Raw genomic sequence first — 70,877 nt, forward strand, 5'->3', positions numbered from 1 at the left:
CAGCCATTCGTTGTGGCTGAGGGGGTCACACATTCGTTCTCTTTCCCTCATTATGAGGCCCTGAAGGTCCTGTGCACCAAGTAGACAAACCAAACAGATTTTCTTCCCCTCCCTACTGGCCTCAAGGTTCCTGGGCGCCAGGCCAATTACTCCTTCCTTACCGGCCTTGAAGGTCCCAGGCACCCGGCCAACCCGGTGGTGGTGATGGCCCCACCACAGAACAGGGAAGTGTAACAGCACCCGGAGCACTGTCCATAAAATCAAGCAGTTACGAGTCCTAAATGGGGAACTTGGACTGGAGCTGCTGCTGGACAGTGAGACCCGGGACCCTCCAGTGGCCAGGGACAACTCCACCATCATCTGCTTCCTCTGCAGTCTGAGTGACTCGTATTCTTCCATATGATTTTCGAGTCTAGATTATGACTGTTATATTGATACAGCAAACCATGTGTTAAGATCTGACCCAATCTGCAGAGGGTCCAAGTGATTAGAAGTCTAAGTTAAGTTAGGATCTAGGTGATGGGAAATTATAAATTAAGTTGTATTATAAATTCTGCATTACACCACTTATAGATTGTACTATATTGATTCTGCTTGTAGAAATCTTGTGCCATTCTAATAATAAATTCTGGGCTACTCTAAGCATAATATCCTGTTAAGAATATAAAGCTTTAATTGTAACGATTTAGTGCCGTCATCCTTCCGCCAAGAATCCCTAAAAGAACCCATCTGTCCCCTTAGATTTGGGTGACAGCATTGTCCACTTCAGCTTCTTATGGTCTTCATTAATGCAAGCTTCCCACCTTCATGCAGTTATGTCTTTGGCATCTAGTTTCATTCCGCAGTGTCAAATCTCTACATGTGGTGAATCTCTGACACTACCGGCTAGGACACATACTCCCCAGGACAGATGCACTTAAGCCAAAGAGAAGCCATTGCTCTTATCTGAGTGTGTGCCATGAAGGGCTGCTACCTGTACTGGGCCAGTATTTGTTACTCAGCAAAAGGTTAGAGTAATGCTCCTTCACTATCTCAAGATAAAGTCTAAATGTGCAATCTCTGATGTGCTTTAGTCCTAACAGTTGATCGGTGACAAGCCATGGAGGAGCCAGGCAGAACAGATACCAGCAGTAGTAACTATGTATTTCTGAGGCTAATGATCTGACCCTAATGCACTGAAGTTAGAATTACTATCACAGCTTACCAGGGGTTTAAATATCAGCAGCTACTTACATCTCACATTTCTCCCTTCCAACTGCCAAATTTTCCTTAAGCTGACAGGCTTGCAAAGCATTCCCAGAGATGTAGTAGCTGGTCAGGAAGGTGCAGAGACATGCTAGCAAGCCGATTCCACTCAACAAATGGAAATCCTATGTGGACCACAGAAAAAGGCAGTTTCATGGGGAGTTAAATAAAAGGGGATTTGAAAAACAGGTTAGTTGCTCAAAACCTAGGCCTAACAGAGAAGGCTTAATCTTTTATTAGCCTGCAGCATGTATGATTTCATACCATTTTAACCACACTTGCCTCAGATATTTTAACCTTGAGGAAGGTAACTACACATGCTGCAGGGTAACAGGGAATCTTGCTTCTTGTCATTTGTTTCTCTCTTTTTTGGCCATATATCCCTGTATAGCATTTTAGGGAGAGACGCTGTGCAGCAGCGTACCGTCTCTGTTGCTCTTCACCAATGTGCTGTGTCTACACTGCTCCATTTCCCCTGGTGCCTATGTAGCGGGAGCCTTCGTGTAGTCTTTTGTGTCGCGACGTCGCACTTCACTTGGCCATTTCCGTCCCTCGCCCCTATGCCCCTACGCTCAGAAGGGGGGCCACTTATGGCAACGTATGAACTGACATTGCTCCTGCCAAGGTCGGGGGACCCCTCCCTGAGAGACTCTGCTTGACTCGGCACAAGTCGCCTGCGTGATGCCGCTGCGCTGTGTCTCTGCCCGTCCTGCGGGTACACGTGGGCCGGGAAGGCTACCCTTGCAGTGCTTGTGTGTGCCTGCACTGCGGGACGAGCCCGGCTCCGTCCGCGCTGTGTCACCGCCTCATGTCCCTAAAGGCGGTGCCTGAGCCAGCGCTGCTGCGGGGCCCATCCGCACCTGCGGGGCCGCGGCCACCGGCGCTCCCCCCTCACGCTGTCCCGCGGGGGTCCGCACCTTCGACTGGCGGCGGACCGCCCGCGCTCTCTCCCGGGTCCCGCTGCGCTCCTCCGCGCCCGGAGCAGCGCGCTTCCCCGGCTGGCGCGGCGGCCGTCCGCCCTCCCCGGCGCGCACCGGCCCGGCGAACTGCCGGCGCTCCCGCGGGGCGCACCTCGCCGGAGGGGTGAGCACCGTGCGGCCCCCCCCACGCCTGCCCTCGCCCCCGGGGGCCGGTCCCCACCGCGGCCCCCGCCTGCCTGTGTCACGGCGCGGCGCCCCCTCCTCCCCGCCCACCATTTTCTTCCCTCCCAGACAGGCGCAGGCAAGGCGAAGCGGCGGGCGGGCGGCTGCCTCCGTCTCCCTCCCCTTCTCCTCAGATGCCCTTTGCTGCCGCTGCAGGGTTATTATTACAGTACGTGGCTGCTCCCTCCCCCGCGCCCCCCACCCCCCTGCGCGGCTCCGCGCTGCGCCGCGCCGCGCCGCCCCGCTCCGCGCCGCTGGCCGGACGCCGCCGCTGTGCAGCGCCTTGGCCCCGCTCCGCGCCTGGCCGCCGCCCAGGCCCGCGCCGCGCTGCCGCGAGGGGGGCGCCGGGCCCCGCGCGCGCGAGGCGGCGCGGCGCGGGGACACCAACGGCCGCGCGCCAACGGCTTAACGGCTAACGGCTCCCTGCCCGCCCCGCCGCTCCCCTCAGCCCCGCGGGCGGCGGCGGCCCCGCGCCTCGGGGGACACCGCCACCGCCCCCCCGGCCCCGGCGCTGCCCGGCGGAGCGCGGCCGGCGGCGGGGCGGTCGCTGCCCTGGCTCCCAGACAGCGCGGGGACGTGGGGCTGCGGATTATTGCAGACTAAGCAGTCTGGCGCTGCAGCAGCGGGCGCGGGGAGGCGGGCGGGAGCGGGCGGGCAGGCAGGGGGAGTGTGTATGTGTAAGGAGGGGACGGGAGAGGAGGGGGGAGAGCTGGCAGCCAGCCAGCTACCATCAGAATTAGCTCATTGTTCAATATAACCAGCACTGGCAACCAAAACCCAGCCTGAGAGAGGGAGAGAGAGAGACTTTCCCCCAGCCACCCCCACCCCTTTTTCTTTTTTCTCCAAGGCTGCACTTTGGAAGAGGTGCAGTCATTCTTCCCCACACCCCCTACCCTCTCTCCACTCCCCCAACTATAAATTCCCTTCTGTAGCATGCTGCCCTTTTTTAATCCACATTTGTGTTTCAGATCATGTAGAAAGGACAGAAAGTGAGCAGGGAGCGGGGGCTTTTGTCTGTAAGTATATGCAATTCCAATCCACAGAATTTTATTTTTTTTAATTAATCCTCTCTCTCTCTCTCTCTTCCCCCCCCCCCCCCCTTCTCCCCCCCTCTCTCTCCATTTCCTTTTGTCCTTAGCTGGACTTTGCTGCAGCTTGCCTTTCCCCCTCTCGGTGCACATTTCCAAACAGGCTTTCTTAAAGAAGATGAGAAAACGTGCAGTATATGTATTTAACTCTTTGTCTTTATGCTTTAAGGCTGGATTTCTAGGCTGGGGATTTTTCTGCACACATGCAAGGGGAGATGAGAAGTGGTTTTCCAAAACTGTTTCCTTTTTTTCGCTTTTGCACTCCACAAACACCAAAATGCATTTTTGAAGCTAATGCACTTAGCTTTTTTAGCATGCATGCAAGGCTCTGGGATTGGGTTTTCGTCTCTTTTCTTCTCCCTTGCAAAACGAATCTCCCTCTTCTCCACCCTGACACTGGATTCCTCTCAGGCTGCTGGGGTTTATTTTTAGAAAGCAGTCATTCTTGCAACAGCGTTCTGCATTTTTGCATGTGCAGCAGTTAAATTTTGGGTGGTTCTTTTGAGGAAAAAAAAAAACAAAAACAAGCGTATTTCGGTGATGTGCTTTCTTTCAAACGTTTATGTGTACATTTATAGATATATGAGTTTGCAGTTTTAAATCCAATATGTGTGTGTGTTTGTGTGTAAACATATGACTCATACCTAATTACATTTCATACATACACGCTATAGGTAAGAAATATATAATCAATAGAAGAGAAGTTTAATTTTTGTCACTATATGAAAACTGATAAAGGAGGTATGCTACAAATTCAGTCAGTTAAGAGAGTGGTAATTTAAGGTACCATTTAAATGAGGTAGGACCTACTCTCTTTTTTTTTTTTCTCTCCCTATTTAAAATAGGGGGGTGTGTGGAAGAGAGAGAGAAAAAAAACTGGAGGTTATATAATGCAGTGCCATTTCCAAAAATACCTACTCTCTGGGCCATTGCATTGTGAAAGCCTGACACTGTAATACTTGTTTCTTGATTGCAAAAAACCACACTTTGTAGTGTGCCTGGGAACAATGGACCACCTTTACAGTAAACATAGGGTGACGTTTTTTTGTCCTCTTGACTGATTTTTAAGTCTGTTAACCATTAGGTATAGTGCTCTTTAGAGATGTACCAAGTGCTAAGAATAGCATAGGGTTCTGCAAATCCAGGTACCAGGGATTCCTTTGTCCTATATTTAAGCCTACGGACCACTGAAGTGCAGAGAAGCATGATATATAAGCGTACATGTGGTTAAAATAATTTGCATGACTTTAAGCTTAACCACTGAAGCTTATACTCGGCTCACCCACTATTAATGCTGGCAATAAAAACTATTAAATATTGCGACACTTGGAATGACTTTTTTTTTCATTTTTAATTTTTTTAAATTGTTTTCAGATTGTTCTCCTTGTGCTACTTGAGAGAAACTGCAATCCCAAGGCTTAACAGAATCTAAAAATGGTAAGAATTAGTTGCTTTAGCAAAGAATCAGTAATTTTTTGTATAAATAGAAACCTTCTTTCCCCATTCACAATACTCATTTATAAATACGACCTTTATAAGACATACTTTTTGAGGCTATGGGGATTTGCCATATAATGACTAATGTACTCTGAAAACCTCCGTGTGTTGGATCTTTGACTTTCTTGCATTTTTTGAATAAAAATCTGAAATCCGTCTTTGTGCAGTAAGGCTTATTTAATTGAAACAAGCAGTGTGTAGGTTACTATAAAAAATACACATCATGACACATGTAGGAATACACGCAGACAAAACAATATGCAATAATTTCAGGCCCTCCACCTTTCCCCCAAAAAGAAGAAATAGGTCATTGCGCTTAGTAAGAGAAGCAGATTTAATGTTAGTCTGTCAGGGAAGTATATAAGATGCAAACTAAATTTTCTTATTATGTGGTAGTTTTTTCAGAAGGTTACCCTTTCTTTGTGATACAAATCTGTTCCAGAAAAAATGGCTAGGCCTCAGCCTAACTGAACTTACAGGCACTTAGTTGGAATGTATTTATTGAACAATATTCAACAGTGACCCATTTCCTTCAGTGCTAATTGTGTTTATATTTTTACTGATTAAAGCCCATGTGTTATACTGAGATACTACTGCTGACAAATATCTAATTTTAAGGATGAAACACTATACATCTAAATATTCTCTAAATACGGTATTCTCTGAGAAGGACTGTGTGTCTCAGAATCAGCAGGACAAAGAAAATTGTTTTTTACAGAAAAAGTAGATAAAGTAGGCAGAATTAGTTTAGATGCTGTGTAGCATTCTTGATTGAAGATGCAGCTATCACTGAAGCATGTCTGAATACGTGTATTGACATAAATGTGATATCTTTTGGGTGCTACATGATAATAACATGGTCAAAAGTCTGTTAATTTGTATGAGGCAATAGCTTGTCTGAAGTAGCATTGCGTAGGGTGTACCTTAGCACAGAATATTTTCCCAAGTGTCACGTTCTCAAGGACAAATTCTTATTAAGATTGGGTCAAATTAATTGCATTAATTATATTATCCTTGTCTGGTTCTTTGGGGTTGTTTTGATTTGGGGGAGGAGGGATGATCAAAGGATGTTTAAAATAAGCAAATATGTAATCTGTTATAAAGGCTTTTTTTCTTTTTGGCTCCTTGTTTTATATCATTCCTATCTGCAAAAATAAACTTGCAAATTCTGGAGTTTTAGTCTATTCTGGAACCTACTTTCATCAAAGTGCTTTGCTCATCTGTATATAAATGAATAGTTGGGGGTGGGGAATTAAAAGGGAAATGATTCACTTAAACTGTGAATAGAAATCATGTTAAAATACATTTTGTTCACACAACTGTAGAATATTGGATAAGGCAACTGTTTTCCTACCAACACCAAGGTGACAATCAGCCCACATTTTGAGATAGTATGCAGGCTGTTATGTGCAATATATGCCTATCTATGGAACAAAAGGTTATTTTAAATTTTGTTAGGCATAAAATAGCCACTGATTTTTACCAGCAGATGGTTCCTGTAGTAGTCAATGGAATCAGTTTTTTAAAGCCAGTCTCCAGGCCAGAACATAAAATACAACTTACTTAGAACTATCCAAATGCAGAAAATAAAATGTAGTTACCCACCTGTCTAGTCCTATTGTTTGTTTTGCAGTGTAACATAAATAACAATCTCATTTGGCTGTTTTTGAAAAGTCATTTGTTTGTTACAAAAAGGCCTAATTCCACTTTTTTGTGACTGCTGATCAGAATTTCAATGTAAGAAAGACTAGGTTTTGCCCCAGCTTGCAAGGTTGCTTAAGATGTGATACTTGGCAGAATCTCTTCCCCTACAGCACCCTGCTTTCACTGGTCAGTGAAAATTTAGCTGTTACATTTCACCAGGTTGAACTAAACCTTAAAAAATGGAGAAAAATGGCTTGCTTATTCCTTTGCTAAACTGAACGTTCACTAATTATTTAGTTAAGCTTACAGTAAAATTAAGAGTGACTAGGATAAACTTGTTGAGTGAGAACAAATGAATTCTTGGTTTAACTTCACTGTCTTACTTTCTTAATTTCTTAATGTTCTTATTCCATAAAATGTTTCTTAAACTGCTTACAAGTAAAAGCAAACAATTTAGCAGGTTAGTTTTCAATGCTGCTTCTCCTTTTCCTAGACTTGGAATTATGATTTCCTCATACCTGGCTAATTAATATTTCTTGGAGCTGTATAATAATAACATCATCAACAATTCAAAGAGAAAGGCAGAAGAGTGTACTTTCTGTTCTTCTTATAGTTGTAACTCATGGACGTTCTGAGCTATCTTACACAAGAAGACCTGCCATTAAAGGATGTGTCCTTTCTTCTGTATAATATATTTGCTTAAGTGACCCCCTAAAGGAAGAGAGATCCTTTTATATTTATTTGCAATGTATAAAGTCGTGAGGTGATTTGAATTGCTATTTTTATTTGAAATGCCAGAATTTCTGTATACCAGCTTCACGGAAAGTGCTGTATGTCATAACAGACAAATTTAGATTTTAGTGTTAATTAAGATTTAAAAAAAGGGTTCTAACTAAAAAAAAAAAAAAGAAAAAAGAATTGTTTTAAAAATTTATTTGGCCTATGTGATCCAGTCATTGAAATAAAGGATCTTGTCAGAAGAGTGAGAGTAAGGAAGTCTTAAGTCCAGTTTTCTGTGACCTCAAAGAAGACTTTTAGCAAAAACAGGAAAGGCTTTTTTTAATGGTAAATGTTTGTTTTCAAAGAAAGAAATCAAACAGGCATTTTAGACACTTGAGAAAGTGTTGTGTTTGTTTGCTTCTGAAGCACACAGGTGTGTCCTTTTCCCTTGCTCACATTGCAGTTTGTTTCTGGACTTCAAGTTCAGTTCTGAGAGTTTGCAGTGCAGGTTCTAAGGAATTTAAACTAATAACGCTAATAAAAATGTATAACCATAAACAGATTCCTCCTTAATAATTTTATTTTGACCTACCTGAAAATAAACCAAATATATTCTAGAGAAGCTTATTAATTTCCTTCTGACTTACCACAATTAGATGGCTTTCTTCTTAAGCACTAGTGGTGTGGAATCTCCAGGCTAGGTGTTGTACAGTATAGCTGTGTCATCCCAAAGCAAAACGGCCCCGGAGGGAGGGCGTCTGGGCTGAACACTTCCCGTAGAGTATCCTTGCCTGAACTGGATTAGTTTTGAGTTTATTCTGTCATTTGCATTCTCTGCATTTTATAGTCTTTCTTGGGGAAAAAGGAGAAAAATGGGATGATGTCCTTTTGAAGAGAAAAACAGTTGGGGGAGTAGCTTTTCTTCGTTAGGTCAGAGAGAAAGAAATCACAACCTGCATTTGGTTGAAGAGAAAAAAAATCACCATCCCATTCTTTTTTTTGCAGTTCATAGAACATCATTTAAGTTAGGCAAAGAAATTTATGAGGCAAAGCTTATATTGAAGATTTCATCCCAGTTTAGCCATTAGAAACCTTTTTCCGGTGAGTTATATGCAGGTATCTTTACAGACTATGTACTTTTCTGTGTCTATAAAATAACTTCACCTTAATTGGAACAGCTGTTCATAACTTTAGGATTATCTGTGGAGAATGGAGCCTGGGACTACTCTGGTAGAGGCAGGCATTATTTTGAACCTTTTATATGCTCTGAGGAATAAGAAGAACGAGATACTAGGATGAGACATTATGTCCAGCCTAATACTAGATTCACACTGGACAGGTACAGCTCCTGGCCTGGCATGAGAAAACTCAGACTCCTTTGTTGATTATTACCGAGTCTGGAACTGGAACTGGAATCTCCTTTGTTCAGAACTGCATAGGAGCTGTAGGACTATATCGGATCCTCTTCTGTTCATGTGGCAGAATTTGCTGAAGAGGAGTAATGGAAGGGATGAAAGCTAAGCACTTTTGGCCATCTGAATGTTTATATTGTGCTTTTTAATTACAGTTATGTATTGTGCGTGAAGAATACATTGGGTGCAGTTTGCTCAACGCTACTTGATTACTGAGAACTTAGGGAGAATTAAAGCCTTTCCAGCTTACAAAATAAATAAGCAGAAATACAAACACACTTTTTGCAATTCTTTTGCCAAGTCAGCTGTTCAGCTATGCAGAAAAAACACCTTTACTTGATTATGGCTGGAAAAATTTGAAGTGGGGTTTAAAGAAAAGTAATTTTTGTCCAAAGCTATAGATGCTGTGGATATTTCTGTGGTACAGTTCATATGCACATTAAAAGATAAAAGCTCTGTATATATGTGTTTCTACCCAGTCACAAACATACATGCTCTGGGTGCTAAAATTTTGTTACTATGCACCAGCATACTTTATCTGAACAGAACTGTGTTGACACATGGAGTTGGACGTTTATGTAATATGTTGTCCAGGACAAATCCTTACTGAACTTTTTTCACAAAGGCTGAAATCTTGGAAAATCAGAAATAAGAATTAATATACACCTTGTAATGCTAATGCTACAGTCATAACATTGATTTTAAGTCTTGGGATCTAAAACCTTCACCAACAATCTTTTCTCTCTTTTTGCATCAGAATACTGCTGCCCCACACCTGAGCTCTGATCCTTGTGTGTATGGCTATAGAGAGGGGAGAGGGACTACACTTAATAGCCCTAGAACAACTTCAAAAAATAATTCAATTAGTATCATTGACTGGGACAGGATATTTTAATAAAAATATTTTTAAATATTTGTATTTTGTTTTTATTTCAAATATTTATTCACCTTATTAAACCATATTGGTTGCGGGTGCAATCTGGAAAGGTGCAAAAATGTTTTTTTCAAATGTTTAATGTAGAATGATACTATGAATCATTGTTTGAGTGTTACATGAAGTTCAATTTAGACTGCTGGTCTGGCAAATTCACGGTAGCACTACTGAATGAATCCCTATGTAGGTATTCCTGGGAGGGTTCTTGATGTTTCCTTCTGTAAATACTGCATGTGAAAAAAACAACCTCAGAACAGGTAGCGTTTTCTCATCCTGCAGGAAGAAATGTTTCTGGATTAATTTTGTTAACACTAACCTTATTGTCTGTCTACTAGCGTAGCATACCTGTGCGGGAGTAAGTTGAAAAAAGTTAAAAGAAGTTTGTGTGTTCTCACTGAAGGTGGTATAAGCCTTGGCTTAATACGTACAAGATCAGAAAGAACTCTTGAATTCTTACAGCACTGATGTTTAGAAGGCACACATTGGCATTGTAGAGCTACTCAAAAAGGCTAAGTTAGAGAGGAGAAGAACTTCCTTATTTCAACATGACTGTATCTGTGATAAATCTCCATCGTGAAAGAGTGTGAGTTTAAGTAACTCTATTCTTGCTGGCAGAAGAAAATCTTGTGGAAATATTGGTAAATGGCCTTACCCTTAATTTCTCAGCTAAGTAATTATATAAGGCAACACGAACAAAACCCAGAAACAATACTTGGAAGGAAAAGTTCTTTTCCTGTGTGTCTCCTCATTAGGTGAGTCCCAGAACCCACAGATATTTTATTACTTTCAACCTATATAACATACATGGTACGGTTTGTGTTTTGTATTTGGAGTAGCAGTTAAGCTACGTTAAATGACACTAGATGCTGGCAATATGGTGACTGCAGGTAAACGTACCATAATGCTTTGAAGCACCTGTTACAGTATCATCAGCTGTGGTCACTACATCTCTTTTAATGAGGTAAGTACTGGCTGTACAATGTGATTCTGTCTCGCGTTTCCGAGAGTACCACTGGGGCTTTTAATGCTTGCCTGAAATGAGCTGGTTGGGCAAGAGGTTGGTATGTCATGAGGGGAAAGGCTGTCGTCACTGGGCTCTGCAGGAAAGCAGTCGGCAGAGGCAGTGAGCTTGCCGCCACTTGGAGAACAACGTCGCTTGTTGGAATTCTGGTCATCTTTCTGGTATGTGTGAGAAATTTAAACAAAATTAGACAAACAGAATGGTTTTAGTCCAAAGCAGTGCATTAAGTCTGCAGTAAGTTACAGTATTCACGCCATTAATTTAGAAAATTTATAGGAAATTTAGAAATGAAACGTGTTTTGGGATTCAGCTTGGTGTATACATTTTGTATACTCCAAAACTGGAAGGTGGGAACTGGGAGAGCACACAGGAGAAGCATTATTCTGGGCTGTCTCTGTTCTTATTCTCTCTTCAAGATTCCCCTCCTGGCCACTGCTATTGCTGGTCTTTCCCTTAAGGTCGAAACTCAATGGAGCAAGGAGACTGGGCTAAATGGACTTTTTGGTCAGCCTGTGTCCATGCTGTTTTTGTTCCTCCTCTGTTGCTCCAGTAATTTGTCAGCGTTGGGTATGAAACTACTTAACTGTGCAGCGTTTGGTCCTGAATTTTGCTGCCATGCTATGTGTTCACCTAAATTTGTAACGAGACTTGCTTCTGCATCTTGTTTTGCAGTTACCATTAGGTGTAGATACAAACGGTTACTAATGAAACTTTTCATTACCCTGTTACATGTGAAGAGCAAATTACAAACTCTCATGTAATTCACTGAAAACTCAAGTATTATTTTAATTTTCAGGCTTGTTACTGTTGTTTTTCTGTGTGTGCATGTTAAGAAAAACAGCAAATTGTAGTGCAGAGGCAAAAAAAATGAAGTGGAAAAGGGGCTGGGTTGCAGTGGATTTTGAGTTTGGTTTTCTGGAGGGCTATTTGGTTATTTCAATTTCTGTAACATTTTACAGTTTCAGAGTCCATGCACAGAAATTTACTGGTGGAATAAAGTAGTTCGCAGCCATTTTATTGGTTAATGGAACTTCCCATATAATATACATTTGTTTCTTATTATTGTTCTGAAATAATTGCATTTCTTTTCCTTTCAAGGAGTGTGATACTCTGGTAATGAGTATCTTTGTTCAATTCATGAATTCAGTCAAGAGTTGGATGAGCGTTTATGACAATGTACCTGTTCACAATGTACCTCTTGATTTCTTTTTCTCTTACTCTTCATATGCATGGTAAATATCAACAGTGCTTTGCAATGGTTTTTGCGTATTAATGAAGAAGAAAAGCAGCATGAGAGCACTTGTAGTACACAAGCTAGGTTCATTGTGACTTGTGCAGAAAAGTGCAAATTGATCTCTCTGCCTAAAAATTGCATTACCCTCAGGTGGTGTGGGGAGGATTCCTCTCCGGGGAAAAAGAATGTGTTTTCTATAACTAACCTCAATCAATCATGCACGCCAGAAGACAGCTAAAGTTTCTGTTGAGGGTTCTTACCAGCTAAAGACTTGGGCAGGAGCGTGCTGATTCAAGCTAGATTAGCTTGTGTTTTCCCCATCCTCAACACCGTATTCGCTCAGTTTTGGAGGCCAGTAGTCACGTAAGAGTCCTCTTGGAAAAACGTGCCTGCTCCGAGTGCTTAGTATCTACTAGTATCCTTTCCCACAGCAAGGGGCTCTGCAGCAGTAGAGCCCATAAGTTTTAAAAGCATGTTTTAGTAAATTTTGCACAGTCAGTCAGATAATTTTCCTGTAGATATCATGGGATGCTGTAAGTACATATACAAAAGATGCAACCTATATGGTATGGATGAGGACAGGAGTGAATTCTTTGAAGAATATAGAGGAGCCAAGCTAGAAGACTACATAGAAGCAGACACTTCAGTGTAACCTATAGAATAGAAGCGTTAAAAACGATGAAAGAAACAATGGATGAAGATGGGCTTATATGGGAAGTTGTATACTTAAAATCTAGAAAAACTACTTCCAAGGTCACTTCCTTATGTTGTGTATGGAAGGAGCAGATGACATCCTATTCTGTGAAATTGACAGAAATTGAAGACATGATGAACAAGGACTGCTAAAAACCCCTAATGAATAAACTTGCTAATTCATGTGCAGCGAGGAGAGGGGGATGCAAGGAAAAGCGTACTTGTCTCATTTAGGCTTTTTCATCTCTATGTGGTTGTGAGTTTGAGTCATCAGATGGGAGGAATAAAAAGCAGCAGTAATATCTTTCCCATGAAAAGGCAGAGCCAGCAAAGGATGCTGACGCACAGAAGTCAAAGGCAAGTTCAGGGGTGCAGTTGTCCTGCCATGTTCTGGTGATATGCTGCTGTATATTAATTCTTGCTGTAGTGGCAGGTAAAGTCTCACCAAAAGGTGGGCCACTTGGAGCAATCCCAGCCAGGAGGAGAATGACTGTACAATTCTTCCTCAGTTTTCTCAAGCCATTTATCTACCTTTATCTGCTGTGTGGAATTAACCAAGTGAAATGATTGTAAACCATTTTTTTCGCCATTGATTTTTGAATGTTCATGGCACTGATAGAAAAACCTGCTGTCCTGACAGTATACTGAAAATGTGAAGGCAGTTTACTGGCGGTAACCGTCACTGTACCTCAACCAGAGGCTCAGACTTGTGATGCAGAGCCGCACAAAAGAAGTGATCAAGTTCACAAAATTGGCAGGCGTCACAGCTGCTAAACTGCATGTTCACAGTATTTTTAAATAATTAAGCTAAGGTAATTAAGTTGCATTTTAACTTGGGCAAGTTGTGGTTTCTGATGTTTCAATAGGGAAAGCTTCCTCACTGAGCCTGTTTCAGAGTCAGACTATCACAACAGCAGCCTTCCATTTGATCATGAGTACAGTTTCTTAAATATAGCAAAGGTTCATCACAACTTCACTGACTCTTTGAAATAAGGAGTAACGATGAACACTCTTGATGCTGCCCTATCATCTCCCTCTCCAAAAGATTCAGGAGACGAAGCGATTGATAGCAGATTGCTACCCAACTAAACTCTTGAGAAGCAGCAACCATTCAGCTGGCAGTTGCTGTACGTATTAAATCCTGCACGCTAGGTTTGGAACATGGTGGACATTAACATCATATGCTTTCATAATGTTCCCCTCACAGTCTTAAAAATAAACTACTGCAGATGGGAGCATTAGTTTACCACTTGCACTAAAGTAAATGCATTGATCCTAGCAGAAGCTTTCCTTCCAGTTTTGCTTAAAATGAATTAGTTTTTTTAACAGAATGATTTATTTGGTGTTCAGGCAGTAATGCAGTAAGATTTTCAGTGGAGGGGCTGTTTATGCATCTGGATTACGATGGTGGGCTGTTGGTTACTGCAGTGGGGGGCACCTGGGGGACTGAGAAGGGCATGGTAGAATGAGCTGGCAATGTCATTACAGCTCAAACCAGCTGGTAACTAAGAAACTTAAGAAACTGCAAAGTTATAACTGTTTCAACTTAGCAGGCAACTATGTTATAATTTTTTTTTGCAAAAAAAAAATGCATCAGGACTCAGTTTGGAAAGAAAATCTGCTAGAGACTTTCAGTGATGCTGAGAGCGGAGGGAAAGGAAATAATCTACAACTTTTCCTCTGGGAGCCTTAATACCATTGATTTGTGTCATTGCAACACAGAACAACGGTGATGAAAAATCTCTGAACTACTTTAAAGAAATACAGGTACAGAAATGAGGAGCAGTGTTTCTTTCCAGTTACACATCCCATCCTCAGGAGAGCATGGTAGGAGGAAGGCCGCTCACTGTTCTGGATTAGGCATGACAGACACACAGGACCCTCAGTCCTCACAACTGTACAAGCGTAGTTTTAGTGCTGCAGAGAGGAAGAGCATACCCCTGACTTTCCTTCTCTTCAACACATACTTCTATCATTCTACGCCCCTGTTCCTCAGCATATGGCCATCTGTCTGCTATTAGGCTGCTAATACATACAGTAAATCTTTTATTTTCTTTTTTTTTTCCTTCCCTCCCCTCCCCCCCGCCCCCTTTTCCTCTTCTAGGTAGGCTAATGCAGAATTACTAGAGATGGTCAGCTTTTATTTGGAATTAGGAATTTCTAGTGTACTTGTCATAATCTCCTTTCTTTTTTTTTTCATTCCCCCTGTCTCCCCCCCAACTGGTTTCTATGATAAGAAGTTATCTGAAACTTCTCAAAAGGTGGTTGCTGGTGTACTCAGAGCAGTTGGTCTTCTTCATTAAGCCTGTAGTTTGGAAATCCAGACTGCAGTTGAATTCAACTCCTGCAAGTCTTGAATGAGACTTGATGAGCAGGAATTCAGCTGTGGTCCACATGAAAAGAAAAAAAAACGTCAGAAAAAGTAACTCTGGGATCTTTCTTGTTTGTTTCTTAACTATAAAAACCTTGGGAATGCTTAACAGGAGTGTGCTCATTTTACTAAGTTTAGCATGTCTTAAATCTGATTTTTTTCCTCCTACCTGAGTGTTTGAAATATGCTGTTATCATGTAGGAATGAAGAGTGGGTACCAAGAAATTAATTTTAGCATTTTGATGAGACTGATACAGTAGATTTAGTCCAGCTCTGTTAAAATTATTTTATGTATCTGTTTTAAAACTGGGCAAAATTTTGTGCTCCCCTACTATTGCTCTTAAAGAGGACATGGCTTAAAATGGAAGAATAGACATTAGAGTTTTGAAATGCTGGTTAAACAGAGCCTTTGCAATAGCGAAAAAGGAGTTTCTCGGTTTGTGGAGCAGAGAAGAAAAGAAGAGTCTACTCTAGAAATCCTTCTGTTTTTGAAAAAAAGTAGCAGTAAGCAGTTCTGTAGTCTGGGTGCTGTAAGGGCTGGTAAATAGACTGGGCATTTATTTTCCTCCACTTTTGCCTTTTCTGATTTTTAATCTTAATTCTTACTATTTGTATATTTTCAAGAGTATGGAGGCTAAGGAATTGAAAACATTCCTCATAACTCATAATTGCCTATCTGAAGTTGGCCTTGATGTTTCAGGCAGAATTGCTTGTTTTTGCAGAACACTGTCTCACACAGCACTTCCCAGATCAGTGGGTTTCTTTCCCCCTGACTTCTCAGAGTGGGAGTGAATGGTTTTGTGCATCACATGTTCTGCCAGGAAGGCAGGCTTCCAAGGGTAATAATGCTGTTAGTCAGATGTTTAGGAGTGATCCACTCTGATAATTTATGGATGAAGCTTACTAGCTTAATTTTTTTCCTATGATTATCAAATACTGAGGCTATCAATTTGAGTTAGCATACTCTTACCCATTGTACAGAGTTGCAGTAACTTTAGTTTTCAGTCCATCCTAAAGTTCAGTAATTCTGTCCTGAATCCTGATACTTTGGTTATTTCAGCCAAGCCTGTACTCACATAACAGTCGCATAGGAAGTACTAAGAAATGAAAATATGGTGTGTATCAATGGAAGCATTTATTTAGAAGTGTTTGCTTCATGCTAACAGCTGGAATGTTGTAAGCCTTACATCCTACTCTGTAATGGAGCATTGCTTTGCACTTTTTCTCTCTCTATAGCTCATCTTGCAACATTAATATCAGTTGTTTGGAGCTGCTGTAATTGACTAAAAGTCCTTGCTGTGTTTTTCTAACATTCTAGTTAACATCTAAGTAGTTTCTGCATTTTATAAAGCACGTAGCATGGCAAGACATCCTTTTTTTTTCTTTTTTTCTTCTTTTTTTTTTTCCTCCTGGTGGATTGTAGTAAATCCTGAGTGGACTTTTCTACACCGGTATCTTTTTTTCCATTGCAGAATCTTCCTCCACTTATCCAGGATCCAAACCATGATTCCCTAGCCTTTCAGCATTGCTCACAAGGCAGATACTTAACGTCCTTTGGCTGCCCATTCAGGACTTTGGTACAATTATAGCAGAACAGTTACTGCATGTGGAGTAGGTCCACATGATTGTTATCTACCAATATTGGCCACAGTAGTTGTTTTTGAAGATGTGTTAAGAAAATAGGACATTACTGAATTTTTTTCTCCACAGAAAATTACTGTGAAAGATAGCTGGAGAGAAAATTACTGTGTAAGATAGCTGGATAGTGTAGGGTTTTGTGGTGGTGGTGGTGGTGGGTCTTGGTGGGGTTTTGGTTTGGTTTTGTTTTGGTTTTTTTTTTAATACTGGAGTATAGTTGTGAGTATATCTTACAATTTACACCTTTTTCCTCTTGCCCCATTCCCAAAATCCACCCTCAAACTGCAGTTCCTCTAAGTTCTTATGAATTTAAGCTGAGGGTCGTTTCTTTGTCAGCAGGTGCTTATTTTATTGCTATTAAAATATTAATAGAGATGACAAGGCTTATAGGCTAACCTGAATATATTTCAGACTCCATGGATATACATCATAATGAGTAATACTGTATTCTGATGCTTATTCCTTCCTCCTATAGGAAAATACACATTTTTGTATCCTTTGGTGGTTTGAGCATGCATGTCCTGTGGTAGAGCTGAACTGCTATCTCTGTTTCCCACCATGAGTTTTTATACAAAGAATGTGACTACACAATAAAATCAAGGCATAGTTGCAGAAAGGGTAATCAGTCATTATAAATAGCAATAGGAGACCTCAGGGTTTACTTGGTATCTTCCATTCAAGTGTCTCAAATATTCAATGTGAACATTAAGTGATGAATTCACAGTGCTCTGTGCTGTGTGTTAGTTATTCTATGTCAGCCATACCCAGAGAGCTTCACTGGCCTGTCTGAGATCATATAGTAATCTAAAATACGAAATAAAATCTGGTGCTTTAATCAGTAGAAAGTACTGTGGTTTGTACTGTGGAAAATCATGGGAGAGTTATTAGCGCAGGCACTGCCTTAGGCTCTGTGTTTTAAATTTCCTTCCTCTGTTTCCTACCTTATAGTAGAATTCAGGATTTTCTCTTGGAAAGGTGATTCAAGTAATCTTCTGATAATTTCTCCAAGCTACATTTAGTGCAATTGTGACATCTGGTAGTCATCATGCAATTCCAAGAAATGAAAACATTCCTCAGGTTTCAGTATAAATACGATAGTAAGCAGGTGAGTAAAGCTGGAATTCCACCAGGAATTTAAGTGACAAGGCAAGTTTTGATTCCCAAAGTGCAAACAAGTTTGAATGGTGTAATTTATAATGTTCAGGTCAAAACATTGAGAGTTTGACATTCAGGCATTGTGCAGAAAGAGTTCAATTCATAAAACCCCAAAGGCCCAGGAGGCAGACCCAGCAGGAAAATAAATTTAAGATCTTGTACAATACAATCTTGTATGCAACTTGTACCTGACCAAGTGTTTAATGAGAGTGAGATGAAGAAGTGCCCTGATCTTCATCCTGAAGTTGAGGAACTGAAGCATAGGATGTTTCCAGCTCAGATTCACAATAACTGAGGTGTATTAGCCTGGCATCTGTTCACTCCAGCTTCCCACTGTAGTCAGTGGCCAGCTTTGGATCTTACCCATTTTCCATAGCAAAATTTTCCTATAGCAGTCATAGGACAGTACCTTACTCATTAAATCCTGTTGCCAGCTATTTTATTGTATGTCTTTTATAATGTGTTGGAATTCCTTTAATGTCTAGAATGTAGGGTGCTAACACAGAATTATAGCTGGGTCAGTGATCTTAGAAAGTAATAAATTCTAGTTCACAGTTCATTGTGAAGGGATAATCAAAGGTGTGTTGCCCTTGTCTCCTGTAGTCATCAGCAAAGATAATAATCTTCATTAAATGGTCTTTTGCCAGTGACTTCTGGTAGAAGAGAATGGGCATGTGGTCTCACAATATCCTCAGTAAGTTTATTAGTATGGACATCCTCTTACACAGAATTTGTTAAAGACATTTTAAAAAAATCCATCCTATGCTCTTTTTAAAAAGCCTGTTGAATGCAGATTGCCATAAACAATATAGTTGAAATACTCTAGGGACAGCTTTTGTTGTCATGGGTACTCAAAAATATGTACTGAGCATAAAACGCAGCTAGGTTTCTGGGCCAAGCTCAACTGACATTAGACTCTCGGTTTTAGTAATGCAGTCTGTCACATGAACAGCATTTGATTGCATTTAATGAATCTTTCTTTGTTAGTAAGAAATTGTATATATTTATGTCACTACAGGTTTATCAACCAAGGTTAACGATTTGGGTAAGCCAGAAAATCTTTCCAACCAGCCGAGGGGATGGGGGATTTCCAAAGGTAAAGTTATTTATGTAATTTCTTTCATCTAATAAACAGTTTACTAAGATGAAAGTTTTCGGAAAAAAAAAATTGAAAGTTCAATGGATTTTATTTTATGACTGCTTCAAGAGAGTAGCCAGCTCTCATGATTTCATCATGAGTCTCATGGTATTCTGTTTTTCTTAAAGCCTTGGCTCCTTGAGCCTGGCATTTAAGTGAAGATTTCAGCTTTCATTTTAAAATGATGTTTTTAGCCTTCAGGCTTGCAGAAAACATGGACTCTTGCTGGCTACATACCAGAAAGAAAACATACTAATTTTCAAGAGCTCATATTTCTTAAGCCTGTCTCATGACTTTACAAGCTTGACATCTGAGTTTTGAATGCCTGATTTTGGCAATTCTTTCTTAGTATTACAGATGAAAAAGTCAATGATAATGCAGGAGGAGGAAGGAGGTGGTGTTGTTTTTCATTTTCTTTTGTTAAGTTTTCTGCTTGTGCTTTACCTGGCTTGAGTAACAAGCATACAAAGTGTGGCAATTTTCATTTGAGTTTGACAAGAAGTACCCCAATATAAATGCAGAAGATGTGGCTTGTCAGACAAGATTCATAAGATTTTGTTCTGTTACCGTTGCTGGTTTCATAAATGTGAAACTGGATATGAAATTTGAGTAGGAAAAATGGTTACTCAGAACCTCAGAATGTACATATTTTATTTTCATATTCCCTTTCATTACTGACTCAAAATCTGGCAAAAAAAATGTCAGGTAAGTAAAGGATAGAGCACGTGGAAAAGTGTTTTTATTGAGTTTCAATTATTATCTAGACTCCAGCTCCCTGTTAACAAAACTCTGCTATTCCATCTGGATAACACCGTATTTTCCACATTTCTTCTTTATCAAGGAACTTCTAAAATTTATAGCTGGGCTATTTGCAGTCTGCTATTTGCAGACTCATGTGCCAGCATGCCAGTTTCTAACATATTTTTAACATACATTAACATATATGGCAGTACTGCCATTCATAACATTCAAAGTATTTCAAAAGTTCAGCTGAGTAGGCTGATAGCAATGCCAGATTACGATGAATGTGCTATATATGGTTATACTTATATTAAATGAATTTACTAATTTTATGAATCAGCTGTGTGTTAACCAGATGTTTTTTATCCAAAATTTTAAGTTAGCAGCTTTTAGTAAGTTGTCATTCATCATTAAACAAAGTTGCTCCTGAGACACAGGAATGAAGCTGTGAACTATGTGCAGCATAGTTAGTAACAATGCTCCATTATATTGGATTTATGAATAGCCATGTTTTTATGCTGTACATAACTTAAAAAAAGTTTATCAAAAGGAGTAATTGTTTCTCAGCTAGTCAGAAAATACTATACATTTTTCCTTTAAAATGATTGGATTCCTGCTTTTTAAATATGATTCATTTCTTCTAGCCTTTATGTAATTCTCCAAAAGCCATTTGGCATATACTTGCAAGGACCAGTTTTTAGAACTAGCTCCAAATTTTATTTCACAATTGATCTTCAAAAGCAACTTGAATATTAACCGCACACAATCCAGCTTCCAGCAGAGTATCAGCATTAACAGAAACTGAGTGTCTTTGGAATCTAGATTTTTTCATCCGTCTTATAAAATTAATCAGGGTAAATTGCTGAAGAAGACTGCAGAAAGTACTCAGTCCTCCAGCTCAACAGTTGTCTGTACTCAATGCTAGCCAGCTTGAACTACTGAAAGAATAAAGTAAAATTAATAGATTTTTTTAAACTCTTATTCCAGATAAAAGTGGTTTTTTTGCTTTCATGCAACCAACAAATATAAAAGGATACATTTCTTAAAGATAATTTATTTCCAGACCTAGAAGGGTCATATGGGACTTTTTATCTTATGATTGTATGGCAGAATTTCAGGACTGAGATTGTTTTCACAGCTGAAAAGGAACTGCCCAACACAATGCTTTTGGAAATTTGCCCAGACCTTTGGTCTGTGTGGTGTGCCTGTTTGCATATGTAAGTTTCTAGTTTTCTTCTCATATCCTGTAATGATACACAAGTAGCAAATTTAGTCAACAAAACCCCAAAAATATTATCACAAGGATGGAATTTTCTGGAGTCCTGTGAGGAAACATGTTTGTGCAGTCACTAAAATTTAAATGTTATTTTTTTCATTCTGAAATTGTCTCCTGCAAAATCTCCAGCTTGGCTCTAGCAAAGGCAAGGTATGTTTCTACTCCTACTTCTTCCCCTGGCTTGCAGAGCCCTTCTGCATATGTGCTGATCGAAGTCTGCTCAGTTTCTCCATTTCTGATGCCCTGGAGGGAGAGGACATCCTTAGGAAAAGATTTTACTCTGTGTTCAGCCTGAAAATTGCTCCTGGCTGTGTGCAGTGCAGAACCCCGGGGGAGTTCATCTACCCAATAGCAGAATTTATCCTGTGATTATCACAGACAGTGGGAAAGCCATGGGGCGGCTTTATTCTCAGCACACGTAAATGTAGCAGATATGGACATTGCAGTGAAAATTATGGCTCTGAAGGGCCAGGAAAGGAAAATTGCTGAAAATTGCGCTTTCTTGGTAGTTGTGAGGCTGCTGCGTGTTTAATTCCTAGTTCAGAAATTCACAACTCTCACATCAGAAGAAATGAACTTGGAGAAGACACCTTCAATTTCTTAAACAAACTGAAAGCAATCTGCTCATACGAAAGACATGTCCTAAGCAATAAAAGCAATAAAACACCTTTACAATTCTGATCTCTTAAACACAAAACCCACAGATTTTTTCCATTACTTACAATATATTACTGGCTAAAATTCTTTTTGTTTAAGATCCCATAGTGACATAGCATCAGCAAAGTACTTTAGGCATGTGCTTAGCCTTTAGGCTTCCTACTGAGGCTTAAAGTGAAACATACATTTAAATGCTTTGCTGAATAGGCATAGACTTCAGCCGGTGAATGGTTAAGTATGGTTAATAAAAACCTATCTGAGGCAGCTGGCTGACATGGCACACCATCTCTGTACTTGTCCAGAGACAAGTAATACACTGTACACTACATTGCCTTTAGAGTGCTCTTTTCAATGAAGTACTATAGCGTATGCTAGCTGCTTAAGATGTAGGGTGTTTGTAAGATGGGAGGTCTAAGCTGTAAAAGGTTCTCTTAGTAAGATGATCTTTCATAGCTAAGATGCACTTTTATGTTAGAGGCCAAGTGGAACCATAAAATGGAGCTTGGGATTTAAAAAAGGCAAGCAAACAAATTAATTTATTGGTAGATAATGCCATTAACGTCAGTTTCTTGGTTACCCAAGTTGGTACTGAGTTATAATTTCAAAGGGGCTCGGTGCCATCTGTTGATTTGTGGCCGAGTTCTGCATTCACGATGCTGAGACACTGTGCCTCCTGTGCTTTACTTGTGCAAAACAGGTAATTGCTCATTTTTGACCAAATTTGTATGCCAGAACTACTGCACACACAGGGTCTGCACGTGCAGTTTTAGGCCTAAGCTCTCCCAGCTATTATAAAGGGCAGAGAAATCGCTTAGTTTGGCAAGAGTGAGAAAAATAATTTTGAGGAGCAGTGTAAGGATGTACAGCTGGTGGTGAGCTGCAGAAAGGGTTGTCACTCCATAGCTTCTGCTGCTGTAACTTTGCTGGGATGGTTGGGGTCTCCCCAGCTGCAACAAACGCCCAAATTCCCCAGTGCAGCAGTGGAGGATGGTCGCTGGCTCAAGCCTTTTGCATTTTGGCTGCTGGGGCACAGTCATTCATCCCCAAGTGAAGAGTTGTCCTCAGATGCTGCAAGGCTTGCCTGGTGTTTAAGCGATCCTTTGCTCTCTATGGCATTAGCATTTACCGTTGATTAAGCCATGTTTAGTAGACGTTTACTTCTGAACTAAAGGCAGGGAACTATAGAAACCTCAGGACAGGAGACGGAAGAACCCCACCAAACAGACTTCACCGAAGCACAGCTAACACTGTTTTTTCCTCTCCGCAGGGAAGTCTCCCCATCTCGAAGGAAGTAAATCGCAAGAAGAAAAGTGAGGTGGAGGGGGCATGCCCGGTTCCAGTGAATGGCTATGGACACCATTTCACCAAAATCAATTACCTCTACTCTTTTTAATCATAATTTCTCCATTTGTATTACATATGGTGTATGGGTTTGATGAGGTCATGGTGTCATATATTGGGAATTGTTTCTGTGTAAATCATCAAGTGTAAGAAGAAACTATGGGACTCTGAGCCTTGCTTTAGAGAATAACAGTGGACAAACGTGTACCATAAAAAATAGTTTTTAACATTCTGACTCAAGCGAAAGCTCTCAGAATTTCACACTGTGAATCCATGTTTACAAACATTACAGGTGGGCCCTCAGGCCTGGTTCTACCACAGCAATGTCTTCCACTACTCAAACTCCACTGCTCACATGCAACTGGTAAACTGCTCTCTCCATTTCCACCATCCTGAACTGCTTCTTGCAGAGGCTGAGAGTCCCCCTTTTTTTTCATTTAGATGTAACAAGCCTAGTAGTTTATTTTCATCGATTGTCTGTATATCTCTATATTTTATCCATGTACTCTTTTGATGTATAGAAGTAGTATGAAACTCATGGTTTCCTTGTGGTAAGTGATCGTGATGCTGCCACGGGATTTGAGACACTGATGAATGGTGCTATTTTGGACTTTAAATATGCTCCTTGGCAAGGTAGCTCTGATGGAGTTATTTTTTATTTCCATGTTCTGAGAAGGTGTTGGTACTTTGTTTTTCTGAATGTTGTTCTTTAGACTGGACTGACTTGTTTACTTGTGTCTTCAGTGTGGCTTTCTTATTCAGTGCTGTAGGTGAGTAACTACTTATAGTGTACAAGTGAGGAACTGATTCCCTATCAGGGTCCACTCACAAACATGCAGTTACAGTGGGAGCAATCACAAAACTGTAATTTACGTAAAATCTCCTTTCTGACTCCTATCCACCTAACAGAGAAAGACGAGCAATAATTTTCCACCAACCTCTCAAAATCTCTTTTGATTTTTGTCTTTTTTTTTAAAGCCTTTTTTTAAAGAAGGGACAAGTTTTAATGTCCTTTTCGAATCCATAAAATAGGGGATATAGTAAGAAAAACACAACAAATTTCTGGGAGGAGAAGTCCTAAAGGGGAAAGAGTACATTTCCACAGTACCGTCAACATGTGGACTTTACATTTTTGTTCTTGCTCCCAGACTACTATCAATACAAAACAACACAAACACAAAACTAAACAGTATCATCTACTCATGGAGTGTTGTTGTGTTAGACACAGTCTGAAAGCCCACCTTAATTTTTTATATAACTCTGTCTTTTAGCTCTTCCTTTTACAGGGCAGGCCTTGTTCTGAACTGTTTTAGCTTCTGACTGTTAAATACCAATGCATGAACTGCACTTCCTAGATATCTTTCCTTTCCCCACCTTCTGTATCCCTTTTCTTGCACATTTTATTTTCCAATAGATTAGATACGTCTACTATGCTGTATATAGAGCAAGAAGTAATATTCAGCAGTTGTGGCATTTATGTATAGTTGCAGTTGTGTACTGCTGAAAACGCAGGCTTTTGTAACAATGTGATCTTTAATAATGCACTACAAGTACCCGATGTATTTTAGCTATTTTAGTAGGGTTTGTTCAATAAATATGCAAGCTCTAAGGGTAGCTGTGATGTCTCTGTTTCCTTATTACAATAAGGGTGGGCTCCTTTTCTGTTTGTTTGCACCTACTCTTTACATGACTTCTGAGGGTTTTTTCCGGGAATATCTGCTGAAGTAAAAGGTGATTCCTTTTGTGGTCTGCTAAACAATAGCTATTAAGATAACCTAAATACCAGACCTGGATCTGGGAAATAACAGTAGGACAATGGTAGTCATGTACTTCGCTTTCAAGACTGCTGAATGGCTGGGTCAGACATGACACTTGATGCCATTTTTAGTAATCCCAGGAGGAGACTGTGAGGCTGTGCATGGCGAGCACAATATATTTAATTTTCCACCTCTGATAAACTGCATGAAAATGCCGTTTTCCTAGCATGTGTAATTTAGTTTAAAATAGAGTTGATACAGTTGTCTCTTTAAAAACAGTTTTATTGAGGCAAAAAGGAATATCCGCACTTGTAAGGTTTAGAACATATATTGGTTTCATTTTAGCATAGAAAACAGATAGAGCAGCATTTTTTTTAAAAACACAAGCAGTGATCTACCAATTAATACCAGATGTAGGTCTGTCACTGAAGTTTTCTAGTCATGAGACCAAACGAGTGCAATTCCACATGCCCTGACTTTCTGTCCCACTGAGTGAATTTACACAGGGACTGAGTTGGGTTTGATGACTTCAGCTGTATCGCAGAAAACTGACCATGCACACACCTGATCCAAACGGCCACCGATCTCACCGCAGGAAACACAACAGAGGGCTAGAGCTAGCTCTCTGGTTAGAAAGCAGTTTTATCTATCTGTAATGCATGTATATAGACATTATATATAGACATATAGACATCATAAATATACACAATCTGTATACATATGCAAATAATGAGAAACAGTTAATAGAATTAGAGCAATGATTAATTGATTTTATTTTATTAACCTGTGGTTCCACTGGCTTTGGGAAGTGAATAATTTCTAAAAGAGATATTAAAGGTGATTAAAAGGCCTTTAAATCCCAGTCCTGTTGTTAGTAATATTTACATTTGATACACAAGAAAAGCCTTTAAAGCTAAAAAATTTAAAAGTGTTCCACACTCATTTGGAAGTTGCAGCTGCTGAAATAATTGCTTGACCGTGGCACTGGTTTTTAATCTTCACAGCAACATGCCACGTTTTAATAAAGACATAAGGATCTTGGATCAGGGTCTTTGATCAAACTACAACAACTGAAAAGTCATTCTTGAATACCACAAATAACAGGTCTTTTCTTAATAATAAACATGAAGGAGTCCCTACAGTATAAAACAACGTTTAATATGCTAGCATTCCAGACACTGAAATTTGCCAAAGATGACTTCATATACGTTATGATTAATAGTGTCTTCCTAAATAGGCAAAGATGATCTACACTTTTGCATCAGCAATGGTGGCTGTAGCACATACGTAGCACCAGCTTCATAGGATTGAAAAAAAAAAAGAAAAAAGTTACAGAGTGACTATACCTAAAAAAACAATGGTATGGCCATTCTAAGGAATGCCCCTAGGATTTCATACATGTCTTTCCTGTAATGCTCCATGAATCAGAATTATTAGACATGTTGTGAAGAAGCCTTACAGTTTGACTGCCTGAGACATTAGCTACGTGCATCACACGATGCATCACCCCCTCGTGCATACCAGGGGTCGGGGTGAGCAGAGCGCTTTGCACCCCTACATCAGGGCTTGGGGCTGGGGAGCTGGGGGAGGAGGCCGGGAGTCTCCCATCTGTGTGCTTGACGCAGCCACGGCACAACTGAGCTTTGATACACCAAGAATGAAGGTGAAAGAAGTTACACTGTTCTCATCCTTGGGATGGCAACATTTGATTTTGGCTATGGCACAAAGAGAGCTTGAGCTGGGTTTGCGAATCAGCAGCGTCAAAGCTGATCCAGAGAGGTGGTGGTAGGGCAAGGGTGGGGAACGGAGCAAGTCGGTGCTTCTCAGGTTGTCAGGGAGGCTTCCTGTAGCTGGAAAATTGATTAAAACAATTGGAAAAAAACCCAAACCACTGAATGTGTCTCAGAGTCAGTTGATGCAGTACAGCATGGCAAGCCACCTTTTTAACCCCCTTGTTAAATAATTATTTGTGCAATAGAAAGGCTAGTGAGAGTATTTTTAAAACGTTATGGTCAAGTAGATCAGTTTAGGAAACATTGGTTCTAACTCACAAACCTTGAAATAACATATCATGGAGGATCTGGCGAATCAATCTTTGTCCCTCAGCAAATCAAACAAGAAAAAAACAAAGATGAATTCTGCAAAATAGGAACAATAATGTATACCTGTTTTTCACAAAGCATTTTAAAATAGGCAGACAAAATCACTAATTAGGAACTAGCTATTGTTACCATTAAGCATCACATTTGAAATTAAAACTAGGGCAGAACTGCATGTGTTATCTGTTAAATTCCAGTATTAAAAAAACCTGCATTGTTAATTACCAAATGAAGAAAACATTAACCCTTACACCTTGGAGTTTATGCCACTAACAACATCCTGAGGAGGTGGGGTAAAAAAACTGATTTATATTCATAGGTTTATTCAGTGGAAGTTAGCTAAATTCTGTCTGCACACATATAAAATCTATGCAAAAGAACAGTAACAGTTTTAAATCAATATTACTTTAACACCAGACTCCAATTAAGTAGACTCCAATTAAATTTCCACTATTAAAGCTGTACTACCATATTACAAAAGAAAATTTAAAAAAAAAAATCAATATTCCAGATAAGAAGTTCAAACTCAAAAAAGCAAATTTAAATAAAATGAAAATGAGCCTAGATCTGTCTCAACAGCATCATGTTCCTGTGGAAAAAAAAAACCAAACATGATACTGGAATAACCTGGAGTATAGCCAGCAAGCCAAGTGAGGTAATAATTCAGCACTACTCAGCATTGGCAAGGCTACAGCTGGAATAAGACACCCTACTTGGGCATCCCAGCTCAGAGAAGACGGGTGCCCAGTGGTGAGAGTCCAGGGGAACATAGCGAGGATGGCAGAGAATGCATCTGATGGGGAGTTACCAAAAGAAACGGGTTGGTTTGGTCCCGAGTGAAGCTAATGAACTGCTCTTTGTGGAGGTGAAGCGGTCTTCAGTGTCATAAAAGAGGTTGAGGTAATATCTAGAAATTTGGAAAAGACTTTCAAAGTTGGAAGGACAGGAATATGCTCAAGTGGGGTGCCAAGGGAGAGGCTGTGGGATGTTCATCTTCTGAGATCTTTCAGAACAGGTTGGCAAATATCTGTTATTATTTGTATTAGCAGTTACTCAAAGCCAGATGATCCTATGAAGTAATGATAGTAATGATATACTAGAATCAGGAATTTCTACCTTTTTATGGCTTCCTGAAAACTTCCCTGGCAAACACAATGTGGCCCCATGCATTTCTAAGACCATTCACGCAAGACATGCATTCCCCACTCACCTTTTACTCATGCTGCAGACTGAGTCCAAGGGGTCTATGGGCTAAAGCATGAGACCGCTCCTTGTGGTCCCTCACATCCCTGTTTTCTAAGATTCATTTGTGTTCTGGTGAAGTAAGAGAAAGAAATATAGGAACTTATATGGGCTTTGCTGCTACAGCCATGAAAACATGGGTAACTTACACTCTAGTTGAGAGAAAGGAAAGACCAAGAGAAAAAAAAAACAGAAAAGCAGAGAGAACATAGCAGGCAATTAAGGGGAAATAGGAAATTCAGAAGAAGCTGTGCCTGTCTGAGCTAGAGCTCAAGAGATGCAAGGTTTGCAGAGACGAAACATGAGTGTTACACTCCAATTTGCAATAGATATTTTCCTTTTCAGACACAGAGCTCTGAAATACCTTGTTGAAAACACGTAGGAAGCAACCTTGACTTCAGAGGACAGTCATTGATGGTTTTTCTCCCCCCATTGTGAGAGTGGGGGTTGCAGGAGAGGAGGCAGGCTGGCAGCCCCACCAGGAAAAGATGTAGCAGGAGAGGAGAGTCTTGGCCAGCTGTGGGGGCAGCAGGGGCATGCCTTGATGCCTCAGCTGTGCCTGCTTAGCCCAGCTTGGGCCTGAAGACCCTGGCTTTGCCTCTGCCCATGGACATGCCTGCCAACATTCACACAATGGCCACCACAGTCAGACCCTGTGTCTTTAGTCCCAGGCTAAGCGGGGGAACATGGTAAAAAGGAGCAGACACACTGTAGTTTGCATCCTCCTGAAGAAAGAACCCAATATTTGGATACTCAAATACTACCTACCTATGCTGCAGGATAAAGAAGAAAATGTATCCTGCATTTATAGTTTAACTGCTGTGTAAACATAACCTAAAATCCTCAAGTAACCTAGTAGCATACTGACAATCCCGACTGCCTACACCTATTCATCTGAACTGTTTTGTAAGTGCATACAGAGCTCTGAGCTACCATCTGTCTGTCAGGGTACGGCCAGAGCTCAAAGTGCTGTGTAGGCTGGTGTAAATTATCTCAGGAAGCAGTGTAACTGCAAAATCAGCGCTGCTTAAAAAAAAAAAAAAAAAATCAGAAGGATGCTCATGCTCTTTGTGCATTCCTTTCTACCTTGCCCTTTCTGATATTGCCTGAACATGTTGGTGACACTAGCTTGATCCCATTTGTCAATTTGTAACATAAATTACCTTTCAGGCCAGCTTAACTCTATTCCTGCTCTAGAGGCTCCAATTTGGTGTTTTACGTTGTGGGTTTAAAGACTTCACCCTGTATGTCACTTGGTGCGTGCTGCTTTTCAAAGCTCTCAACTCCTTGTGACTCATCTAATATTTTCCAGCTGCTGATTCCAGAGGAAGAGATGTGACCCAACAGCTGAAGTTTTATACAAAGAAAGAGTATCCTGTTTGCACAGCACTGTTTCAGATTTGTATTGCACGTGTCCGAAGTTAAACCCATGAATCTGTCCAGACAGATAATTGTATTATTGGGAAATTTACTTTATGTAACTTAGAACACATCCTGAAAGTTTCAAGAAGTCACAGCAGTAGGGACTTATTTCTTCCGAGACACATCCTCAAGATGAAAGTGCTGAGCAGGGTTCTTGTGCATTTTTTCATGTATTCTCAGGTGTTTTTTGCAGTCTCGACTCTTCAGTTCATCTCAGCAGATTCCCATTAACAAATATAAGAATCCAAAAAGTTCTTTGTGCCAGGATTTCTCCTTTCAATACCTCGTCTTCCCACAGGCTGCATTTCTTAGTTGGAAATTTCAGTGTGTTTTAAGCTCCTGTTAAAATTCTCTGTACCCAGCCACTCAAGACTTACCATCTATCTTTCTACAGCAAAACTACTGGACAGCAAGTCCTAGAGGCTGCTAAGTTTAGGACTAGACTGCCACAGGTTTATGGCTATATCTAGATTTACTTCCCCACCGGTTATGCAACCAGTCACATCGCTGACTGCACTGACAGCTGCACGACTGTTGCTAGAGTTAAGTGCGTTAGCAGGCTGTCAAAGCAGCCTTGTCTCTGGAGGTTTCATTTCCCTGTGAGTCATGTTGGCTTGGTCACTTTTTCCTCACTACCGTTTGCTCGGAGGTGAGTTTCTGCCCATGAGTCACTGCCGCAGTTGTAGAGCCCTGTCTGGCGAAGTCCCCTGGGAGGCTCAGGAGCCGTAATGTTTCCGGCACAGACTTCAGTCGGCCGTTCAAAACCACCTGTAGCCTCTCAGAAATTCGCAGCCCATTTGCTTTCTTTCCCAGCCCAGCAAATTCTCGGTGCTTCCCCAGTAGCCCACCCGAGCTGGCAGTGCTGTTCACAGGAAGGTTGTGTGAGGACAGGGCTGTATGGGGCAAAAACACCCTCCACAAAAAGAAAGGGGGGGAGGGTATAAAAAGGATGCCTGAACATTGTGTTTGTAAATAAACAGCAGTAAGTTATCAGTAGGTTAACCATAGCAGCAGGAAACATTTCTGACAGATTCTGGAAAGCTAACCATGGCAGGAAACGGTTATGTACAGTGCAAAATTGCTACTATTTAAAAGTGCACTTTGATCAACAAAGTGAGAAAAGATGTATTTCATGCTTTTCACTCTGAAATAGAGCAATTTGAGCAATTTAAGTTGTTCTTTTCAGTGGAGAGCCCCAAGTTAGCAGACTTGCAATTTGCTATAACTGGTAAAGCTCACAGCATTGCCAGATCACACATGAGAGCAGAGGAAAAACAGGGCACTCTTCCCTGAGTTTCATTTGCTGTTTGTCCTTTTACTGAAAGATCTGAACATCTGTCGTGGTTTAACCCGGCAGGCAGCTAAACACCCCACAGCCGTTCGCTCACTCCCGCCCAGTGGGATGGGGGAGAGAATCAGAAAAAAGGTAAAACTTGTGGGTTGAGATAAAGGCAATTTAACAGGACAGAAAAGGAAGGGAAAATAATAATAATGATAAAAGAATATACAAAACAAGTGATGCACGATGCAATTGCTCACCACCTGCTGACCGATGCCCAGCCAGTTCCCGAGCAGTGGCCAACTCTGCTGATGTCGTATGGTATGGAATATCCCTTTGGCCAGTTTGGGTCAGCTGTCCTGGCTGTGCCCCCTCCCAGCTTCTTTTGCACCTCCAGCCTCCTCACTGGCAGGACAGTATGAGAAGATGAAAAGTCCTTGACTACTGTAAGCACTACTTAGCAACAACTAAAACATCAGTGTGTTTCTCATATTTCTCATCCTAAATCCAAAACACAGCACTATAACAGCTACTAGGAAGAAAATTAACTCTATCCCAGCTGAAACCAGGACATTATCCACTCCTTATTCTATACCATCTATGTCATGCCTAGGTCCCACACTTTCTAATACATCCCAATTAATCACGACCACCTTTCCTGTCTTTTAATATATACACAGATATCATTCCCTTAGTCTATGGGCCACCCGTCTAAAATGTCCATTGAGTTAATTTAGCCCATGACTTTGGGCTCCATCTATCCCATGGATGGGTTTGCCTTTGCCTGAGGCAGGAGTAACCCAGACTGTCTTCCCCAGCATATTTTTTATGTGTACTACAGGGACTTTTTCCCCTTCCACAGTTCGTAAAAGTTTTGATTGGGCAGGGCCAGCTCGATTGGCAGGTCCCCTAGTGTTGTTTAACCAGGTGGCCTTTGCTAAATGTGTATCCCAATATTTAAATGTCCCACCACCCATTGCTGTCAGCGTAGTCTTTAGCAGCCTGTGGTATCGTTCGATTTTCCTGGAGGCTGGTGCATGGTAGGGGATGTGATAGACCCACTCAATGCCGTGCTCTTTGGCCCAGGTGTCTATGAGGGTGTTTCAGAAATGAGTCCCATTGTCTGTCTCAATTCTTTCTGGGGTGCCATGTCGCCACAGGACTTGCTTTTCAAGGCCCAAGATGGCGTTCCTGGTGGTGCATGGGGCACAGGATATGTGTCCAACCATCCGGTGTTTGCTTCTACAATGGTGAGCACATAGTGCTTGCCTTGGTGGGTTTGTGGGAGTGTGATATAATCAATCTGCCAGGCCCCCCCATATTTATATTTCAGCCGTCGTCCTCCATATCAGAGAGGCTTTGACCACTTGGCTTGCTTGATTGCAGCACGTTTCACATTCATGGCTAACCTGTCCATGGTCAAGTCACCTGTTGACCACAAGCCCATCTATATGTTGCATCTCTTCCTTGGTGGCCTGAGGTGTCGTGGGCCCACCAAGCTATAAATAATTCACCCTTATGTTGCCAGGCCAGATCCACCTGGGCCACTTCAATCTTAGCAGCCTGATCCACCTGTTGGTTGTTTTGATGTTCTTCAGTGGCCCGACTCTTGGGTATGTGAGCATCTACATGACGTACTTTTACAACCAGGTTCTCTTCTACCTGGGCAGCAATATCTTGCCGCAATGCAGCAGCCCAGATGGGTTTGCCTCTGCACTGCCGGTTGTTCTATGTCCATTGCTGTAATCACCCCCACAAGGCATTTCCCACCATCCATGAGTCAGTACAGAGATAAAGTACTGACCATTTTTCTCATTCAGCAATGTCCAAGGCCAGCTGGATGGCTTTCACCTCTGCAAACTGGCTTGATTCACCTTCTCCTTCAGCAGTTTCTGCAACTTGGCGTATAGGAGTCCATACAGCAGCTTTCCATCTCCTATGCTTTCCCACAGGATGACAGGACCCATCAGTGAACAGGGCATATTGCTTCTCGTTTTCTGGTAGTTTGTTATATGGTGGGGCCTCTTCAGCACGTGTCACCTCCTCCTCTGGGGATATTCCGAAATCTTTGCCTTCTGGCCAGTCCATGATCTTTTCCAAGATTCCTGGGTGACTGGGGTTTCCTATTCGGGCCCGTTGTGTGATCAGTGTGACCCACTTACTCCACGTAGCATCGGTTGCATGATGTGTAGAGGGGACGCTCCCTTTGAACATCCAGCCCAGCACCGGCAGTCGGGGTGCCAGGAGGAGCTGGGCTTCAGTACCAACCACTTCCGAAGCAGCTTGAACCCCTTCATATGTTGCCAATATCTCCTTCTCAGTTGGAGTGTAGCGGGCCTCGGATCCTCTGCATCCCCGACTCCAAAACCCCAGGGGTCGACCTCGAGTCTCCCCTGGTGCTTTCTGCCAGAGGCTCCAGGTAGGACCATTCTCCCCGGCTGCGGTGTAGAGCACATTCTTCACATCTTGTCCTGCCCGGACTGGCCCAAGGGCTACTGCATGAACTATCTCCTGTTTAATTTGTTCAAAGGCTTGTCGTTGCTCAGGGCCCCATTTGAAGTCGTTCTTCTTCCTGGTCACGTGATAGAGAGGGCTTACGATCTGACTGTAATTTGGAATATGCATTCTCCAAAAACCCACCATGCCTAAGAAAGCTTCTGTTTCCTTTTTGCTGGTTGGTGGGGACATGGCTGTTATTTTATTGATCACATCCATTGGGATCTGATGATGTCTTGTCATTTTATTCTTAAAAGCTGGATCTCCTGTGCAGGTCCCTTGACCTTACTTTGCTTTATGGCAAAGCCGGCCTTCAGAAGGATTTGGACTATTTTCTTCCCTTTCTTAAAAACTTCTGTTGTGTTGCCCCATATGATAATGTCATCTGTGCAGGTGTTCTGGAGCCTCACCCTGTTCCAGTGCGGTGTGGATCAGTCCATGGCAAATGGTAGGGCTGTGTTTCCACCCCTGGGGCAGTCGGTTCCAGGTGTACTGGACGCCCCTCCAAGTGAAAGCAAACTGTGGCCTGCACTCCGCCGCCAAAGGGATTGAGAAGAAGGCATTAGCGATGTCAATTGTGGCGTACCACTTGGCTGCCTTTGACTCCAGGTCATACCGAAGTTCTAGCATGTCCGGCATGGCAGCACTCAAAGGCGGCGTGACTTCGTTCAGGCCACGATAGTCTACTGTTAGTCTCCACTTTCCATTGGACTTTTGCACTGGCCATATGGGTCTGCTAAAGGGTGAGACAGTCTTCCTGATCACTCCTTGGTTCTCCAGTCATCAAATCAGCTTATGGATGAGAATCAGGGAATCTTGGTTGGTGCGATATTGCCGCCGGTGCACTGATAGCGATCGGCACCTGTTGTTCTTCAACCCTCAGCAACCCCATAACAGAAGGGTCCTCTGAGAGACCGATAGACAGCTGTTTGATTTCCTCTGTCTCCCAGGCAGCTATACCAAAAGCCCACCAGTACCCTTCTGGGTCCTTGAAATACCCTCTCCTGAGGTAGTCTATGCCAAGGGTGCACGGAGCCTCTGGGCCAGTCACAATGGGGAGCTTCTGCCACTCATTCCCGGTTAGGGTCACTTCGGCCTCTGATACAGTTAACTCTTGGGATCCCCCTGTCACTCCAGAAATATGGATGGGTTCTGCCCCTTTATAGCTTGATGGCATCAGGGTACACTGTGCACCGGTGTCTACGAGAGCCTTATATTCCTGTGGGTCTGATGTGTCAGGCCATAGAATCCACACAGCCCAGTAAACCCGGTTGTCCCTTTCCTCCACCTGGCTGGAGGCAGGGCTCCTCTAGTTCTGGTCATAGTATTCATTACTCACTTCTTGTAAATGCCAATCTTTATTAAGATCAGAAGTAAAATCAGCTCTTCTACTCTGTCTGGGGAACTGCTCACTGGAGACTGGAGCAGCAGCTTTCCTGGAAGAACCCCCTTTTGTGATTGTTTTCCCTTGCAGCTCACATACCCGTGCCTCTAGGGTCGAGGTAGACTTTCCATCCCACTTCCTCATGTCCTCTCTGGGGACACACAGGTAAAACCAAAGGGTGCCCCGGAGTGTGTTTCCACTGTATCCTCCCTCTTGAGCAGAGGGATGCTTACTCTTAACAGCTGGTTACACGTCTGTACAGGTGGGAAGTAGGGCATATCCTCTTCAAGTTGCTGGACCTTCCAGCACATTTTTTCCATAGCCAAGAGGCAGGCCTGTAGGGAGGAAGAGAGATTTTCTTCGAATTGCCAATTCATCCACTGTTCATCCCTCTCCATCTCTCCAGGTCATTACTGCCAATGAGTTTGCATGTGACGCTGGTGCACTCTGTACAAACTTCCCCTACATGGGTCAAGTGCACTTGACTTCATCTGGATCTTTGGGTAATTGCTCGTTGTCCAGGTCATCATAAATCACCTCCAGCACAGCAAATTCCCTCAGGTATTGGATACCTCTCTCCATGGTGGTCCACTTGCCTGGGTGACATATAACTCTTCCTTGAAGGGATACCTTTCCTTCACGCCTGACAAGAGTCGCCTCCAGAGGCTGAGGACTTGTGCCCCTTGTCCAATCGCTTTGTCAGTGCCCCCTTCCCTAGAAAGGGATCCCAGCTGCTTGGCTTCCCTACCCTCTAATTCCAGGCTACTGGCCCCGTTATCCCAGCATTGGAGTAGCCAGGTGACAATGTGCTCGCCTGGACAACAGCTGAAGTCTTTCCACATATCTCACAGCTCACTCAGGGATAGGGATCAGGTGATTACCATCTCATTTACGGGTTCTGCCTCTTCCTCCTCCTCTTCTTGTGATGGCCCCGCTTTGGACTAGCCTGCCTTGTCCACTTCTTCCTCCTTCCCTCCTTCCCCTACTAAACGAGCTGACTTTCACATCCAATATTTATTCTTGTGTATAGGGGCAACGGATACCGGCATGCATTGGTTCTCTGGTTCAGCTGCAGTGCCCGTTGCAGGGGTTGGAGCAGCCGCAGTGCCCGTCGTTTTGTCATCAGATCCGGAGACCTTCTCTTCGTCTTGAGGGTTCTGAATAGTGTTGAACAGGGCTCGGTAGGCATGGGCCAGGCCCCAGCACATTGCAGCGATTTCTGTCTCTCTGGAATTGCCAGGGTGACACCATACTTTTTCCACTGTTTTACTAATTTTTCAGGATTCTGCACTTGTTCAGGGGTGAAGTTCCAAAACAATGGAGGTGCCCACTGTCCTAGGCATTTGCCCATGCTATCCCACACACCCTGCCACTCATAACTAGCCAGCCTCGGGGCAGATCTCTGGGTGCCATACTTAAATATTTGTTTAACCTTAAACAAGACCTGAAACACGTTCAGGAGACACAGGAATAGGAACATGCTGGTTTGAACATCCCGAGGATATTCAGAATTCTCAAGAGCTACTGTAACCAGCCTGGAGGAAAAGAGGAAGGTGAAGGAGGGGGGAAGTGTCCCCCCTTGTCTCCCCCATAAATTGGTGCAACGAGAAGAAAAGGTAAAGAGTATAATTATTAATAGATTCCGAGAGATGGTTCCCAAGGCACAGAGATGACGGCAATGCTGAGTATAAATACCAGATTAGTCTCACAACCAGTAATTTTATCATATCATAAGCCAGTGTTACGCAGTACAGCAAAATGATAACCTTAATCCAACCCCCAAAGGTGATAAACAGCACAAGAGGGAACATATACACCAAGTAAGGTGTTACATAACACAACTCTGAGAACAAGCACAACATCTCTGAGAGCAAATAAACCAACATTGTGACCAGCGACTATTAACCCAATAATGAATGCTTATAATAAATTAATTCCAATGCGCTCTGGTCAGATCTGTCATTACCTCAACCCTTCGAGTCCCATGTTGGGAGCCAAAAAGGACTGTTGTGGTTTAACCTGGCAGGCAGCCAAACACCCCACAGCCGTTCGCTCACTCCCGCCCAGTGGGATGGGGGAGAGAATCAGAAAAAAGGTAAAACTTGTGGGTTGAGATAAAGGCAATTTAACAGGACAGAAAAGGAAGGGAAAATAATAATAATGATAAAAGAATATACAAAACAAGTGATGCACGATGCAATTGCTCACCACCTGCTGACCGATGCCCAGCCAGTTCCCGAGCAGTGGCCAACTCTGCTGATGTCGTATGGTATGGAATATCCCTTTGGCCAGTTTGGGTCAGCTGTCCTGGCTGTGCCCCCTCCCAGCTTCTTTTGCACCTCCAGCCTCCTCACTGGCAGGACAGTATGAGAAGATGAAAAGTCCTTGACTACTGTAAGCACTACTTAGCAACAACTAAAACATCAGTGTGTTTCTCATATTTCTCATCCTAAATCCAAAACACAGCACTATAACAGCTACTAGGCAGAAAATTAACTCTATCCCAGCTGAAACCAGGACAACATCTAAAGTCAGAAGGGAGGAGCTGGGCACCATCTCCCACCTTGCCAAAGCCCAATGCTAAAGCTCTCCTCTTCTCCAGTTTCTTCTGCCCAATGGGTCACAGAGAAGCATGTTTTAGCAACAGGAGTCCATATCTAGCAGCTGTGTGAGTCAAATAACCCACCCACACCCCCCAGGTGTATTTGATAATCCATGATAATATAGCACACAATGTGCTGAGGCTGGGTAGAAGCTTTCTGAAGGGAAATGAAAGAAGTGGGCAAAGACCTAGAAGGTAGGGAATGACCCTTTGTAGTAGAAAAAAGGGACCACACTTAATCAGCTGTCAGGCAATTTTTGGACAGGGAATAATTTTGGACTAATTTAGGAATTATGGCCCAGGGAAAGGAGTCATAACATATGTTCCCTGAAAACTCATCTTTCCCCAACTGCTTTAATGAGCTTTGCACTGCTCTAATATGCTCAAGAGGCAAAGATGACCTGGGACTGGCGTCAAGAACAGGTCTTTGCTCTGCTGGGCCAGAAGGAAGTCACAAGGGGAACACAACTCTTTTCTCTTGTAGTAATTCCTGCCTAGGTCCTGCTGCAAAGTCAATACTCCTTTATTTTATACTCCCATCTATTGTATTTGTAAACACTAATCTCAGAAATGCGAACAGCAATTGAAACGCTGTATCATGATGAAAACAGACAACACCTTTTTTGCCGATAGTGCAGTAACATTATGTCCAGTGGCAGATAAGATTTGTTCCTACTTCTGAAAATCATGCAACTTTTTTTAATTTCAGACTGGTACACATGAACCCATTTCAGAAAGCTGGGCTTCCTTGTATCTTTTGGAATCACGCATGAAACACCGAACCTGCTCCCCCACACCCCATGACCAGACCATCCTGATAAACTTTCTCTCTTGATGCCTTTAAGTAACTGGATTTTCAATGAATGGTAGAATATTTACCTATGTCTTTTTTTTTTTTCCCTTTGGAGAATAACATACCATTTTGTGGTGGACTTTAAAGCCTCAAACCCCAGAAAACACTAAGAAATGCATTAGATTAGGAATATAATGAAAAACCAAGAAAACATTTCCCCAGAGGCCTCACAGCAATAAAAAACTATTGGGGATAGGCAGAGACATTCATTTCAGAACAAATAGTTTCAATACTCTAACTCATATAATAATAGCATTCAATCATTTTTGACACTGCAATGAACATAGTTATCTATACTCAGGGTAGGTACATCCGAGGCAAAATATGCATTTAAAATAGACCATGTTGCTACATTTTATGTAGATATTTTTTAGCACTAATATTCTTAAAGCAAACTACCAGAAGTAGAATTGTGAGTATCACACTCTCCTGCACTTCGGGAAACTCCCTTTGGGGCAATGCAGACAATGGGCCAGAGTTTTGCTGGATTATAAATAACCAGATTTGGCCTGGCTCTCTCATGGATTATGCAAGTTCAGTGTGGAAGAGGAAAGCGGATTAAGGGCTTCATGTTGCCTGTTTCTGAGCCAGCAGTTTGCTTTTATAATACAGGTAGGAAGCAAAGGGGCAGGGCAGGTATGACTGCTGTTCCTCCGGGAGTGGGCAGAAGAGTGAATGGCACTAGACATCTCCCAATTCCTCATGCACCACAAGCAATTCCTGTGCTATGGAACAGATCCTTTTCGATAATTTGGGATCTGAGAGGGCACAAACTAGCATGCTGTACCCTCAGTATGCCAGTGTGTCAAAGCAGCTCAAGGCCACAACAGGTGCCTTTTATTTGTGCTGAGAGAGGGGTGACTCGTGAAGTGGCTCTGGGTAGCAATCAGCTTCTTGCTGACAATAGTTTGGAGGCATGTATTTGTGGTTAATTGGGACTGCACTATTCACTTTTGATGTGGCAGGCCTCAACTTGTACTACCCCAAAGTACACAATTTCCATGCCAAGCCTGTGCCACAAACTGATTTCTGATTTCATTTGTATTTCCAGAATGATATGTGGATGCTACTGAAAAGCAAACAAACAAAAAGGAAGGAGTCAGAGAAACTACTTTATCCTATGCACTCAAAACTCCCTTATCTTCTACTAGGTGCTAAAAATACTCTTTTTTTTTTTTTTGTATGAAACAAAATTACATGTGTCACTGTCTTGGACCATGCCATTTGCAGGAGTATGCACCTCATGTTGCCAATCTGAACAGTCATGTATGTCCAGTGCCATGATATTTTCCTGATTTATTGCTGTATTTCCCAGCACTTGTAAGAAGAAGTACAGAGAAAACCTAATAGTGAATGAGCTACACGTCCCAGCTTGACATCCGACCCACACAGCGCGCTCTGAGCATTCACAAAAATTATTGACTCTAATAAAAGCAAGCAGTTGTAAAACCAGAGTTAAAATCCCTGAGGGAGAAAGTTAATGGCTGCACCAGAAGAGCCTATTCCCCAGCACCAGCACACCCGTGCCGCTTGCTGCAGGAGAGCCAGGAGGACGCACGGCGGCGGCTGCTGCTGCACTGAGCCCAGGGACAGCAGGAGGCATGTCTAGTGACAGTTACAGAGGTTGTAAGAGGCAGATGTGTTGAAGTCCTTCAAAGCCATAGTTCCTCATACACCAGCAGAAAAAGTTGCTTTTGAATATGCAGCTTTAACTTTTCTGTGCCTCTTTTTACAGATGTCAGGGGAGATAATACTGATTATTAGGTTTTGTAATGTGAGAGGCTGCAGAGTTCGCTGGGGACAAGTTAAAAGTGTGCACTAAAAATAGCCCAAAGAGCAGAGCGGGAGACTAAAAAAATGTGAGAAACTGGTTAAGTTCACTGATTTCTTATGCAAACTAAAGCAAGTTACTCTGTGTCAGATCTAAAAGAAAAAAATAACAAAAAGAAGAAGAAAAAAGCAATCACCTACAGGTTCCATGTTGGAACGTACTTCCTGGGACTCCAAATGTGTAACCCCCACCTCGCCCTGCCTCCCCCTGCTTCATGGCCCATTTTTGCTACAATTTCTCTATAAAATGCTACCGTCGTCCTTCACAGCAGTGTTGCAGGGACACCTTAGTGATTGCGAAACACTAAACGAGTGGTGATCTGATTCACTAAGTATGAAAGACCCATGCAGCTGTTGCCATTATTCCTTTCTACGCACTATTACTGCAGTGACTCAAAAGACTGATTACTGATACTTCCAATCTCTACAATTATGATATATCTGCTATAGCTAACTTGCCTCAGCCCACAGGTTTTCCCTGAATTATATTTCTTTATTCTAGTGGTAACATTTTCTAGGATCATCATTAGTTCTTCCTCCTCCCTGTATGTTCAGCCTGACTTATTTATGAGGAACACCTATACGTTTGTTGTATCCATTTTGGGTTTTGTTGTTTTTTGAATCTACTCGTAATATATTCTATTCCGTGACTGCCTAAAGAGTTTAAGTTACTCACAGCTTTCCAAGACATCATTGCAAAAATCCTAACATAGCTTTTAGTAACAATAATCACTACTGGTAGTCAAAACTCAGAGTAATTACACTGACTAATGAACCAAGTCTTTCTATGCCTTTGTTATTCTCTCTGGGGGAGTTGCTTGCTAAGAGCATAAGAGTCTATTCTTATTGCTGGCCCTGAGGTATGGGATTTGGCTGTTATTTTATCCTAAGTCTAGTGATCTATTCCTTAAAATCAGTTGGATAGGCTGATCTTCCTCCAGAGTCAGCAATGCCTTGCAACAGAAGTTTCCAAATCCTGCTCTATACTGCAGGGTATTGAGCAAAGGTGCATACCTTAACCTGTGCAAGCTAAGAGAAGTATGCCTTAGCCAATTAAATTAACTGATTGGCAAAAGTTTTAAGAAAAAATACTGAAAGTTTGAAAGTTTGAAACTAAAGGATCAACTGATGTTATACAAACCATTTTTTAACAGTCAGCAAGGATTCATTGAGAACAAAATTGCATCCAACCAGTCTCATTTCCTCTACAATAAGGTAAAAGGCTTGTGAATAAACAATAGAAGCCATAAATCTTGCATTTCAGTATGTTTTTGACATTGGCTGATGTGATCTTTTTATAGGTAAACTAGGCAAACCAGGTCAGGATAAAATACTGTTAGGTGGGAGCAAAATTGGAGAACCATACCAGAAAAGTGCTCAGCTGTTTACTACAAAAACACAGGCATAGATTAAGTCCTGTCTTGGGCTTTGTGCAAATCAACATTTTCAACAATTAGGATATTGAACTAGGAAGTAACCCTATTGAATTTTAGGCACTGAGCTAGAGGTACAGGGGGTGGCACTGGTGAACACCGCGAACACTTAAAATTATCTTGACAAATTGATCTTTTTTCTTTTTAAGCAGGTGTTGTTCAACAAGAAGAAGGTACTACATGCAGAAAATGTCACCCAATGCTTAGACAGATACCCAAACTTTCGGGTAGTACTTCTGTAGAAAAGGATCTGGGGGTCATAGTGGATCTGAAGCTAGCAGGAGTTAATCTGCTGCTGTTGCTAGAAAAGCAAAACACTGTACTGGAATACATAAACAGAAGCATAACATACAGGGCTCATACAGTACTCGTTCCACTCCAGTCAGCATTTGCAAAACTTCAGCCAGACCGCTGTATCCAGTTTTGGGCAAGGCACTTCCTGCAAGATGGGGAGAAGTTGGAGGGAGTCCAGAAGAGAGCAGTGAGAATAGCCAGAGGTCTAGAAAATGCGCTCAGCAATGAAAGACTGCAAGAAGTAGGACTGTTTAATTTAACGTGAGAGGAACATGACAACACTCTTGAAATATACAAAAGGCAGCTGCAAAGGGGCAGGGGAAAATCTTGTTTCCTGGTCCATGAGAGTTAGGGCAAGAAACAAAGAGCCTAAATCCTGGTGGGGGCTCTAGGTTTAGTGTTAGGAGGTGTTTTCTAACAGCTTGGCCATTGCTGCAGAACATCTTGGAAAATCTGAGATACACTCGAGAAAAATTGCACAAAATTCTCTCATTAGTATCACAACCATGCAGGCAGTTCATCCTGCTGCAGAAGGCTGAACCTCTTGGGAGACCTTTCCAGACTAGTAATTACCAACAACCACATTCATTTCATGTATAGTAAACAAAAGAAAAGGGAACAACAGACGAAAGATAGGTGCAAAATTTTAGACCCCACTGGTAAATAAATAAAGGGAGGGATGGGAGGAAGGCCTCCATTCCACTTTGTAGTAGTTTAAAAAATACTTAGTCAGAAACACAGAATGGATGAGGAATTAATGATCTTGAGCTTTTGATTTTAATATACCCTGGTTCCAGCTGTTCTGTCTCCTGGGATCTTCATGTCTACCCCAACACCACTGCACCTTCCTGATCTCAGTGGCCAGAAAAGGAGGATGTTGGTCAGCTCAGTTAAGTTCAGGACACCATCCAGAGAGGGGAGCATGGGCTGCATATCTTTCTTCCACATACACTTTTGCATCCTTTGCTTGGGCAGCCCAGCCCTGACGGGGTCAGGCTATTAGGAACCAGCTAGCCCCAGTCAGCAAGCCACATCTCCCATGCTCGCTCTGGGCAGAAGAAATGTCACAAATCGGGCTCAGCAGGACAGAAGCAATGCCTGCCCTGGTGCAGCGGCTCCATTCCTGATGCAAGCTAGCAAATGCCTGCCCGAGGTGCTTGGCAGGGAGGGCACATGCTGGCCACAACACGAGTACGGCCAAGGGGCAGGTCTGCAAGGCTGCTCTGGAGGTGGTGGTGACGCTCGTCTGGACCCTGGCAGCAGCATGCTGCCCCCCACAAATGTGCCCCCTCCGAGCCCCTCTCCCCCTTGCCTCTCATTCTTTGTCAGCTAAAAGCAGGTCTTTTGCAGACTGGCTGGTGGCCACAGCAGCAGCTACAAGCAGTGCCGTGGGCCATGCACAGAGCCCGGTGGGAATTAGTGCGACTAGTGAGATCATGTGCTGAGTTGGGTTTCTCTAGCATTAACCTCACCAGTGTGCTGGCAATGGGTAGAGAAGCTGTGGGTCTTCTTGTCCACTCTTATGTATGTGTACTTTACTGTTGCTGACCAGGCATAAACACAAGATGTCTTGAATAGCTGCCCAACACATCTTAGCTGAGTTTTCACTTCAAATGGGAAATTTTAGTTATTTTTAATAATATCCGAAAGAACAAGATTTCATTTTTTTCCCCTTACAGCAATCTCTCTCTACCCAAATGGAAAAGAATTAACGGGAATGCCATACCATGTTAATGAACCAATGGCTTCAATGCTTTATACTTCAAATATTTTTATTCTTTTCTTTCTCTTTCTGTACCCTATTTAAAATATTTAATATAATTTTAAGTGCACTGATTTCCATGAGTATAAGCAGACTAGTATGTAAAGCACTGAACCACGATTGCTTGTAACACTGTGATGGGGCTGTGCTAAAACTAGTAGTTTCATGTCTGCATGTAACCTAATTACAGCATCAGAAGAAGCAGTCACAGCCTGCAGGCTCTGGCCCACTGACCCTACAGTTTAACTGAAGGTAAGATGCACTAACTAGCAAATGTGAGGAGGAAGACAAATAGTGAATGAAACACAACTGACATGATCAAACTTGCTACATCCAGTTTCTATTATTTCCACAACCTACGGTATTTATGTTGTTTCAAAAACGATTTTAATTTTTCACTTTAGCTCACTGCCTTAAGAAAACAATTAATTAAAAATAAGGAGTTTGGTTTCTTTTAAGACACCTACTCAGATAATAAGCCAGTTTTCCCCCTCAAAACATCCAACTGATGTGCTGCCAAGAAGTGCAGGCAGTTCCCCATGTTCACCCTTCAGCCAGGACCAGCTGCCTTTCCCTGCACGTGCAAGAGAGACGAGCATGGACCAAACTGCAGCTCACAGGGTTGGGCTGACCATGGCCCCAGCTGCCTCGAAGGGTTACCTGCTCCAGATCCCCTCTGCTCCACCCTGCCAGCCACCGCTACTCCCGGGGCCTTACACAGGTGCCAAGCGAAAGCCACATTTTGGCTTGGCATGATTCAGTTGGAGCTGGAGCTCTTAACTACTTGACTATTACAAATAATCTTCACCTTTCCAAATTCTACCGGATAGTACAGGCTAGTATATGGACATAAACCACTTGACATGCTGGCTATAGCTGCGTTCCCTCTGAAGAAGAGACACGGGAGCAGATCTGTATCTGCATGCCTGCTCCTAACTCACACGTGACAGAGTTCTTTTTTTTTGCAGACTTTCCACAAGGAAAATTTAACATGAAGAATTATTTGTGTTTTCTATATTATAGGAAAGCAGTTTATGCCAATTGCTTAGCTTTTCCTTGTTTTGTGAATTTTAAAGTGCTTAGAGTACTTTGTGTAGTTTTCCTCGTTTTAGAGCCAACCCAGCTATTACTACACTTCATTAAAGAAAGCTTTGTAAGCATTCTTCTTCAGAGATGAAGCCAAGAATTTAGAAAGGTTTACAGAGCTGAGTTTCATGCAGATAAAAGGACCACCATCAAACAGTGTCTCTTTGAGTTTTAACTTCGCTTTATGAGTTCAGTTACTTTTGGTATTGGAGACAAAAGGGAAGACCTAATGTGGCAGAAAAATTTTCTTCCTACCTGCCTGTTTTTTGCACAGTTATCAAATGCATCTGAATCTAGTCACTCTAAGAGACAGTGCACTCAACTAATTAGGCCTCATATCTAATTTAGTACAACAGTTCCTATGTATTAACATCAAACTAAACTTACCAGCTCCTACTGCAATGTGAATGAATTGCTAAAAAGCAATTTATAATTATGAAGGGAATTCTCCAGATTCTCATACAGTTCATCTTTATGAATGCTCCAATAGCTTTAAGTTATTTTATCAGAACAGTCTGGAATACAAAATAAGATTATAAGAGAAACTTTCCATCCAGTATTTCCTTTGCAATATATAGTAATCACTATATTGGTTTTTAGTACCGTTCTTTGAGTTAATCTGAACTGACAAGACCCAAACGAATGTCTGACTGGTTTCCTTCACCTGCAGCTTTGATCACTTTATACAATGGTGTAACCGATGGCAAATGCTACCGTCTGTTTAGAATCCCTGAACTCCATGTTTTCCCAGCAATTATACCCAAATGACAGCAAAGAACAAAACAAGTTTTATTTCCACTTCGACAGTCAAGAGATTATGTGCCCCCCCTTTGTTTAATGCTGGTCTTGTTACAGAGAATAGTGTAAAGATTAAAAGAGTCTGCAACAGAGAAATTTGAGGGAGAAAATGAGCATGGAGGAAGCAGACCTGTCTTGAATTTCTATTAGGCTTTTCTTTAACATTCGCATGCTGCTCTTCATAGGAATATAATTAGCCTGGTGTTTCTAGGTATTTCAGATTAAATATGCAATTGTGCAGCTAGATGTCAAAGGCGAAGTTCAACTATAATGAATGTTATTCGCTGCAGATTGATTCTTGCTCCCTAGCTGCATTTGTGGGAGTAGAAGAAGTCATTGTTTCTCTGGAAATCCTTTATGAAATCATACTGGGGCTATCTTGGTGGCAGCTGGTAAGTAAAAACAAGAGATGAAAGAGAAGTAACTTCTACTCTGTGATATTACATGAAGTTATTCCTTAAAGATATTGTTCACATGGAATACTTATACTGCTAAAAGTAACTAATAAATACGAGCATCACTGAGTCAGCACTGTGAAAGTGGGGATTAAGCACAATTTTTGAAAGGGACAATAATGCTGATCTAGCTTCACAGGAGCACTGCTGTGTTTTATGTTTATCTCATGCAAAGAAAATCCTGGATCCTAAAAGTCACCATTACACAGGAATCATCTGCGGCCCCTCAGGTTTTGACAGAGCATATTTTCAATATTGGTCTCGCATAAAGACACTGAGAGCAAAACTAGGACATTTTGAATGAAATAAAAATCTTAAAAAAATCTTGGTGACTTCAGCTCACTCAGAGGGCTTTTTCTCTTTAGTGTTCAGCCAGGAAACCATTTGTGTCTCACTCAAAGAGTCTCCTCTCTCCACTTTTAGCCAGTTGACCCTTTTTAGAACCTTTGCAGTTACCTTTTTTGAATTTATAAGCAAATGCATAATTTCTAACTAAAATGTTAATGCTGTTTAAAAACATAAAGTGAAACTTCTGGTAAAGAAGCCATTAATTCTGAGATATATGTAAATGAAAAAAATGAAAACCCCCAACATTAATGTTTCCCAGCAATGTTTTTTGTTGGGTTTGTTTTGGTTTTGTTTTTAATCTGAAGCCACTGCCAAATTTGACCTTCTTCTGCAAATTATTTGGGTCTGCTGAGAACTGAGGAGGAATAGGAAAGAGGAAAATTTGTCCAGTCCTGCAACTGTTTCTCAAAACTTGCCTCTGGGGAGCTTCTGAACCAAGGCCATAACATATGGCATATGTGACAATTCATCAGGTTTTGTCATTCACAGGGCCTAGCTTGCATACTTCACAAAACAGTCATTTTCCCAGAAGCTGGTCTGCACCAAAGTAATTTTTCTGATTTGAACTGAGTATCTGTGCTGCACATTGCCTTCATATTTGTGCTTCTTCACATCTTCTCTGCATTACTATTAGCAATGACAATTTTAAAAGGATGGGCGAGACCACCTCCAGTTGAGTAGTGTATATAGAATCACAGAATCACAGAATCATAGAATCACTAAGGTTGGAAAAGACCTCTAAGATCATTGAGTCCAACCGTCAATCCAACACCACCATGCCCACTACACCATGTCCCTAAGCGCCACATCTACACGTCTTTTAAATACTTCCAGGGATGGTGACTCAACCACTTCCCTGGGCAGCCTGTTCCAAGGCTTGACCACTCTTTCAGTAAAGAAATTTCTCCTAATGTACAATCTAAACCTCCCCTGGCGCAACTCGAGGCCATTTCCTCTCGTCCTGTTGCTAGTTACTTGGCAGAAGAGACCAACACCCACCTCGCTACAACCTCCTTTCAGGTAGTTGTAGAGCGCGATGAGGTCTCCCCTCAGCCTCCTCTTCTCCAGACTAAACAGTCCCAGTTCCCTCAGCCGCTCCTCATAAGACTTGTGCTCCAGACCCCTCACCAGTTTCGTTGCCCTCCTCTGGACACGCTCCAGCACCTCCATGTCCTTCTTGTAGTGAGGGGCCCAAAACTGAACACAGGATTCGAGGTGCGGCCTCACCAGTGCCGAGTACAGGGGCACGATCACCTCCCTACTCCTGCTGGCCACACTAGTTCTGATACAGGCGGGGATGTTGTTGGTCTTCTTGGCCACCTGGGCACACTGCCGGCTCATGTTCAGCCGGTGATACTTTTCTAATAGATTGGAGATACAGGTTTATAGCCTGCTAATGACATAATTTGGAGTTAATGTAGCAACCTGGGCTTTTGTCCACGAACTTTAGGCAGTTTATTGACTGCATCTCCAGACTGAGTTCACAGAAAGGTGAAGGCTACTTTGGACTTCTACTGTGGGTAAATGTAATGTGAAATTATTGGGACAACCTCAGAACCACAGCACTGTAATCTGTTGCACTGTGATGATGTAGGAGAGCAGCCAGTGTGCAAGCACACAGTACCTTTTAAAAGCCAGAAAACAAACCAAATCAAAAAGTTAACTTTTGCCAGAATATTCAAAAGTACAAGTCAGTACTTTTCTAATTATTATCTTTCAGTTTTCAATCCAAATCACAGCACTTCTTAAGCTAAAATTTCAATTAATTTTGAGACATTTTGCCAAAACCCAAGAATACCACAGTACCCACACATCATTGTACGGATTGTTTCTCCTCCACCTACAAATCTTATAATTCTATCCCCAACAAAAATAAAGCATTAGACAAACCCTAATCTTAAAAGAGAAAATAAAACAGAAATACCGTACATACCCTAGTACTTTTCTTCCTTATTTTAATTGGTTCTTTTTCTCTTTTTCAGCAGGACCATTACTCTCTGAATCAGATTCTTCTCTAGCAATTCGATTAATTATAATATACTGGACTGAAACTGCACTCTTCTGTGCAATGTACAAATACGTGGGGCAGAAAGCAGCAAGCAAGGAACGAATCCAAAGGTCAGATAAGGCAAGAATAAAAGTGCAGAGAAAGGGAGATATTTGTCTTCCGTCAAATGTGCTAGTGGGAGAGCAAGCAGCACTCTGTTCCCTTAACTTTGCTGGGACTATTCGTGTGCATAAATACATGCATGCATTCATGTTTTGATGGGTTGAGATTTTTAAGAGTAGACCAAAGAAGCTGGGGGAGGGAATGGAGGTTTGAAATTCTCATATTCATTCAAGTGAGTTGTTGCATCTGAGTTTATTCTGACTCAGTGCTGCGGTATCAATCACTTTGTTGTGTGGGCAGGTTGGAGCAGAAAATGCACGCACACGTGCATGCACACACACAGGCACACACTCACACACTCGCACGTACACTCACTCTGCTCTCTAGAGTCCAAATTTACTTTACTCAGTGACATAGTAAAGACATTTTACACATGGAAAATGTGCTGAATAGTAAGCCAGAAAGCAGCCTTCCTTATCTACCCAAGTTGAGGGGAACCTGCCGTGACTAAGTAGCAGTGGTGGCAATTATCTTTTTTTCTTCCTTTGTTTCCATTCTTCTAGGGGTTGTGACCATCTTTGACACCTCCCTGTTACCTCCTGCGTTTTTACCATATATGGGATTTTTATAGGTGGGATACATATCCCTAGTTCTTCCTCACGCCCTCCAACCAGTTTCTCCAGCTCTCCAGTGGAGAAGCTCCTTTAGTGACCAGTAACTGACCATTTGTTATTCGTGCTTCCACTCCTGGCCTCCTATTACCCTCTTGTGCCTGTATCCTCAGGGCCTCTACTGTTATCTTCTATCGCCTTTTTGTTGTATTGTTGAGGACTCCTGCTACTGAGTAGGATGATCTCAAAGCTACATTTTCAGAGACCTCATCTCGAGCCCTTGAGAAATTCGTGCAGTTTGGATATACTGGAAGGATTTTAAAGACCATTCTAGAACACGTATTTCCCAAATGTAAATACGGATGTGTAGCAGGTACAGGGACCTGTATGCAGTACTGCCTTTCACTGTCTCTAGTAAGGTTTCTTTTCTGTCAGGAAGCATGCCTCCATCACTTCAGTAGTCTTTAGCCAGACCTCCATGAGAAGTAGGACACAATCTTCTCCTGCAATAATAAATACTGTAAACCCCAGAACAAACTCTGCCTGGCCTTCAACCACTTTCCAAGACATAGTTTAAGTGTTTTCCAAAAAGGCAACAGTTATGTAGGAAGTTGTCCAGCTTGGCAAGTATATGAGAAAGAAATGCCAGAAGTCCAATCTCATTTGCCAGCCTCAAGAGTGTATAGCATCTACCTGCAAGTTTCCATTCAGTAAATCAGAGATAAGCGTTAGCCACTTTTCACATTTTAAGAACAATGCATCTACATAAATACACATCAGTCTCTCTAGTTCATCATATTTATTTTAGTTGTAATGTTAAACCATATGAACATCTTACTTAAGACAGACATTTTGTTCTGACTTGCAACTCTCTTTCAAATGGTGAAAATTCCTCCACCAGCACCCATTAACAATACCTGAAATAAAAGCTAAACCAAAGTCAGAGGTTTTGAATAATGGCACTGGAAGAATTGCTCCAGCTTTTGTCAGACATCTAACAAGTTTGCCTAGCCACAGTGAAGAAGAAAAAAGTTTTGCCCTACATTTCTTTTTCAAACCTTCCTTAGTTATTCTGGGAAAAGAAAAGTAGATGACTGCAAAAATATGTGTTTTCAGGGCTATCAACCCCGTTTGCTCTCTTGATCCTCCAAAGCAAGTATGCATGACTGATTCCAAGTTTTATTTGTTTTCAGGTCTTCCTACCTACAGAGTCATGCAATCTGATTTAGAGGCGGCTGCATTACAAGCACTCTGCAAGCAGAGGACCCCAATGCTTCAGGGTATCCTGGTTGATAATATTTTTCCAATGCCAAAATACCACAGACGGTTATGCAATCGTATATATTTTGTCTAAAAATAGGAAAGCAAGTTTTGCTATCAGGAAGAAAGAGATTTTTTTTCCCCCACCTCTAAAACCCAACTGATCACAATATTTTTAAGATGACTATGAGTGGTCTAAAGCACATGAAACTTATTTGTTTAAAATGCTCATTTGAAAATTAGGCCTGTTTCCACAACAAGTTCTTAATAAGCCCTTGAAAAACTCCCCTTAATATGTCAGACAATTACTGGTTGCTTCTTATGGAGCAATTCAATTGTACTACAAATTTGATGCACAACTGACACATTTTGAATTTGACAAAATACCAAACCAAAGAGAAGAAGGGTTGAGCTCTGAAATGCTCCAAGTGTCCTGGCTGCAGTCCAGCAAAGCACTTACTTACTCACGTCCTCCATTTAAAATAACCAGTTCCACTGCAGACTGTTCACTTGCAGAAAGTCAGGTAGTACAGCTGTGCTGTGTTTGCAAGGGAAACGTCCTATCTATCAAAAAAGTTGCTTGAGGTAACTTTTCTGTAAACAGACCTTAGGTCAAAGGGAAAATTTTTTAAAAGGGAGAAAAGTAATGCTGCTGTTTGAAGTTTTATTACCCACCAAAGTAAGTAGTAAACAGAAAAGTGCATGTAGGTCTACTACATTTTGAATTTCTTTGCATGTGTGCTTTTTCTTGCTTGGAAGCTATGTCTAGGAGCAATAGGGGATTTTGGTCTTCTGGATGGGAGATCAGACTGTCTGGTTGGAGCACAAGCTGCAGATGCCCAGACAACCTGGGCAAATATCTTGCAAGCACAAGGAGATCAAAACAGCACATCAGAAACTACTGCACTTGTACTGAATAGACACTGCCCAAAGTGCCACACAGACAAGCTGTGCCGCAGCAAACCTGCCATGTTTGGAGTTTCTGAATAGCAAATGCACACAGACTTCTGCTGAGAAATCAGAGAGCTAAAGCAGCCGTGAACGTGTAGACGGAATATGCTGCTGCCTGGCTTTTACTTATGTAATTTCTATTCACAGATGCAGAGCTGAGTATTCTATAGCTCCTAGCACACAAACTGTAATGATAAAGTAGTAAATGAGAGAAAGACACTAGAACTACAAAGTAACCATAGAAAAACAATTTCAAAGATAAAGTGATTTTCTGAAGAGTGCTTATTGCTGCCACTTGTTTTATCTGCTTCTGCTCCAACAGCACAATGTTAACAAAACAAAACCCCCCACCCTCCCAACCCCCCACCCCCCCACCCCCATGGTAATAAACAAACAGTAAGAAAGAAACATCAGAAACACCATCATTAGAAACAGTTGCTGTATTTAACCTGTACAGGACAGAGAATATAAAAAGTAACATCTCACTGTGCCACACAGCCACACTCACGCTTCAGGAGGAAAAGCAGAATCTAAAGTTAATGTACAATGAATTTTCCAGTCAGTACAGGCAGTCTGGTAAACACGCCACAAAATAAGAACAGGCTTGGGTCTCCCCCATCCTGCTGACTCCACTTGTATTGAATGTTCTACTGGTTCAAAGGGCTGCTGTATAAAGTTTCCATACTGTCCTGCATGTTCTCCTTTAAGCCAGACAAAAATCAGAAATGTTAAGCTAGAGCAATTATGACATTTACATACATTGAGCTAACTTGTTAGTTGACATGAAATTTTAACCAGTCAGATAGCATCATTTAGTATTATTAAAATATAATTTTTATATGATTGCAGAAAATCAGGTGTCTATTTAGCAATGCAGATGAGAAGGTGGTGAAATATATGTATATGGTTAGTCACCTCTTCTGTTTTTTCAAAGTATTTAATTAAACTAACAATTTCTGTTGGTATTGTAACAATTCTGCAAAGTTTATGAAGGCAAGCACACAATATTATTACAACAAGAAACTGCTGCAGGTTGACAATTTAAAATATACATCAGGTTGGTTTCACAGCTGAGGGCCATGTTCTTACATGTGATATACAGGGTGAAGAAGGCTGAAAGAACCACCCTCTGCAGGAAAATAGGGCTTCTGAGCGATGCTATTCAAAAGTCTCAAAATCTGCCTGAAGACCTTTTTAGGACAAATACTTTACTAGTAAAAAATAAAGAAAATCAACTAAAATAAACAAAGAAAAAATTTCAAGGTCAGTTGTGTATCAGTTTAGTTATGTATCAGTTTATGAAAAAGAATTTATTATCATTATTCTTAAGTTATCGGAAAAAGTAGAATGCAGCACCGGTTTGCAGTTATGCAAAAAAAAATCTGTTTCTCATGTCAATACGATATCGCAAAATGGTAAATATTATCTGAGTAATATCTGGCTTAGAATGCACTAGAAGGTGATGAGAATATTTCTGTTTACTAACAAGGTAATGTTTGAATTGATTATCCAGTAACTACTGTTGATAAGCCTGGGTTAAATGTAGGCTGATTTATTCCGTAGCTGCTGCTAGCGCTAAGAAATATTCCCAGTTTTAACCGTGAAGTATTGCTTAAGTCTGAGCAAAATATTTGCCATCCTTTTGCGTTTTCTATAAATTCATATTTTACAATCTAGTTTGGGTTTTTTGTTTGTTTGTTTGTTTGCTTGTTCAGTATTTGTAGGTACCTATATGCCTCTCCCTGAGAACCATGAGGCCTCCAGGTATTCACAAGCATGCCTTGCAACAGCTTTGCAAAACAGGCATTGTAAAGCCTTTGGGCAAACAGGGCAATTTAAGGGGCTGGGGTCATGCTCCGTTCAGGCCAGTGGTGAGAGCACAAATAGCAATCCACAAAGCTAATTTTTCTGTCAGGGACATACCAAGAGCTACCCAACCAGAAACACTTGAGTTTAGACTGCCTAAACTGGTACTGTAGGTGCTTAAACCTCAGAAAACAACTGTCATTCCTGAAGGCACCTGAAAATCCTTTTGTTTCACTTCCTTGAATCCCTAAACTCAGTCTCTTGCACTTTGCTTTGGCATCCTCTAACCTGTAGATAGACATGGAAAATATTTGGATGCTGGGTCAATTAAGGGGTATTACATTGCCCCAGATTGTGAGATATGACTTGTAGGCCCTGAGGTCCCAATTCCCAGGCAAGAACCCTCTCACATTTACACTAAGAGACACGTTGGGTAAGGCTATTCTCCAGCATCATATTAAACTTCACTTCCTTCCTTCACCACAGGCTAATATTTCCATGGAAAGAGGAAGAAGAAAAAGAGAGCAGCCTAGTGGTGGAAACACTTCAGCAGGGTTGAGGAGATCCTGGGTCCTCCCAGGATTATTTACACATTTTGTCTTGGACAGGAACGGGGCAAAAGCAGCCCAAAGAGCAGCATAAAGATAGCTTGACCTGAATAAGTGAACCAGCTCATGGATCTAAGTGCAGCACAGTCTATGCAGTGCAGTCACAGCACTGTGGCACTGCGTGGTACTGAGAAGGTGTTGAGCACCTTCTTCAGTACAGCACGAAATTATCCCAGATAAACAGCTTTTTTTTTGCAACCAGAGCAATTATCTGTGGCTCCTATTGCATAGCACTGTGGTGGAAGGGAGAGGACAGGGAGAGGGCAAGGCTGACCACCTTTGTATTTCAACTTTTCCCCAAAATGGAAGCTTAGCAATGGGGAGTTTGGAGTAATCAGCTCCCAACGATTGCATTAAAGGAACACGAGGATCAGTGGCAAGGATGTGTGAGGGCTCCCTTCTAAAGGTTGCCTGGTGGGGTCAGAGAAATGAGGAGCAGGGCAAGTGCTGGGAGAGCCTGGTGGAATAGCCGTCCTGCCTGAGGACATTCCATGTACACAGTGTGGATATGGCTGGCCCCATCTGCACGCAGCTTTGAGACCTTTGGTGTGCATTCGGATAGGATGTCTTCCCTGGACTGGCACCCAGGAACAGACAGCTGCATAGCTGTCAATTTCTGAGCCAAGCAAAAAATATTAGCTATGCCAAACACCAAGCAAAAGAGACAAATGAACTTCAGCAGCAAGGACTCAGAAGTGGAATTGCAAGGAGTAGTTTTTTAACTTCTTCTACATGTGGAAGAGCATAATTTTCCTTTATATGCCAGGTAAGGCACTGTAATGGTGACGCTCAAAAGTTTGTACATCCATGTAAGATGCCCCAGAACTGCCAATGAAATATGAGGTTGAACCTGGAAGCCCATGTCAGTAGGCTGCCGTACCTAATCTCATTAGCCTCGGAGCAAGGCTCCTTAGCTCAGGATCAGAGCAAGGCTGACAGGGTTATGTCCTTTCTGGGACAGAATTACTTGGCAGCAGCTGAGGGCTTTTTCCAGTGCTCTCTGCTCTGGCCACTAGATGTGTCCTAGCTCAAAAATGGCAGAGCAGATAGAAACATCCCTACAACAGTCCATGTCAGGAGGTCAGCCAAGTGTCACTCATTAAGCTTTCATAAGACAAGGAACAAAGGAGCTTCCACTGAAGATACAGAAATAAGCAATTTAAAATCAGGAGAAGGAATTACATTCTGAACCAAATCATAAGCACCTTCTACTCCACTCTAGAAGAGAAACAAAGAGCTTAGTTGAATAAAAATTAATTTAAAAAAATCTGACACATTTTTCATAAATAAGATGTTATTTGCTGTTACACTAACTAGAATTAGAGTTAATACAGAATAGATTCATGGTTCATGTCAGAATTAATGATTGTGAGGCTTATGTTGGGAACAAACTTTTCCTATTGGCATGTTAAACTGTACAATTGGATTTGTGAAGGTCCTACATGTGTTCTTGAAGCTCCTAATCTGATCAAAGTCAAAGCCATCACTTAGTATTGCAAGGTTTGTGCTTCTCCATACCTACCAAAGTTTTCTGCTAATTAGAACATTAAAATTGAGGATGGAGACAAAGGAAAAATGCTGCAGAGTTGCCCAAACTAAATGTATTATATAATTTCTGTCTCTATGACAAAAAGGAAGAATGCAAGATGTTACAGTACAATGAAGCAAGGGCAGACTATCTGACTCGATACGAAGAAATAATTTTTTCACCATGTGTGAGTGGTTACGCACTAGAACAGGTTCCCAGAGAATCTCTGTTCTAGTTAAGTTGTTTCTGTGACTCAGAAAGGGTACTGGATAGTTCTTTTCCACAATGAGTAGATTAGAGAGAAGACTGACATGTCCATTATCTGTTCAGGGCTTATAACCTGATGACTTTTTGGCTAACATTTGCGTTGTTACTAAACATTGCCTTCTTTTTTACCACCTTGACTTCCCTTTTAAATAAATCTTGATTTAGAATTGCCTTCAGTCAAATGCAAGTCTTTGGAGGTGACTCAAAGAAAAAATCAAAGCCAAGCTTTGGCCCTTGGAGGTGGCTCCCGCATCTGTTAGATATGTGAAGCCATTTGAACACATTACCATTACGCCACCTGCAGACACACAGCATCAGTAAAGACGGTTACTGTATCTTTATGGTGATGGTGTTACCTACAACTTCGATTTTTAGTAGTGTACTTCCATTCTTGCTAGCATTGGCAAAAGCACTTAACTATGTGTGGCACACCCATTCCACTGTCTCTACTGGGGGAAATTAAGAAAAATATCTAGTGCAGGAGAAGCCAAGAAAGGAAGCCAAGTTACAGTGAGCCAGCTCAAAAGTGTTGTTCACATACAACGTCCCAGAAAAGCTCTTTCATTCATTATCTATGTAATAGTCTCACTTGGAAGACCTAGAATGGCAGAGGAGAAAGTGTCTAGTTGGTACTGAAGTTTTCATCTGCTTCAATGCTGTTTCTGAATGTGATTCCTGAGGGTAAGGTGTGTGAGCCACTACTGATTGTAGTTTATTTAATATCTGCATTTTGTTGTGCCTCAAATTCCTGTTACGTTCATCTTACTCCATGAAAAAAACAAGCCCTCAGTAACAACTAAGTTGAAAAGGTTATAGATAATTCAGTTACGACATCTTGAGCTCAAGGGTAAGTTTCTCTATGTGCTATCCTTTCTTTTCACATGGCACAATAAAATGTTTCAAAACAGACAGCTGACATATCTACTAATCTACTACACTACTAGCCTGGCCTGAGCACAGTGACATCGTGAGGTATCTCCTGGCTTGGAGGACTGGCCACATCCCACCTGTAGTTCCCCTGCAAGCACACTTTGGATGAGAAGATACCATAACTCTGCCTAAAGGCCTGCAGGATGCCAAAGCAAGGACGGCAGCAACAACTAGAGCCCATTCCAGAAAAAAATTTCTTCTCTAAAGAGGACTGAGGAACCATGGTCTCAGTTATTGCTCTAAGCAACAAATTACACTGTTTTCTTTTCAAAAGCAGTCTCCGTCCCTCCTCGGCTGGTACAGGCAGAACTGGGCTTCCAGACTCACCTCTGCGCAAAGCAAACACCGCCTCCTTTTGCCTAGCAAAAGAGAACAGTCTTTGGAGCAGAGAGAAAAAAGATTCATTCCTTCCCACCTTCACACTCAGTGAAATGTCCTAATCACAAGGACAGATCAAGCTTCCATTCAGCCTCATTTTTTTTTCCTGGCTTTTGCATTTTTGGCTTCAGAGGAGTTGAACTTGAACAGCAGAAAATGCTCTCACCAAAGATGCCCATGGTCTGGAAGTTTGGTCAATCTTCTGCTGATAGGATGCCAATCCCACTCACGTAGAACACAGGGCACAAGGAGGTGCTACCATCACCACCTGAGTTAACCTGGAGCAGATGGGAGACTTCTTTCTGGATCTCTGTACCCTCAATGAAAGGGACACACTGAAGAGAGTGGAATCACTTTGTGTTAGAGTCCTAGTTCCCTGAAAAAAATCAATGTAGAAAGAAGGTCCTACATTAGGTGGATTAGATACTCACTGTCGCTGTATTGCAGGGCTCCAGTGCACCTGGTTTTGCTTGTCCCCAAGTCGCCCAGGGCACAATTCCCTCGGAGATCAGTGCTCCAGTAGGAGAAACCTCACTGTCTGCACAACTGCCTTCCTCCCCCAGGGCTCTACTTCTATTGCTGCAACAGTGACCTCATTCTGTTCCTATCAGGAATTTTAGTCCATATCTCTTTTACCCGATCTAGACTCTGGCTTTCTTATTCCATCGCATACAGCAGCATCTACTGGTCTTTCATGGACTTTATCTGTAACCCACGAATGGCTTTAGTCTTTTGATGTCCCCTTTATCCATCAGTGCAATCCAGAACATTCTGTCCACTTTCAATATTTTCTCCCTCACACCAGTTAATAAGTAAATGATTTAATGATCCTTTTAAAATTTATTTAAGAGATCCAGCTGGGTACCTTTAAATTTATTTAAGAGATCCACCATTAGCTTGCATAACGATCTGCAAGAAATCCTGGAAATAGTAAGATTAGACAAATAACTATCTAAAGACATCAGGAATCAAAACGCCCAGAAATCTTGCCAGCATTTTCAATTCTGTAGTTATCATAACATTACCACGTTAGCAACTCTGAAAGCCAACCAGGCAGTGGAGTTCTTGGAAGTGACACTGGGGTCATGCACATGTTTGTACACACACACAATGCATTGCATATGCCCGCAGTCTGATCAGAAGTTTGATAGCACAGAGGGTAGGAAAAACTTTGCTAGCTTTAATCTGTTTAAAGCCAGTATCACCAGCAGTGTCACTACTGAGGGCTTCAGCACAGGCTGGCTACCCATGCTTCATGCAAGCCCCCGCACTCAAACCTATGACTGCTAATTCTTCTCTCTTACTGGTATCAACAAATTTAGATTACTGCCACCTCTGATACAGCTATATATGCTGCAGTCACACCTGACTGCAATGCAGACATACTATAGGCACCAAAGAGCCTTTGAACACCAGGTGTTCATACTGTTGCCACAACACGTGAGCTCCATCTGCTGCTTTTTCCAGTAACTTGTTATATCCTTCTAATGATGGCAAATGAATCCTTCCATTATGGTGGAAAGCATGACCTAATGTAAGTAATTAGAAAAACAACTAGACGAAATGTAATGATAACAGTATTTGAAAGCAGTAGTTAATTTGGCTGTTGAAGAATAAGAATTCAATAAGTAAAGTGTATAGGAGAAGTGCCTTTCTCCCTAAATTTCCCTGCAGATCTTCTCATCAAGAATGAAAATTACACAACTAGTGACTAGCACACCTATTTTTTTTTTTCAGTGCAGCAAGTTTTTTTTTTTCTGATGAGGATTAATACTTTTGTGGGTTTTGCAACTCTTCTTTGGAGCAGCTATGGAAACCCAAGAAAATTTGAACATCTTTACTCAGGGCTACGCAACTCACTATGCAAAGTTCAAGCCTGTATATGTTCAGGTCAAACTACTTTACAAAGGAATCCAAACAAACCAAGTCTGATTTGTGCTACCTTTAAGTGTGAGGATGGGAGCGAAACTTAAGCACTTGGTGAAAAGGTAGCCATATTTGAAGTGTTCGAAGGAGGCAAAAGTAGTATCCCGTTCAGTGGATATGAAGGCACACACAAGCATACACACAAACACACACAGAGCTCTTAACAAACCCGTACAAAATACCAAAACTCGCTATCCTTCTTACAAAACTGCCTCAAAAAAAAAAGGAACTAGAATTTTGTGACTTCCCTCTCCTTGGGCAGTGTTTTAATGGTCGAAAAGACCGACCTTCACTGATAGTATCTCATACAGGGAAACCAAAACAGTCATGTGTTATTTCCAGTTAAACCAGTTATGCAGACTCAGGATATAAATGGACTCAGATCATAAACGTTTGAAACTGAAGAGATGAGAAAAGTACCCAATGAGTATTAATGCTTTTTAAACCCATTAGGTAGCATCAAGATGAACTAAGTGCTTTCTAAACCTACAATGAGGGCCTCTCCACATTCAAGGAGTTCAATCTACGAAACAGCAAATGCTTAGGCTAGGGAGAAACGCTATTAAGTATATAGCAACTTAACTACTGCTGTTTGTCAGATTCACAGTAAAATGGAAAAAACCTTTCAAAACAATTTAAACACAAATAAATGCAACGTAGAGATAGAAGAATAAGGTTTCTAATGGCTCTTACCACATTTCTGGGAAAACAGATTACATAAAAGACTTCTCAATCTTAGCATGTGAAACAAATGATAACTGGATAGGCAAGTAAATTGCTTATTATCTGGGAAAGGCTCTGGCCAAAAAAATAGGTGAAGTGGGGAGAAGAAGAGAGGAGAGGTAGAGAAGTGTTTGAAGAGCAAGTGTTTACCATCCCTGAAAGGATCAGAATATGCGTTTCCCATGCCATCTGTTTAATTCGTGATCCAGCCTATTAAAGCTATTGCAGTAAACCAGACTCTGAAGAACATACCAGAATTTCTGTAAATCTGGTGCTGGTGTACTAGATATTTACAAACATGTATACATACACAAACAGGTTAATTCCTTCCCCAAAGAATTTACGTTTCAAGATGAGACAGTTCAGGAGCTGAGAACATGAACTTTAACTACCTTATAACTATCTCCTCTGACATCTTGCAAAGTCATCTTAGGTTTCTCATGACACCTCCTAGACCAGAGAATTTCTGAAAACATATGTGACGTGAAATATTTCTGGAGAAAGCAAAACAACTAAAGAGCAAGGGGAAGTTCAGGAGTCTAACAGCACTGAACTACTGACCTGCTCTTTATGAAAGATAATGAGTTGGATTGAATGTGCTTTGCAATAAGATTACCTTTTCATGAAACATAAGCAGATTACTTATTTTACCTCTAATTTCTACTGTCCTGTGTATTGTAACTGTATTCTTGAAACACTAGAAGTGTTTAGGTTTAATGTTAATCTTTGACAAAAGAATACCACAAATTCTTATTTGTAGTTCTCAGAAGGCTGCTTTGGGGAATTAATTGACTACTGTTGGAAGAAACTGAGGAAAAATTCTGTGTATAAACTCAGTAGTTCTTAACCACTGTGAGGCCATGATCCCTGCATCACATTCAGTCAGAAGCAAGCACTGAGTATGCTGACTCCGTATAAATTTAATTTAATAACCTAAATTTAATATTATATCACTGACACAATAATGATGATGCTCTTACAACATCCCTTCATTAATCATAGAATCATAAAACAGCTCAGGTTGGAAGGGACCTTGAAAGATCATCTGCTCCGACCTTTCATGGAAAAGGGAGCCTACATGAGATTATCTAGCACCCTGCCCAGTTGCGTCTGGAAAACCTCCACCAATGGGGACTCCACCACGTCCCTGGCGAGGTTGTTCCAGTGAATGATTGTTCTCACTGTGAAAAATTTCTTTCTTTTATCAAGATGAAAACTCTTCTGGTGCAACTTGCACCTGTTGATCCTTGTCCTCTCTATGTGGGTCCTTGTGAAGAGAGACCTTCTGTCCTCTTTGTAGCCACTCTTTAAATATTGGAATAAATAAATATGTGATGTGGTCCCCCCTGAGCCTTCTCTTCTCCAGGGTAAAAAGACCTAACTCCTTCAGTCTTTCCTCACAGGGCAGTTTCTCCAGCTGGGACCTTTCTGCTGCCATCTACAGACAGCTGTTGCAGCAACTTGAAGCAAGTATGCCTTCAAGATGCGTGACTCTTCAGGTCATATTAAAGATTAGCTCAAGACATTAACGTCTTGCATAAACTGGAGACCTTACACTTTGTGAACACTGTGAATTTACATCCATGCAAGTAACAAGAAATTCTTTATTGTAGTTAAAGTGTATCCATGGATACTCTGGGTATACAAATACTGTGATGTGTGCAAGTGCAACAACCATTATTTGTAACATGCTGACAAGGAGTAACTTCTTTTATCTCCTTATCCTCCACCCAAGGTGAAGAGTGGTATGTCAGAGCACATGTACCTCTGACAAAAGTGTAATTTTTTGGTAAAAAGTGGAAAGTCTTCTAGAATTAAATTGGAGGACGGGAATGGATGTCCTGAATAAGCAGAGAGAATCACATCACAACACTACCAACGAAATACAGACAAACTGTGTATGAAGTGATAACTAAATGTTCAAAAAGGATAAGTAGTCACTGATCAGAGAAGATTATAGTTTTACAGTGATTGATAAGTAATATTTATAAGGTCAATAATGCAGTGCCAGTGTTAAAACAGAAATACCTTGTGGAAACACGAGTGTATTGGCAAGTTTAAGAAAAAAAGTCTGCAATAACTGGAGGGAATCAAAATACACTGGAAGGAGTTTCTTTTCTGAATTGAGCACCCCCTTCTTGAAGATCTCATACCCTCTTTCCTCTCCAGCTTTTAGCCTTCCACAAGTTTTCCATTACCTTTTATTATCATTTCTAGATAGATCCCAACCACACATCAGTTCCACCACATCCACCTCTTCAGCATGCTCTTGGTCTGATTCACTCCACTGAGGCACTGGGGGGTACATTTGTGTGACTGAACAAGATACCTGGGAGATGTAGCATTAAATACTGCAATTCCTTCACCTCTAAATGAGGGCTGACAAAATGAAAGAATGGGAGGAACTTCATGGCAAGTCTGCCTTTCAACCTTTTGTGCTCTCAGGAGTAAACCCTCCAAGCTGTACTGGCACCAGAAGCCCTTGGAACAGACATGGTGGCATGCCATAAAGAAGCTGAGAGAGTCATGAATATCTTCAGTGAAGACGACCTAGTCTACAGTTATTAAGGATGGACTAGTTTAGTATTACTCAGAATGGTGTCAATATTGTCCAAGACGATGGATTAGACAACTCTTAATGACCACAGTAAGAGCTCTTGTCACAACAGAATTGTTTCATCTTCAGAATAAAACCTGCATGAATAGTCAGGGTTAAATCAGGATCTCTGATATTTGACATCAGGCATGTTGTTACTATGTATCCTGTCTTCAATGTCTTGGGAAGAGGGGGGTGGAAAAGCTGGACTAAAAATTCCCCAGGAATTTACTGAAATGGCTGCAGTATGACTGAGCAAGAAGATTTTAACGGAGCAGTGAAACTCACCAAGGGCCTTTTTCTTTCTGTTCTTATTCAAAACCACATAGAATCATTGAGAAGTAATGAAATACCATTTACTCTATGCCAGCACAAACAACTCCTCCATGTTAGGCAAAGAAAACACCATCTGTTATCTTTTCTCTTCAAGTTATAGAATAAAGAACTGACTAAAACATTTCAGGGCACAATTTCAAGAGGAACTTTACCATGGTCTATGAGGAATGATGTAATGAGAAGGTGTCTGAGAGTGAAAAAAAAATAAAGCATCACAGAGAATAATTTAAGGAACAAAGCCTCTCAGGCAACCAATGCTGCTCCTGGAGCAGGTCTCTGAGCAGCTTCTGGCTGAATAGAATTGGTCAACAAGCAAATCCTAATCTCTCTAAATCAGCAACCAAAAGTCTACCAAGATCTAATACTGACAAATTGATGTTCACATTGGCCTGATTTCACCTAAGGTAAAAATGTTAAGACACTTGGAACAAGTGGCAGGGCATGTGTTGTATTTATCTAGTAGATACAATCTTTAAATAAAACCTGGATACGTTTTTCAAAAGGTATAAACATTAGTCCGTGCAGAAGTACTGGCATATTTTATGTAAGGACAAGGAGAACTGCAAAAGGTTATGAGAAAGGCAAAAAACACAGTGAAAAAGTGTAGAATTACTTCTGCATAAGAAATAATTATGTAGAGACTCTTCAGTGAAGATTCCTAAGTGAGGACTCTTCAGCCTGGAAAAAAGAGACAACTGAATGAGGTATATGACAGAGGTCAATAAAACCTGAGTGCAGAGAGAGTGAGTGAGGAATGACTGTTCACCGTGCGTTGCAGCGCAAGAGCTAGGGAGGGCACCAGATAAAACTAACAGAAGGCAGATGCAAAACAAACAAAAGGAGGTGGTTTTCCACACAGCATACGGCCAAGTTTGGGATAGTAATATTTTACACAGGTTTGAAAAGTAAGTAGGCAAATTCATAGAAGAAAAATACATGACTAGTCATTAATTTAATCAAAGCCATATCTATCTTCAAAAAATCAAAGGGTGGGAGAGTGTATGTGAGAAAATTCATACATGATTGTCTTGTTACATGCTTCTACAGGCAGCTGCCTTTGACCACTGCAAGAGACATTCTTATATTCTTTGCAGCGTATGATGAAATTCTGAAAATCGTTATGAATGTTTTTAACATTATTGTAAATGTTTTATACAAGTATACTGCTTAGCGATTTAAGGTACACTGTGCCATAAATGGCATATCTTCCTCAAGGTATGAATTATCTATTTCTTTTTTCTCTTTCCTAAAGATAATAGGAATTTGAGCAGGAGGTGAGATAACATTCTATATTTGCTGTCTCTTGCTCTCATCTCTTAGGCCATCTCAAAAAGGGTGCAAATATTGTTCATAAGCTTATGTTCCTATGATTGTGACTAGATTCAAGAAAAAGATCTATACAGATATTGCATATTTTTTTCATGACTTCTAACCTTGAGCTGAAATTGGTCCCGCAGATATTCTGGATCCCACTCCTCAGTAACTCCTACTTCCTGAAAAAAAACACCAAACCCCAGAAATTTGGAAGTATTGTAGATCAGTCACTTAGTAATGCAGTCTCTCTTCCATTAAGCAGCAGCAGAAAAACAAACAAACAAACAAACAAACAAATAAACCAAACCAAACAAACCAAAACCAAAAAACCACAACCAACCCAAAGCCAAAGGAAAAAAAACCAGCACAAATGGCAGAAAGAAAAGAAGAATAAAAGAAATAATTGAAGAAATGGGTAATGGCAGTACAGGGGGGAAAAAAAAAAAAAGAGAGATTAAAAATCCACTTACCTTAAAACCCTGTATTTCCCCTTAATATGAATGGATAAAATCTCATCTACCGGCCTGTGTGAAGTGTGACTTTCCATATTAGTTGGCTATATAATGTGGTATAGTGAACTCAATTAGCTGTGTGCCTTTAAATTCTAAATCCTTTTCCATTTTTCTGGAAGTAACTTAAACTGCCATCTGTCATGTTGCCAGCCACTTCCTGTGGGAATGAAGTGTTGCAAAATTTCTCTACTTGGAAATGGCTTGAGTTGTGTTTAAAAAACACAGAAATCCAAAGCTGATTAAAAACTCAACAGCTAAGACTCAAAGGAAAATATCGCAGGTCACAAGACCTGCTATGATGGCAGGAATTAATAAATCCAAGATCTTCCACCTTAGAAATTAATTTAAGAGCTGTAGCAAGCTTGTCCTGTATATGCAATTGTAATGCAGAAGACTTAGACATATCACTCATGGAGAAGAGTTTCTAGGATAGAGATGACTGCAGTGGAAGTGTTCATAAATGCTCTTCACTTTCGTATACTGTGCAGAGGCTAGCTGCACCCCATGATGTTAACCAGTCCATCGTCTGAACATGGTAGCTGTGTGCATGAATGAAGGTGACAGTTACAGCATTTAAGCAGGTTATTTTTCAGCAACGCAATCTACACATCTCTATGGCCAGAATACATTAGACTGGTATACTTACAGTACAACATTATTTTTGAGGAGTATGTAAGTCCACAGCAATAAATGCACTCTCAAATCAGGTCAGTATATCACATTTTTTTTATCAAGCAGGTATTAATAAGGCTTGCACCAGTTACAGCCTACTCTTCTATATGCAGCTGTAAAAACCCAGTGAAAGATTAAACTGTAGTCAAAAAGAATGAAAGCAAGCCATCAGGATTTTCCACTGTTCAAAAAACTACTTTCATAGAAATGGATGTTAGGAAGTTAGAAAACGGACAGAAAAATCCTTTGAGAACATACTTTTATTTCAGAAAGTAATAGAAATGTCATAATACTTCCAGGCTTTTTCCAGGTAGTTGAGGATTACTGCTTACAAAAGTAATGTGTCATGTAGTTCCTTCTGTTCAAGTCCAAATAGTTTATGACATGTTTACATGTCATACAGCTTACTCCATCTACCTCCACCTCCCATAAGACCAGTGCAGATGGTTTCTTTCAAGGCATTAGCTTTGAAATTATTTGGCCAGTAGCTGTGTTAAGTATTCCAGCCCCATTAAAAACCAAAACACCTCCCCAGCCCCAAATCAACCCTGTACAGTTTACTTGCATTTTTCTCTTCTCACAATACCTCACCACTAGTATAAATTGCTATCTGCTAGCAACCTAATAAAAACCCCACAGAAACAAATACTAACAGGCTCTGTGAACACCTACAAAAATGCAACTTGGGTTGGAATGGCTCTTCTGGTGATGCATTTAGGATGTAGTTTCATCTTGCACTTTGCAAGTGCAATTTCTTCCTTCAGCTGTTTAACCGCTTGGTGCTAGCAGTGGCCATGCCACTTTCAGCCTACTTGATAGATCTGTGAGCATGAGTTATAGGCTTACTCATAAGCAAAACTTTTAATTAAATTTGCAAGTTTGATCAATACTGGATGTGGTTACCTACAAAAGCAGGAGACTAGTATTAAATGGTAATTCTGGCTGTTCCCATGAGGTTGAATTCATTGACCACTGACAGTGTCACAGCAGCTGGACCACCTTGGGGAGAGACTGGATGGGTTGCATGGAGGCTGTCTCAGTGTTTCTTGGCAATGTACCTTCAGAGTCACTTCAGGATAAAGCGTCCCTGTGCACTAACAAATCCTACATCCCCATTTCATATTACACCTGCAGGCATTTTTCCCTTCTCCTAGAGTGTATAGTGTAGATCTGTGCAGTGCACAGAAGCCTTATATGTGCTAGTCACAGCAATTAACAAAGAGGAGCAGGTTTTGTCAGGGAAAAACCAAACCAGATTTGGCAGCCCGAGACTGGCGAGGCTGCTGCAGGTGCACACCCCCAGGTCCAGCCTGCAGCGAGGATGAGCATATATTCCTAGCAGGCACATGCACACAGAGCACACACATGCACCACATGCATACATGCATACACAGCCAGCCACGCAGGTGGACACAGGCAGACACACAGAGCACTCACATAAACACAGCATGAATGGCCTCATTCTGCTCCCCTCTCTGGCTGGACAGATGTCCACCAGTGAGAACATGGACCCCTCCAGCAGCTGGACTCAGATGGTCACTCTGCCCAGCAGCTGCCCCTGCATCCCACTCTCCCCAGTTGCTGGCATTGGATGTAGGAGCCCCCAGGGTCACAGACCTACTCCAGCTGCTGGTACAGACCATCTCAGACACACACACAGACACACACACATGCACTAAGCTGTCTGGGACACCTCTGGGCCCCAGTAGCCAACCCCCCTCCACCCTGCAGTCTCCCCCTTGTAGAGACATACCACCCATCTTTCCCTAAGAACCCCCAGACCTGCAGTCTCTCCAGCAGCTGAATGGGACTTCTCTGGTCCCCCCAACAGACAGCTGCTCCCGTGGTCTCATCCCTACAGACATGCACACACACCTGGCTCCCGGGCCACTTCACCCACTTGCCAGCTAGTCCGGCTCAATCTTCACTAGTGGTCACACACCTACACTCACTCCAGGTGCTGGCACCACAGATGCACGGGCCCTCCAGCCCGTGGTCTGACTCCAGCTGCTGGCACCGAGCCCCCCATATGCACATACTCGCACAGAACACCGCCCTGCACCCAGGAAAGAGTTAGAAATTGATATAAGAAGATAGGACAGACTGTGCTTATCAGGAGCATGGCATGGGCAGACAAGCATACTGACCAGCAAACTGTTTACAAACAACCAGCCCTTTCTGTCACCTTATCTGTCTACTTTAACCTTTTCGTTCCTCTCCAAATCATCTGCATCCCTCCCCTTCCCCATCTTTGGTTTCTTCCCTAAACAGCCCATAGTAAGTCCTCTGCAATCATGAAATGTTCTTCCCCTAACACATCCCAGGCCTCTAGATAGAACCCTCCCTCACCTCCAAAGGTGCTCCAGCCTTGACTTTTTGTGATGGGTGTTCACACCTGGGCCGTGGGGCTGCGGGTCTCCTGGGAGAGTCCTGAAGAGCCCGGACAGGGTACCCCCTCCTCTGAGCCCTTCGTTCGGGTTCCCGCCTGCCTTTGGGCCCCTGCGCTCCTCTGGGCATGCCGAGATGGGCTCTGACGGGCTGATGACTCCTGCGGTGGGCCTGGCTCCTCCATCTGCCACTGTCTCCATGTACCCCCTCGTGGGTGTGAGCAGGGGAGCATTTAACCTCATAGGCATGGCCATGGGACCCACGGGTCCCTTCGAGTCCGAATTATCTGGCTTTCAAAATACGAACTGAGGTAATGTAAACACAGCTGTCCTGTATATCTGGAGGAGCTGGCAGTATGAAGCTATGTCAGAGCTACCATGAGAGCTACCTGCCCTGTCCCCATCCCTGACATGTCTGTTTTATTCAGCTGCCAAACAGTGTAGCAGGAACAAAAAAAGATCTGTCATGCAGCGAAACTATGGGGAAAAGGGAAGAGGAGAAAGGGAGAGAGAAGGAACTGGAAGCTATCCCAATCTAGGAGATGTGTGGAAGTCAAAAAAGAAGAAGAGAGTACAAAGTTATTAATGTCGTACTTTGATAAAATAAAGAAAAAAGGATGTAAAATCTGACAACAGTCCAACAGTCCAAATTCTAGAGTTTCCAGAATTCAAACCCATACCTTTAGAAAACAGAACATGAATTCAGTCACACTTTATCACAGGCTTTTGGTATGCTCTTGATTCATTTTAACTTACATGTTTACAAAAGTTAAAATTGCCCAGGTACAAGTAACAAGGTTTTCTAAGACTTAGTGACAAGTTACACATTTTAACAAGAAATATTTTTGGTGTGGATTCCTAGCAAATATGTTTTGTTTGATTTTGTTTGTTTTGTATCACTAAACTTTGCTGCTATTCACATGAACTAAAACCACAAGAATTATGACTATCCCATCTACTTAGCAGTCACACACTTCACAGCAGTAATCACAGACAATTTAAAACACAGCTATTACTTTGAACAATTTAACACCATCCAAAAGCTGTGCCAGGTACTATTGAGCACATAAAACGCCTAGTATTATCCCAAATATAAAAGACAGAATATCTGAGGAAAGAAAATGTACATGAGTATGGAACACATCAACACTTTCAAGATGCATGTACAGAAAATTGTGTAGACAAGTTTTTAAATTCTCTGATATATAAAGATGGAACTACTAAGGTGTATGTTACTGGGCCACTGGGCCAAAGGCAAGATTTACTATTAAAATAGAATATGGGAGACCTGATTAGCCGGGTTATGGAGAAGGCAGAGGTACTCAATGACTTTTTTGCCTCAATCTTCACCAGCAAGTGCTTGAGACAAGCCGCAGAAGGCAAAGGCGGGGACTGGGAGAATGAAGAGCAGCCCACTGTAGGAGAAGATCAGGTTTGAGACCATCTAAGGAACCTGAAGGTGTACAAGTCCATGGGACCTGATGAGATCCATCTGTGGGTCCTGAGGGAACTGGTGGATGAAGTTGCTAAGCCGCTATACATTGTATTTGAGAAGTCGTGGCAGTCCGGTGAAGTTCCCATTGACTGGAAAATGGGAAACATAACACCAATTCTTAAAAAGGGAAAAAAGGAAGGCCCGGGGAACTACAGGCCAGTCAGTCTCACCTCTGTGCCTGGGAAGATCATGGAACAGATCCTCCTGGAAGCTATGCTAAGGCACATGGAGGACAGGGAGGTGATTTGAGAGAGCCAGCAAGGCTTCACCAAGGGCAAGTCCTGCCTGACCAACCCAGTGACCTTCTATGATGGAGTGACTACATCAGTGGACATGGGAAGGGCTACCAACGTCGTTTACCTGGACCTCTGTACAGCCTTTGACATGGTCCCCCACAACACCCTTCTCTCTAAACTGGAGAGGTATGGATTTGATGGGTGGACTGTCCGGTGGGTGAGGAATGGTTGGATGGACACATCCAGAGGGTAGTGGTCATCAGCTCCATGTCCAGATGGAGATCAGTGATGAGTGGTGCCCTGCAGGGGTCCATATTGGGACCGGTATCATTTAATATCTTCATCAATGACATAGACAGTGGGATCGAGTGCACCCTCAGCAAGTCTGCAGATGACACCAAGCTGAGTGGTACAGTTGACACCTGAGGGACGGGATGCTATCCAGGGGGACCTGGACAAGCTCAAGAAGTGGGCCCCTGTGAACCTCATGACGTTCAACAAGGCCAAGGGCAAGGTCCTGCACTCGGGTCAGGGCAACCCCCGGTATCAATACAGGCTGGGGGATGAAGGGATTGAGAGCAGCCCTGCCGACAAGGACTTGGGGGTACTGGTGGATGAAAAGCTGGACATGAGCCGACAATGTGCGCTCGCAGCCCAGAAGGCCAACCGTATCCTGGGCTGCATCAAAAGCAGCGTGGCCAGCAGGTCGAGGGAGGAGATTCTGCCCCTCTACTCTGCTCTGGGGAGACCCCACCTGGAGTACTGCGTCCAGCTCTGGAGCCCTCAGCACAAGAGAAACATAGACCTTTTGGAAAGGGTCCAGAGGAGGGCCACAAAAATGATCAGGGGGATGGAACACCTCTCCTGTGAAGAAAGGCTGAGGGAGTTGGAGTTATTCAGCCTGGAGAAGAGAAGGCTTTGAGGAGACCTTATTGCAGCCTTCAGTACTTAAAGGGGGTTTATAAGAAAGATGGCAGCAAACTTTTTAGCAGGGCCTGTTGCGACAGCACAAGGGGGAATGGTTTTAAACTAAAAGAGGGTAGATTTAGACTACGTATATGGAAGAAATTTTTTACAATGAGGGTAGTGAAACACTGGCACAGGTTGCCCAGAGAGGTGGTAGATGCCCCATCCCTGGAAACATTCAAGGTCAGGTTGGATGGGGCTCTGAGCAACCTGATCTAGTTAAAGATGTCCCTGCCCACAGCAGGGGGACTGGACTAGATGACCTGTAAAGGTCCCTTCCAACCCAAACTATTCTATGATTCTATGATTCTATGAATATGTGTATCCACACGTCATATTTCTAGTATACTTACAGTTAACATATCCACCTACTTCTTCCTGCTATAAGCAGAATTAAATGAGAAGCAAACTAATGCAAACTGCTTCTCCCTAGGCTATCTATCCAACATTTTTCTGCCACAGAAATGTAGCGGAGGGATTAACTATGGAAAACTCACATTAACACACAGTTCATTTCCCCAACCTCTTAGGGAAAGAAGAGACCACTTTGGCCTTCTAACACATCTTGCATTTTAAAATGTTGTGCTGTGAAGAATATTGCTCTCTTGACACAGTTTCAGCCTCTTATTTCCAGAGCACTGCATAAAAACATGTGTCACAGCATTCTTCAAACGTATTAAAACTCCTTGAACTCTGAGCAGAGCCTTATTCAAACTCTTCCTTGCTGTACGCACAGGCAACTGATGTGACTGAAGCTACTTAAGGTTTTGCCACTATTGGACACTACACAGACTCTCTCTGACCTCTACCATGCAGCCTTTGTTACTGCCTGACAGAATTACATCCTTTTATCAGCTGAACTATACTCCCCAAGTCATTGAATAACCTCCCACTTCTAGTTGCTTATGTACATGGTTTCCTTGAGATCTAACCTTGTTTTGCCTCTATGGGAATCTGGTAATTTGCGCAGACTTTCCTCAGAAATTCTCTCCCACATCTTAGCAGAGTGACCTAGCCACTGGATGAGCTTTTGGGGTTTTTTTCTCCCCCCTTGAAGTGATGTTTCAGGATCCCATCCTAGGACAAAGGTGCTCTTCCTCCTGGAAATGAATCCTTTCCTAAAAATGTTCTACTAGTCATCTTTGTCTCATCTGAGGCTGCCTCAAGGAGTCTCCCCA

General features: G+C 41.9%; 1 protein-coding gene and 1 long non-coding RNA gene across 2 annotated transcripts; one reads left to right on the forward strand and one right to left on the reverse strand.

The window, feature by feature from the left end:
- Positions 1-2,977: 2,977 nt before the first annotated feature.
- On the forward strand, positions 2,978-24,561 carry NREP (neuronal regeneration related protein). The gene is made up of 4 exons (XM_075136415.1): positions 2,978-3,403; positions 4,850-4,912; positions 18,813-18,890; positions 22,874-24,561. The coding sequence occupies exons 2-4, from the start codon at positions 4,910-4,912 to the stop codon at positions 22,997-22,999; spliced, it is 207 nt and encodes a 68-aa protein (XP_074992516.1). The 5' UTR covers positions 2,978-3,403; positions 4,850-4,909; the 3' UTR covers positions 23,000-24,561.
- A 1,316-nt stretch (positions 24,562-25,877) lies between these two features.
- LOC142075297 (uncharacterized) lies at positions 25,878-29,512 on the reverse strand. Its single transcript, XR_012670840.1, has 3 exons — positions 29,209-29,512; positions 26,760-28,117; positions 25,878-26,554 (listed from the first exon to the last, which is right to left on the reverse strand). It is a non-coding gene; the product is annotated as an uncharacterized LOC142075297 (long non-coding RNA).
- Between the last annotated feature and the right edge of the window lie 41,365 nt (positions 29,513-70,877).

This window comes from Calonectris borealis, chromosome Z, assembly GCF_964195595.1.
Source record: "Calonectris borealis chromosome Z, bCalBor7.hap1.2, whole genome shotgun sequence".
Taxonomy (NCBI): Eukaryota; Metazoa; Chordata; class Aves; order Procellariiformes; family Procellariidae; genus Calonectris; species Calonectris borealis.

Bases quoted from the DNA above. Each gene is read 5' to 3' on its own strand.
- NREP (XM_075136415.1), top strand. The intron at 18,891-22,873 runs GTAAAGTTATTT...TCCTCTCCGCAG, and splicing joins GGGATGGGGGATTTCCAAAG to GGAAGTCTCCCCATCTCGAA.